This window comes from Saccoglossus kowalevskii, chromosome 3 (assembly GCF_978046115.1).
Source record: "Saccoglossus kowalevskii chromosome 3, keSacKowa6.1, whole genome shotgun sequence".
Lineage (NCBI taxonomy): Eukaryota > Metazoa > Hemichordata > Enteropneusta > Harrimaniidae > Saccoglossus > Saccoglossus kowalevskii.
Window position 1 is genome coordinate 32,738,486 of NC_140643.1, and position 65,701 is coordinate 32,804,186.

General features: G+C 35.8%; 2 protein-coding genes across 5 annotated transcripts in view; both read left to right on the top strand.

Moving 5' to 3' along the window:
• The window catches only part of LOC102802379 (uncharacterized), an 82,213-nt gene extending 65,142 nt beyond the window's left edge, over window positions 1-17,071 (top strand). For all 4 annotated transcript variants that reach the window (XM_085497070.1, XM_085497068.1, XM_085497069.1 and 1 more), the window contains exons 3-9: window positions 8,633-8,720; window positions 10,481-10,992; window positions 12,223-12,412; window positions 13,377-13,589; window positions 13,713-13,873; window positions 14,368-14,573; window positions 14,707-17,071. In XM_085497070.1, the coding sequence (XP_085353196.1) occupies window positions 8,633-8,720; window positions 10,481-10,992; window positions 12,223-12,412; window positions 13,377-13,589; window positions 13,713-13,873; window positions 14,368-14,573; window positions 14,707-15,582 (2,246 nt within the window). In that variant the 3' untranslated portion in view covers window positions 15,583-17,071. The remainder of the gene's footprint in view (window positions 1-8,632; window positions 8,721-10,480; window positions 10,993-12,222; window positions 12,413-13,376; window positions 13,590-13,712; window positions 13,874-14,367; window positions 14,574-14,706) is intronic.
• A 9,435-nt stretch (window positions 17,072-26,506) lies between these two features.
• LOC100371136 (uncharacterized) lies at window positions 26,507-60,283 on the top strand. The gene is made up of 14 exons (XM_085497071.1): window positions 26,507-26,624; window positions 28,975-29,020; window positions 37,355-37,516; window positions 41,842-41,975; window positions 42,293-42,428; window positions 43,084-43,119; window positions 43,300-43,496; window positions 43,701-43,742; window positions 43,899-43,959; window positions 44,141-44,286; window positions 44,541-44,588; window positions 45,879-45,930; window positions 58,270-58,458; window positions 58,952-60,283. The coding sequence occupies exons 1-14, from the start codon at window positions 26,514-26,516 to the stop codon at window positions 59,485-59,487; spliced, it is 1,896 nt and encodes a 631-aa protein (XP_085353197.1). The 5' UTR covers window positions 26,507-26,513; the 3' UTR covers window positions 59,488-60,283.
• Window positions 60,284-65,701: the final 5,418 nt, after the last annotated feature.

Below are 65,701 nucleotides of genomic sequence, written 5' to 3' on the forward strand. Positions count from 1 at the left end.
TGGTAAATGTCACGCTACAACCACTGTGAGTCAGCAATCTGACAGGTTGGTAAATGTCACGGTACAACCAATGTGAGTCAGCAATCTGACAGGTTGGTAGATGTCACGGTACAACCAATGTGAGTCAGCAATCTGACAGGTTGGTAAATGTCACTGTACAACCACTGTGAGTCAGCAATCTGACAGGTTGGTAAGTGTCACAGTATTGCCACCGTGGTCAACAATCTGACAGGTTGGTAAATGTCACGGTACAACCAATATGAGTCAGCAATCTGACAGGTTGGTAAATGTCACCGTACAACCACTGTGAGTCAGCAATCTGACAGGTTGGTAAGTGTCACAGTATTGCCACCGTGGTCAACAATCTGACAGGTTGGTAAATGTCACGGTACAACCAATATGAGTCAGCAATCTGACAGGTTGGTAAATGTCACCGTACAACCACTGTGAGTCAGCAATCTGACAGGTTGGTAAATGTCACTGTACAACCACTGTGAGTCAGCAATCTGCCAGGCTGGTAAGTGTCACGGTACAACCACTGTGAGTCAGCAATCTGCCAGGCTGGTAAATGTCACGGTACAACCACTGTGAGTCAGCAATCTGACAGGTTGGTAAGTGTCACAGTATTGCCACCGTGGTCAACAATCTGACAGGTTGGTAAATGTCACGCTACAACCACTGTGAGTCAGCAATCTGCCAGGCTGGTAAGTGTCACGGTACAACCACTGTGAGTCAGCAATCTGACAGGTTGGTAAATGTCATGATACAACCACTGTGAGTCAGCAATCTGACAGGTTGCTAAATGTCACTGTACAACCACTGTGAGTCAGCAATCTGACAGTTGGTAAATGTCACTGTACAACCACTGTGAGTTAGCAATCTGACAGGTTGGTAAATGTCACCGTACAACCACTGTGAGTCAGCAATCTGACAGTTGGTAAATGTCACTGTACAACCACTGTGAGTCAGCAATCTGACAGGTTGCTAAATGTCACTGTACAACCACTGTGAGTCAGCAATCTGACAGTTGGTAAATGTCACTGTACAACCACTGTGAGTCAGCAATCTGACAGTTGGTAAATGTCACTGTACAACCACTGTGAATCAGCAATCTGACAGGTTGGTAAATGTCACAGTACACCACTGTTAGTCAGCAATCTGACAGGTTGCTAAATGTCACGCTACAACCACTGTGAGTCAGCAATCTGCCAGGCTGGTAAGTGTCACGGTACAACCACTGTGAGTCAGCAATCTGACAGGTTGGTAAGTGTCACAGTACAACCAATATGAGTCAGCAATCTGACAGGTTGGTAAATGTCACTGTACAACCACTGCGAGTCAGCAATCTGACAGTTGGTAAATGTCACTGTACAACCACTGTGAGTCAGCAATCTGACAGTTGGTAAATGTCACTGTACAACCACTGTGAGTCAGCAATCTGACAGGTTGCTAAATGTCACTGTACAACCACTGTGAGTCAGCAATCTGACAGTTGGTAAATGTCACTGTACAACCACTGTGAGTTAGCAATCTGACAGGTTGGTAAATGTCACCGTACAACCACTGTGAGTCAGCAATCTGACAGTTGGTAAATGTCACTGTACAACCACTGTGAGTCAGCAATCTGACAGGTTGCTAAATGTCACTGTACAACCACTGTGAGTCAGCAATCTGACAGTTGGTAAATGTCACTGTACAACCACTGTGAGTCAGCAATCTGACAGTTGGTAAATGTCACTGTACAACCACTGTGAATCAGCAATCTGACAGGTTGGTAAATGTCACAGTACACCACTGTTAGTCAGCAATCTGACAGGTTGGTAAATGTCACTGTACAACCACTGTGAGTCAGCAATCTGACAGGTTGGTAAATGTCACTGTACAACCACTGCGAGTCAGCAATTTGACAGATTGGTAAATGTCACGGTACAACCACTGTGAGCCAGCAATCTGACAGGTTGGTAAATGTCACTGTACAACCACTGTGAGTCAGCAATCTGACAGGTTGGTAAATGTCACGATACAACCACTGTGAGTCAGCAATCTCACAGGTATGTAAGTGTCATGGCACAACCACTGTGAGTCAGCAATCTGACAGGTTGGTAAATGTCACTGTACAACCACTGTGAGTCAGCAATCTGACAGGTTGGTAAATGTCACTTTACAACCAATGTGAGTCAGCAATCTGACAGGTTGGTAAATGTCACTGTACAACCACTGCGAGTCAGCAATTTGACTGATTGGTAAATGTCACTGTACAACCATTGTGAGTCAGCAATCTGACAGGTTGGTAAATGTCACTGTACAACCACTGTGAGTTAGCAAACTGACAGGTTGGTAAATGTCACTGTACAACCACTGTGAGTCAGCAATCTGACAGGTTGGTAAATGTCACTGTACAACCACTGTGAGTTGGCAATCTGACAGGTTGGTAAATGTCACTGTACAACCACTGTGAGTCAGCAATCTGACAGGTTGGTAAATGTCACTGTACAACCACTGTGAGTCAGCAATCTGACAGGTTGGTAAATGTCACTGTACAACCACTGCGAGTCAGCAATTTGACAGATTGGTAAATGTCACTGTACAACCATTGTGAGTCAGCAATCTGACAGGTTGGTAAATGTCACTGTACAACCACTGTGAGTTAGCAAACTGACAGGTTGGTAAATGTCACTGTACAACCACTGTGAGTCAGCAATCTGACAGGTTGGTAAATGTCACTGTACAACCACTGTGAGTTAGCAATCTGACAGGTTGGTAAATGTCACTGTACAACCACTGTGAGTCAGCAATCTGACAGGTTGGTAAATGTCACTGTACAACCACTGTGAGTCAGCAATCTGACAGGTTGGTAAATGTCACTGTACAACCACTGCGAGTCAGCAATTTGACAGATTGGTAAATGTCACTGTACAACCATTGTGAGTCAGCAATCTGACAGGTTGGTAAATGTCACTGTACAACCACTGTGAGTCAGCAATCTGACAGGTTGGTAAATGTCACTGTACAACCACTGTGAGTCACCAATCTGACAGTTTGGTAAATGTCATGATACAACCACTGTGAGTCAGCAATCTCACAGGTTGGTAAATGTCACGGCACAATCACTGTGAGTCAGCAATCTGACAGGTTGATAAATGTCACAGCACAACACTGCGTTTCAGAAATCTGAAGCTGTAGTTTGAAAATATTGCTGTAGTTAGGTCTCATCTCCCCAATAATCCACCTTCTCTCACTAATCCCCCTCGATAAACAGTAAAGTTGACATCCATTATGAACAAGACGTGCGTTCGGAGTAGTAAAGTTTGCCTAATCCACTTGTTTTTAACTATTACAGAACATGCCACTCCCCATTAACCGTCACATTGTGAGATATAACATGTTTACAATTGCTAATACATCCGTTTATGGCTTCTGTGTGTCTACGTAGCTAGGTGACTTGGGCACGACGTGGATGGTGGCTTACATAGCAGTCTTGACAATTGACAAAACCACATTGTCGTGTATTGTGTACGTGCCGAAAGGTTACATGGAAAACTCCCTGCGGGTGGCAGGGAAACAATGTGGATATTTAAGTGACCATGGCCATAACCTGTGTACATATTAACATCTAAACACGGTACAGCTACCTTGGAATGACCGTCCCCTCAGCTCTTCATAAATAAGTACCTAATGCGTCGGGCCATCTTGTCTAACTATGGTGTACAATAATCAGTTGTTTTAGTTTTTAAACCAGCCTGAAAGTAAATAAGTGTTGTTTTTATCTCCAAACTTCATGTAATTCTAAAGTCTAGTGATATTCCTGTGCATGATAACATGTCATGTACAACATGAGCTTTTATTAGCATTCTAACTTTGTTTGTTTTCGGTTTTTTTAATTTCGTTACTCTAATGAAGAGATATTAAAATAGCTACATGCCTTTTAGCGAATTTGACTCAATGCACAAATTAACAAAATCCTAATTTATCTAGAGTAGCAACAATCTCATTTTGTTAATAAACTTTTGAATTAGCTACATTTTGAATTACAATGTGAAATTACAATTAGCTAAATAGGCTAAATGGCATACTAGCTAAACACACATTACACTATATACTAATCCGCGTAGATTTCCGCATGTTGTCATAGTAACATAATTACGCAGATTTACGTGTTGTAAACATGTCTTTAATATATAGATATAAACTTTATAATGATCCTCGACATTTACTAGGTCGTAGTGTTTACGTTAACTGTAAATTACAGTTTTAAACAGAAAAGTGCTTGTCTTTTGATTTCATTGAAAAAAATAATAAACCGATGGCATACAGGATAACGGGTGCTCACTGAGACCCTTTCACAGCAAGAATCTTGCGTAAATTTGACGAGGGTTCCTTGTTTTGTCCAGTTTTTCTGTTTGTTACAAGCTTCGAACTAAAATATTGATATGGACGCCGAACTCTAACCGTGAAATCTGACATGCTTTTGTGATCGTTTGTAGTATTAGACAATCCACCGCTGAGCTCAGAAGATAGCATTAAAATAGTTGCGTGTTCTGAAACCCCAGCTATGGCGACAGAGACGTGTTATCTGTTGAAGCTGGTTCTTGTCTCACTATTTATTGTATGGTACAATTGAAGGCTTGGTACATAGAATTGGTCTGGTATACAATGCAATTAAATAGAGGCGATTCGTATACTCCCATCACAAAATCCTCCCAAGGTTCTAGAGAACGTGTCCTGTTTACAACTTTTACAGTCTTCTCGTGGTTGTTTACCCTGAAGCGAAATTATCTGACAGCGGCATTAGGATTTTTTTCTTTATATCGTTCTTTGCGCGTGAAAAAGTGTAATTTAAATGTGTGATATTTAGAAAGCGCGCTAAGCTCGGAACACTAAGTCTCACAGTGTTATTGGGACAATGCACTTCAAAGAATACAGATATATTTATAATATCGATGTTCCATTAAATACACCATGAACTGCGTTTATTTACAATGAATGTTGAATTAATCGATAAATCAGTACTTTGCCTTCAATAAAAAATACAACGCTCATTATTGGAACAGTACTTTGCCGGCAATAACACTACAGTATTGCCTGTTGAACTGATACTTTATCGACAATAAACGCTCCGCAGTGTTTACTGGTAAACTGGTATTTTGCTCCGAGATTTAAAGCTGTTTGCCCAGGCCTATTTCCTTAATTGGCAATTACCTTGATGTGTACTTGTAAGTTATAACTGAGATATACGATATACAAGAATATTAGAATGTTGATTTATGCCACCTGAAATAATAATAAATTCATGAAATACAAATATACGGAATATTATTTTGCAAATAGGCCGTCTAGATTAAAAGACAATTTTAACCGAACTACCTCTCTGACAACCTTACTACTGGAACGTTTTCCCCAACACCTAGCCTGTCCCCTGTTTAGCGTAGCCGACATTGTATCTGCTAAAATTGCTTTTCCTTATCGACTATTACCATAGAAACAGAGCTTCAAATAATGAGAGCAATTATGCCAATTTACTAAGTTTGGGATACTAATAGACTACAGACGTTCGTTTCTTTTGGGAATATTAACCACGGTTATTAGTTCTCATATCACTGGACGATACAACACATTCAAAACGGAAGTCTGTTTATTGCCTATAAAACCGGTTATTACAAATTGTCAACGTATTATTCAACTACACAAGCGCGTTGTTTCTGTGACGTCACCAAACACGACGAGAAACGTTCAGTCTATTATATGAATATATAGATTTGTATACAGTGTTATTCACCAGCCAGACGGAGATAAATCTGTGCATGTTGCTTAATTATTTTGTTATTGCAATTGTACCTGGACAATATGGTAGCATAATTGAACTGTCTAAATATATTACTATACGCTGATTGGATTGTGACCCCCGGAACGTATTTTGTAACAAAACACACAGCATGTCGCAATTTCAATTCAACGTGCTGCAATAATGATCTCAATAAAAACGAAAATGAGAGAGAAAGAGATAAGTATACAGTAAAATTATACAATAAAACGATGAAATAAATTCAAAGAAACGATAAGCAATCAATTATTTATTTATGTTTATAAAACACTTAGAAAACAAGCACATTATAATTTAATGTATTTAACAATTACAGTTTCACATATACATGCAGTTATAGCATAGTGATATTCGGGTCTAGCATGACTTGACACTGTCAAAATGCGCTAATTTAAAACTATGTGAATATGTAAAATTTAGCATATAACACATTAACTAAATGATAAAACCGTGAATTTAAACCCCACCCAATATGCCTGAAATGGTAAATCAGCAAAAATGAGTCATTTTACAGTATTGGTCTATCGTTGTAGTCGGGAAGTGCGCGATGTATAACATTAATTTATTCTAGGCATATTTTACAAACGAGTGTTCATAACATGTACATCAGAATCAAAACTGCACAATAGACCATTTTCCGTTCACTTCGAGAATCACGCGTTATGCGTGAAATCGCACGTAAAAAACAGGACAAACAAAGATCATAGCGTCGTAGTGGCGTCAAACATCGCGTGGGATTCGACAAACGCGAAAATATTTTAGGGGGCATTTCCATGCTTAATAATGTGCTGGACACATTTGATGATAGACAATTTTGATTAAGTGAGGGTATTCGAAAGCAATATTTCTCTGTGGAAGATCGGCCGGACAATGTAAGCTACGAAATGATAAAGAAATTCGAATCGTTCGATTTTTGCGGCAGACGTTCGACGCGCATCTTTCATGCATCTCGCGAGATCTCGCAGTTGAACGGAAAATCACCTATTATCCCAACATTGCCTCTTTAATCATGACTCTAAGATCGTAATTTTATTGGTATATTATGATGTGAAATATTTGATGGTCTGAATTGTATTCTTTTTTCGGATGCTGATGCAAATATTTCCCGCAATTCCAGTCGTGCTCTTCCACACAATCGAATGTTCCTCCTAATAATTCTAATACCCCAATAAAGCTATATAAATTATCTCAGAGTGCATATTCAAACCATCAAATATTGTACTCGTGATTTCATTAGAAGAACGCATTGGACTATGGGGGAAATCAATGTTTAACAACACAAATGTCGCACATGCGCAGCGCGACGACCGCCACCTTTTAACTAACGCAATGTAACATAGCTGTATAATATACAAATTTCAATTCATTGCAAAGTTAATGAACGGGCAACCATAATTTAATTATAGTGATAATAGCAGTGTTACCAACAATTACATAGAAATTCGCCAAAACCTGTAGAAAACTGTAGATGTCATCATGAAATGAACAACTTGAAATCAGACACATTTCTACTGAAGGTACCTTGTACATAATAATAAATGTCAAAGCAGCCTTTCTTTGGGCGTTGGGTAGGCAGGACGAATACAGAGGAGATCATTCCTTCATGAGACCTTTCCTCCTAAAATCTTGTATATTTTGTTTCTGGTTTATTTATTTCTATTAACTTAAAAACGAACCAGCCTGAGGTAAACTAAAAATCCGGGATAAGTAAAGGTGCGGTAGTTTTTGCATGAAGAATAACATTTCCAGTCTTTATTCAAGTTTTAAATTTCTTGTAAATGCACAGCAAAATTTATAAACAAAATAGGTGACATTCAATTCTATTGTAAAAAATCCTTGGGTGTGCTGTACTTGATGATCGTCAATACAAGGCCGTGGCACGCATTATTTTTATGAGATCCTCTAATATTTTTATCGTCCTTTTGTCTGAAATCTACTCAAATACAAACACTGAATTTTTACCTGAATCAGGATGTGTTGCAAGAGTCGTTTTTTTCAGAGCCTTTTCAAGCAGAGAACAATCAAAGTACATTTAAATCAGTCACGTGACTTCACGAAGTATCTGACATTGCCACTACATATTTGATTGGTCGTTATATGCATGCCTATGTTGCTCATATCACGACATTTATAACCCATCAATATACAGATTGAATACTCCTTTGGAATACCAGGTGTGCAATCGACAATACTTCGCAGCGATCGTTAAGCGTGTGTATGATTATTGGATTTAAGGCTAGTAGCTTTTAACTTAATGCCCTGACATTGTGACCACCAGTTGATTTCACTACCTGCTCCGTTATAATACCTTCTGTCGATCTTAATAAATCCCAAGTTCAATATCGTGCAATTATACCTCATTGCTCATGTTATAATTGACCAAGAATGTTATTATTGCAATGACTTTTTTTTAGCATTTTGCGATGATCGTATTTTCATATTCCACTCGGTGTAACGGCTTATCACCACTACTATTAGCCCAACGAGAAAATACGTGAAATTAAATAAATAAATTGAATTGCTGGGCACGTTGAGTTTGTGTATACGTGTAATGTGTTGGACACCACATATGACCACACGGACAATGAGTGTATGATAGACTACGATACGACAATATATAATAAGTTACGGTCGTATCATTACCACGACATATTCATGTGTACTAGTATTTGTACCTCTTCACTGGGATCTATAAAGTATGTTCAATTTCATCGCAATCCATACTAGATACCAGCCTTATGATCGAGTGTGTTTGATTCAAGTTACTTTTATAATTCAACTAAATCTGACTATGATATCTTTGTATTACAGATGTCGCAATAGATATCATAAAAAACTGTGAATTCAGAAAGGTTCCCGAAGACACGGTTATTATACGACAAGGGGAACGGGGCGACAGGTGAGAACTTGCCTTCCTTCACTCTGCATTCAAGCCTTTAATTTTTAATTATTTCGTCACGAAGAAATATTCCTGACTGATCCTGGTGACGGTAACAGTCGGGAGAAACACTACATATTTCAATTACGAGTATTCATTGTAAATAAATACAAACTAGAGGTCACGTTATTTCAGTGAGAGGTGTTATAGCGCATGCGTACACACAAAACAGCAGAAGGTTCGTTTAAGGTAGAGATGCAGTTTACCTGACAGGTATTTTAATTAGTTAATTAGGAAACCAAGATGACCTCCCTTGTCCAAAAAACTATATATTTTCGGAAAGCTTATTGTATGAATTTTAAGTTTTGTTAGTATTTTTTTATGGATACTGTAGTTTGAAATGTGCACAAAAATGTGCTTTTTTGGTCAAAATTATTTTAATAAAATTAGCTTCTAAACCATAATTCTTTTTCCTGTCAAAATTTGTTTATGGGTACATCTGTTTACTATGCAGAAAGTGCCGTCTTGAAAACTGTCTACCAGTTGTCAATTTTGCAGGGCAGCAGCTCAAATTTCACTAGTTCGAGTTTATGGATAAATTAACACCTAGGCTAGTTGTCTGTACGATTGTTGTAACACTGTTCAACCAAAAACAATGCTCCGACGGCGTTTTGAAGATAAACATATTGTCAATCATTTGTGAAAATTTCAAAACAAAAGGTCAAAGCGTCTAGGAGCTATTTTTTTTATAGTTCTGGGATGTGCACTAAAAAGAAGCTGAGATAATTGCTAATTTGCATAACAATTCACTCAGTAAGAAGTTTGCTAATGCTCATAATTAAAATGGCTGTAACAGTTCCAAATTTAAATGTATTATCATTTTGTTAAAAGTTAAATATAGTGCATAATATGGACATCCCGTCATTTCTTTTTTCACCATATTTTTTTTTACTATTTATGTACAGCCTTGCTAAATCTTGCTAAGCATTCAAAAGAGAGAATGTTTGCACCTGTTATCTATATTTTAAAATCTTTTTTTGAGTATGTTCCACTGTTCACAATTCTACAAAGTTACAACAGTCTATAGCCGAGACTGTTTGGATAATATAAAGCCAAAAAAAAATGTTCACTCCCAAGTGGCCACGAACCTGCATCTCTACCTTAAGTTACGTGATGGGCAACATTAATGCCTTGCCACTATAATGTTTTGGGTGACACTCCCCTGGGAGAAATAAATGTTTCCCTTTCGCGCATGGTAATAACATGGTAATTGTGCTTTCAGTTTCCCTGTTAGTAGTTTTTAGCATACCGATAACAAAACAAATGAACAGCTCAATCAATTATTTTGCAGTCACGTCAATGAAAATATTACTGAGATAACATTTTCAGTAATATCGGTGCTACGACCGAATATATAAAACTACTGATTTCCTCACTAGGCTGACATTAGTCGCACATATTATATATATTGGGTTATTAATGCAATTTTCGATAATGTCCCTAATTGTCACCATACAACACAAACATGGTAGAAGAAAGCAATGTTAGGTTCCTCGTGTTATAATTGCATATTCTTCAGTTGAATTGGCTGTTTCATTCAATATTGACACCCAATATATTCTTCTGTTGAATTGGCTGTTTCATTCAATATTGACACCCAATATATTCTTCTGTTGAATTGGCTGTTTCATTCAACATTCACACCCAATTGCTGAACAGTTTTGTTTTCCATGAAATGTATGTTATTTTTTTAAATATTAATAACATTTTTTTTGTTCCAGTTTTTACATTACTCTTAATGGCGCAGTGTCTGTTATGATCAATGCTCAACTTGAAGACCAAGACAATAAAACTACAAAAACTACGAAGAGTCGGAAGAAGAGTGAAGAAAAGGAAAAAAGTCGACGGATTTCCGAAGAAAAGAGACGAAAAGTGAGTGAAGAGAAACAACGCAGGGTGTCACAAGAGAAGAGTAGGAGGACGTCACGAGAATCGGGGGGAGCAGCGAGTAGAAAAACATCCACAGAAAATAAACAACCAATACAAGCTGAGAAACCGAAGCCAGTTGTCGAAGAGGAAGTAGAGAAACAAGTAGAAGAGAAACCCAAAACACCGGCGCGAAGAGTAGTCGAAACATCGTCTTCGTCTTCATCATCAGAGGATGACGGTGATGATGAGGAGGAGGACGAAGAGGCAGGCCCTACCGAACCAACGTCAAATCTTCCAAAGGAAAAGAAAAAAGATGACAAGAAATTAGACCGTACGCCGTTTGGTCAACACATTGTCCAATTAGGTAAAGATTGTTATATACCTGTTGTATATGTTGGTAAATAAGTGAGTACTGTGTTAAATGCCGCGGAGCAATGTGCAAGCCAACGCACATTGCATACAATACACATTTATTAACCCACTACCTCCACGATTAACTCAAGAATCACAATGTTGTATTAAAACATTGCCTGCAGCGAATTACCTACTGCATGTGAAATTCAATATTGACTAAACATTTATAAAGTCGTTTAATTCGCGCTGATGTCATCCGAGAAAACATTGACACTATTAGATCTTTTTTTACTCATTAAAGGCTGTTCCACACAGTGATATTGATGTTTGTTCAGTTTTCGTTTAGGCCTTTTGACCGGCTTTTGTGTAGATTCCTTGTCTATATATTAAGCGATATACTCAATTTGGCAGAGTGATTTGATGGCTAATGGATGTCAGGAAACAAGCCGTCAGTTTTTACAAGTTGAGAGAACCGCTGAGTACTAGACACTCGCTTTATATTCATTTGTCAGCTAGACTTTCTTCTTTTGTGAAGCATTCAAATTATGAAAGCTATGCTGAAAAGAATCACTTGTCATGATAAATAATAATATAGGCATTGGAGAACAGTGAATTATTTGAATAGAAAGTCATACTTCATGTCTATCATGATAGATGTGCGGAACTACGACCATGAAAATTACGTAGTATTATGCTACCTGTTAAAACTCATCTCCATGGTGAAACAGAGAAATCATCTCACTTCGAGTATTTGTTTGACAAAATGGGTGACTAAGATTGAATGCTTGCTCGTTGACCTTTATCAAAACACGCGTAAGTGAGTTTCTATTGTGGCGTATTTGACGCGTCATCCCAATTCTATGACGTAAAGGAACACGTCCTTCATATCATTGCTTTAATAGTTGACCCTTTTACGGCACGTCAGTCAGATTGTCATAAACGTGTGAATGTCCTATATGTTTTGGGGGAATTGTTTTAAAATCAATTCTTACATCTAAGTATATTACATTTAAGATCGCATTGTGAAGGTATAGTTGAAAAGGAGGTACTAGTATTCTTTAACACAAAGTATAAATTAAATGGCGGCATATAATATTTTGTCTAGTTCTTTCGTTTTTATTGCCACAGAAATATATCAAGCACATATGACAAATTCTTGCAGTGTGTTTTTATTGCGAGTTTGTTGACTTGTATATCTGGTTTGAGATTTGCTGAATTATTTTAACCGTTTTTATCGTAGGTGGTGGCAAAAGTTTTGGTGAGATCGCGTTGATACAGAAGAATTGTATCCGGACAGCTTCCATTATCGCTGATACAGTGTGTGATATCATTGTAGTCAACAGAGATCTCTATACAAGGTGTCTCAAAGCGGCGCAAGAAGCAGAATTTAGAGCCAAACATGACTTTATCAATAATTTCCCTCTATTCAAGTGAGTATATTAGACGTGTTTGTGTCCTGGATCATATAGCCCCCGCTTGTATTACTTCATTCATTTAAACAAGATGACCGCCGGTCAGCCATTTTTATTTCATGGTAAAAACAATGCATGTCTGATGTATGTGCGAAATTTAGGCATGTCGGATATATGGAATCGAAACTGCATTCTTTAAAACAAAATATGAGCTCGATCCAAAAATAAAATGACGGGCATCAGTGTTTCATTTTGTACAATATATGTGCCAAGTTTAAACCAAATCCGTTTACACACGACTGAGATCCGGTTCCGGGATAGTGGTAAAACATGGGTTTGTACATTTTCGGACGTAAAATGACTTGAATGACCACTCAGCCACCTTGAATTGGATCATGAAAAAAATGCGTGTACCCGCTTTAATGTCTGACGTATGTAAGACATTTAAACGTTTTTCAAAGCATGTGTGAGATGCTAGTGGATATTGACGGGTGAACGCACACACGTACAGAAACACAAAGATCTATCCATTAGTCCCTGTTTCCGCGCTGTATGGAACGCATTTGATATTAAGGTTGATAACTACATACATAGAGTATCGTAATGTATTAATGTTCAAGGTGGCACATGACACGTATTGCCGGCATTTAGGTATGGGCATAAGTTATCTCTACCATTTAATCGAAACAACTATCCTAAATAGACTGAACACATTTTCTATAATCGCCATGGAAACAAACTGAAAACAAATTAAGCAAATCATTTTCTATGCAATGTGCACTTAACCCCTGGCAACGGCAGATTGTTGCATTTTTTCACGTTACATGAGGTCATGACACGTTCTGACAGAATTCGATTGACCTTTGCTTTACAAACACTAATATACAGAGCGGGAGATTATGTTAAAGCGCTGTATCACTGTGCGCCGCCTAGTGACAAGCCAAGAAAACACCCCATTTTGTTTTTGTTTTTGTTTCTTCAGAAAATGGAATCCCAAATTCCGAAATCTTATAGCAATGAGTTTACGGAAAAGTCATGTACGCTACAACCATACTATAGTAAGACAAGGCGAGAAGCTACGCGGTATAGTGTTCATAGCCAAGGGACAAGCCAAAGTGTCAATCGAACCAGCCCTTAGCAAACAGCAATATCCGGAACTATTTCCACAGAAGGACTCTATATACGCTGAGCTTAGGTGAGATATTTACAGCTAAGAATGGTAAAATAACACATTTTATTGCATTCTAAATTATATTGTTACGACTCTAGTGGCTATGATCATTTTCCTGTCATGCTTGTATTTCTGTTTTCACCACAGGAAAGATAAAACTGATCTTATACTAAAAAACAACAAAACGTCCGATGTTCGGAAAAGTGGTCCCGATATTGCTCGTCGAAGAGATGGTTATGTGGCAGCAGAGAGGCAACGAACAGAGAAAACTGTTGATATATGTGTTGTTGGAGTCAATGAAATGATAGGTAAACTACGATGGGACATGGATGGGGAAACTTTATTAAAGGGCGGTAATCAGCGCCACGCATGCGCGAGACATATGGGTCTCATAAAAACAAAGATGGCGACTTTGACTGTTGCGAAGATCAACGAGTACAAACTGAGCGATACCAAGCTCTAATTAGGTATTTTTTTTAGGTGACTGGAAGGTATTGACTCACTGGCGGTAATCAGTGCAAGTTGCACCCAGGTCAAACCTCATACTTGTGATTTCCATTAGATGAGCGCATTGGATTGTGGGAAAATCAATGTTTATCAACACAAATGTCACACATGCGCAGCGCCACGACTACCGCCCTTTAACATTTCATGATGAATGTATAGTTCAGGTTCATTATTTTCATTATATCACCCAAATTAAATAGATACATCTTAATTTTGTGGATAATAGTGTAAATGATTGTATATTTTAGTAACTGATATGGCAACCGACGATTTATTTATATTTATTTATATCTAGGCGACGTCGAGGCTGTTCTCAAAATGGGAACTTACATGCAGACTGTTACAAGTATGGAAACTGTGGACATATTTGAGTTAAATTTGAATAACTTCGAGCGTCTACTTATCAAGAAAAATCCGTCAACTGTAGATAATATGAAACTTAATATAGAAACCAAATTACGATCAAGATTAGAAAGATGCGACATGATAAAAAAGGGGCAGGTGAGGCCAGTATTTTACTTGAAGCGCGATATTGCTCAAAGAGGGCGCTATTCAACTTTCTATGCGTGCTATTCAGTCTGACACATTGCATGTTTTACATAAGAATAATGTTGATTATATTGTTTATTCTCAGGTACCTATCTTAGAAACACTGGTTGAGAAATTCACAGAAATAAACACCCCAGCATCTAGGAAACCTATGAAGAAGAGAGCAGACATGGAAAGTGCCCCGTTGTTGAACGATACGGCGTATCTCAGTTCGCTGTCTGAAAGGAAAAAACAGAGGGATTTTTTGCGACGAAGGCAGCGCGAGAGGCGAATCAAAGCCCAGCAGTTAATAAAGGCACTCACGGCACATGCGGCTTCCAATATGAATACCAGTTTACATACATTAGATCACAAAGTGCTCGAAGAGGCACTTCAAACGGGTGCATTAGATGCAACGGCAACCCTCAGGACTGGTAATATTACGTTAAATCCAATGGCAGCAAAGGACGCCAATTTTAACCCCAATGCACTGACGAGCACTGGTCAAATGCCTGGTTCAATCTTGCCGTCGCAACCCGTACAACGTTCTGCCAAACCCGCACCAGATTATGTCTCAAAACCGTGGTTGAAAAGAAGCAATAGCCCGTTTCGTAGTCCGACGGTGATGTCGTATAGCAGTACTCAGGCTACGTCGACTGCCGATTCCACGTACGGGGATAGTCGAACCGATGATGAAGAGGATGTAGACAATGTTATTGAGGATAACGAGACTGAAATATCGACCCTGGAGACTAAAATCCGTGCTTGGTGCTTAAATGCAAATGGCAGGACGGCTGGCAAAGGATATTTTCCCAAACTACGGCGTCTTTCCGAGCTAGAAAGAGACCATTTATTGAGATCTAAACTTCCTCACAGATTCAGGCAGCGTTCTCATGTGGGCGGGAAAAGAGAATTTCTCCGGGGAACCACGGTTCCTGCTACAGGTTATATGTTCTACAACGGATATAATTCTGATAATTAAAAACTATCTTGACTGTCTCTTTATAAACAAGGACTATTTAAGAGTCAGTTCACGAAGGCTTTGTTTAGTGCTAATAATGTATATATACAAATAAAGCCAATATCGTCACTGTGACATGATGTGTTGCCATATGTATAAAATGAATCACTAATTTTAAAAAATGTGTAAATTTATAATTTCGTTTTTGTCACATATATATTAACTTTCTAGTAACGCGGCAGGGAATTCACCGGTCATGTGACATTCGAACATTTTTTTTATCTATCTAGTATGTCAGTGAGTATGTCGTAAATGATGCATTTCCAGATTCTAGCAAACATGTCTCTCCACTGTAATTTTGTTCCGCCAATCTCCTGTGAACATTAGGCGTGAAAGCCCTTATCCCGGACGTCCACAGTTTTTGATTCTAAATATTGCGTGTTAATCTTTTTTATAAGAATTTTGTGTGTTATTTTTATGACCAAAACTCGTTATTGAAAATGAAGCTAACATATTTTTAACGAAGTTGTCATAATTCAGGTCCCCTTTTACCAATTTAAAAGTACTATGACATCTCATATTTAATTAGGCCACTGTAGTTATGTCTGCATTTCTTAGCGTTTTGTATTATTCTGTCGGACTCCTGCGATCCATTTGAGGTGAAGCGGGTATTTGTTAAAACATGGATTCATTTACCATATATTTATGTTTTGTGTTTTCAAAAAGTACTGCTTGTTAGTGTTTATTATGGTAACTCTAAGATTTACAAGTAATACTAAGTTTATGCTAAGTTGTAAATTCTATATTATTTATCTGAAATTTGTGCCAACTAAATATTTAATATTTGTATTCAAGCTCATATCGTTATAGTTTAGACAAATACAGCTTCCATTAGAGTAGTCATAGCAACATATCTCAGATGTCAATTTGTTGCAATAAATACCTTGTAACCATGGAAACAAACACGTGGGAAAGAGTGTCCAAACTCATCACTATGCTAAACCCGTAAAAATGAGTATGTTGGAGAAGGGGTTAACGACCTGGTGAATATTTACTGTTGTGAAATGCTAGATGTGCTGAGATGAATTTGATTTAATCCATCACAGAATTTGCCAATTGGTTGTATAACTCCGTTAGAAACATCACGAAAACAAAAACAGCGGTTTTACGGAAGTGTTAGTAATACCGTTAATAGAATAAGATATTAAAACTGTCCCAGATAATTTGGCAAATTAAACAAGACGTTATTTCGCGGAGACCGTACTGTCCAAAAGACATGTTAAATGGGGGGAGGGTCATAAAGCGTCACGCACATATTTTAACGTCACATTTCTGAATCAGTGTGTATCAACATATCGCGTGATAAGGATATTGTACAGTTTCATACAATGTACCAAAGTTTAAGTCATCAGTATACCCATTCTATCATAGCGGCTATAAATAATTTATAGAAAATAATGTATATATTGGTAAATAAAATAAAACTTAATAAAATAATAAAGAATAAAAATATTTTTACGTGTGTTACAATCATGAGTGGAATATTACCTAAAAAAAGTAATGCATGTCTCAGAAGTACAGTGGAAATCCACATTTAACCGATTTATTTTGCAAACATGGACTCATATTTGACCATGAATACGTTTCATCTGTCCTCCGAATGAACAAATCGACCGTTTACGCCTGTACAGAATGATCACGTGATTTATCATGATTTACTATGATTGTATTTATTTTATTTATCCTCAGTAGCTTCATAAAGTCCGAACAAAAGCACATTGAGATAAAACTTTTTTTTTCATAGAAATATTAAAAAAACATTTTGTACAAATAAAGACTCTATTTTAATTGAACTCTGGCATAGGATTCCAGAGAGAAGACGCACTATAATGAAAATTGTGTGAATAAGGTGTATTTAAATAATCAGGGGCCTTTTCAGGATTATTTTATAAGCGCCGCTTTAAGCAGTTTTCTGCGATTACGAAAGGACATCCAGTCTAGTTGTTTGATCATACCCCCTGTGTGACATTTTGTCAGCTCCCAGCATTAGTCTTGTCACTGTTTTGAGGGATTTGTAATTTATCAAGATTTTTTCCGAATTTTCAGTCATGACATCACAGTAGTAAAAAATGAGGCACAATAAAACTATAACCAGGTGTACTATCTGACATGTTATTTACATAAAGTATAAATTATAGTCGACCCAAAAACGATCCCTCTGGAATGCTGACTCTTAAATCGTAGACAATACTATACTGCCTATGCTGTTTATGCTAAAATTCGGTAATGATGACAATTTACAATTTATGTTGAGCACTTGCGACGACCTAAACCCCGCAATGGTACCGACACCCAAACCAAATCGTCTCAATTGTTCAATTAAAATACCGTAGTCTACAGAACACCTTACTGAGGTCTATAAATACAATACCTGTCACCGTCCCTAGATGTTACGTAACTATTTAACAGAGACGTCACAAGTTAACACGCGACGTTACCGTGGAATGGTATACTAGCATCTAAAATAAGATTGACAACTTGTAACTAGTTTGTTCTCTTCTAAAAATGAACTTAGTTGAAGATGAACGAACCTTTCAAGTAATTTGGATAATACTGGAAGGATTGAAATAGGTCTTCAACTTTAGTGACGTGTTAATTATATACGACAGTGGTGACGCTGTTTGACTTCTGCCTCTTGCCTAAATGACAGACAGGAGTTTATATCATCTGAACAATATGTTTTTAAATTGACAATTTTTACTATTAAAGGATGTAGTTGTATGGAAAAATTTATCTGTTCCAGCAGCTTTCTCATTTCTTTTAATTTGTCGTGATTAGACGTAATGGAACACGTTACCGATCATGGCAATTCAGTCAATTCCGATAATATTTAATGACATATTTATGTTTATTTATTAATTTCCGACCGCGTTAATGGTTGTGCTGGGTATATTAGTTCGTATCCATAGAAATATTCGGACGACGAGTAAATTACCTGACATACACGTATACAATTATATCAAAATGAAGACCACATGGAAAAACTGCACTAAAATTGTTCCGTATTGTTATAGCAACATTAAATCCTGTTTAGATCTGGTGACGTATTGTCGGAATATTATCAATCTTTGGCTCTGTTTTATGCAGATAGTGTGATAACTCTGTACGTAATCTGAAAAAAAAACTGACATTATGATATTTTGTAAGAGTGGTCACCGAGAACGTTTTGAAAAGTGATATTTCGGTTTTGGTGCGATACCGAAAATTGTTTTATACACGTATCTATGCCTTATAATTTTATCTTCAAAAAATATCCGATCAGTCAAACATTTGCCAAAACAGGTTAGCAACGCATTGTATCTGATACTACTATAACAATTCATACGGTTTAAATCCATGATTTTGTCGACATTGTGTTACGGTTCAGAAGTTTTTCAAATTTAGTTATATTACGTAATTAAGAAAATCTAAAGAAAACGATGTCTCCGTTTGCCGGTCTGCCGTCGAACGAAGCAGTAACTGGCGAGCGAGGGCGCTTTCCAATATATATTCTCACGTATTTATTTCTGGATTAAGTGACTTGAGATGTCACGTGGCAGGTTAACTCGTAAGTCGTTTATCATGATGTTGTGAAATCTTCTCCAGGCAGAAATACCTGATAAAAACTTGTTTTTCATGGCTTCGATTATGGATAGAAATAAACAATAAAAATGTTACATGTATTGATATTATACAGCTTCAAACAGTTTACTGAACGGCGCTATTGAAGTCTTCCCCTCGATCAAGTATGATATGTGCAGAGAGCGTGAAACCCGTGCGTCCACGCCAAGGAGGCCGACGGAAAGATGAACTGTGACGTGGAGATAAGGGATTATAAGGCTGTAAGCGAGCATTGGTTTGAGTCGCACACACAGTATAAGCTTACTTTGATTTGACGAAGCGCTGTGGTCGTCGCGCAGCGCGTGCTCGAATTTCATGTAAATAAACAATGTATTTTACACGCGTTGTATACGTCGCTATGAGTCCCATATCGAACAGGACGCGGCACGACGACTGCCGCCCTTTAAAAATTGGTCATAAATCGCATGACAATGTTTACTAGTTTTTTATGTACAAGCATGAAGCCAATGTCCCATTATGGAAAGCCGTAACTGTCTTAGATGCACTATAACTATTATATTCTGATCACTTGCCTTTATATTCTGATAAAACTTTATTATATTCTGATCAAACGTTATTATACTCTGATCAAATGTTATTATATTCTGATCAAACGTTATTATATTCTGATCAAATGTTATTATGTGCTGATCAAACGTTATTATATTCTGATCAAACGTTATTATGTGCTGATCAAACGTTATTATATTCTGATCAAACGTTATTGTATTCTGATCAAACGTTATTGTATTCTGATCAAACGTTATTATATTCTGATCAAACGTTATTATAATCTGATCAAACGTTATTATATTCTAATAAAACTTTATTATATTCTGATCAAATGTTATTATATTCTGATCAAACGTTATTATATTCTGATCAAACGTTATTATATTCTGATCAAATGTTATTATGTTCTGATCAAACGTTAATATATTCTGATCAAATGTTATTATATTCTGATCAAACGTCATTATATTCTGATCAAATGTTATTATATTCTGATCAAACGTTATTATATTCTAATAAAACTTTATTATATTCTGATCAAATGTTATTATATGCTGATCAAATGTTATTATATGCTGATCAAACGTTATTATATGCTGATCAAATGTTATTATATTCTGATCAAACGTTATTATATTCTGATCAAACATTATTATATTCTGATCAAACGTTATTATATTCTGATCAAATGTTATTATATTCTGATCAAATGTTATTATATTCTGATCAAATGTTATTATATTCTGATCAAATGCTATTATATTCTGATCAAATGTTATTATATTCTGATCAAATGTTATTATATTCTGATCAAACGTCATTATGTGCTGATCAAATGTTATTATATTCTGATCAAACGTTATTATGTGCTGATCAAACGTTATTGTATTCTGATCAAACGTCATTATGTGCTGATCAAATGTTATTGTATTCTGATCAAACGTCATAATGTGCTGATCAAATGTTATTATATTCTGACCAAACGTTATTATGTGCTGATCAAACGTTATTGTATTCTGATCAAACGTCATTATGTGCTGATCAAACGTTATTATGTGCTGATCAAACGTTATTATGTGCTGATCAAACGTTATTATATTCTGATCAAATGTTATTATATTCTGATCAAACGTCATTATGTGCTGATCAAATGTTATTATATTCTGATCAAACGTCATTATGTGCTGATCAAACGTTATTGTATTCTGATCAAATGTTATTATGTGCTGATTAAACATTCATTTTAAACTGTACAAAACAAATTATGATTATTCTTCTGAATGATATCCCAGAATGCATGCATGCATGCCATGTGTTAAGTGGACATATTGGAAATCTAGAATCATGAATTCGGAAATGTCAACCGTTTTGGAACATCTGAACCTTGGAAATCTGAGTGAGTGTTTTGAAAGAGAAAGAATTTCTTCTGATTTAGTATGTAAACTTACAACAGTGGATTTAGAAAAACTAGGAGTTCAGAGCAGAAGTGACATGATGTCCATACGCATGGCTTGCATCACCCATGGTGGAACTGCACCAGTTAAAACTTATTCTGACAGCAGCAGAGTTCCTGAATTTGTCATCCCATATATAGTATTGGAAAGTTTTATTGATCAAGGATTTATAGTTAAGGAAATATCATCAATTCTATCTGTTTCTGAGAGTACCATTTACAGGAGAATGCGTACGTATGGTCTAAGCAAAGTAGATTTTTCTGATATAACGAATGAAGACTTGGATGCACATGTACAGAAGCTAACAACTGATTTTCCTTATTGTGGGGAAAAATTGTTGAAAGAACTGTTATATGGAATGGAAATAAAAGTTCAGCGAACAAGATTACGCAATAGCATCCAACGGGTTGACTCTGAAGGTGTTGATGCAAGGAGAAGAGGGCGTTTACAAAGACGCATATACAATGTCATGGGCCCTAACCACTTGTGGCATGTTGACACAAACCACAAATTAATACGCTGGCACATGATCATATTTGGATGCATTGATGGTTTCAGTAGACTACCCATTACATTAGCATGCACAGACAACAACCAAGCTTCAACACTGTTTAAATGTTTCATGTCAGGTGTTGAAAACTATGGGCTGCCTAGCCGTGTCAGATCAGATATGGGCTTGGAAAATGTTCATATAGCTGATTACATGATTTCAAAAAGAGGGGAAAATCGTGGGAGCATGATAACTGGAAGGAGTGTTCACAACCAGCGTATTGAACGCCTGTGGAGGGATGTGTATGAAGGAGTGCTCAGCCTTTACTCTCAAATATTTTACTTCCTGGAAGAAAATAACCTCCTCGATCCACTTGATGAGCATCATATCACTGCACTTCATTATGTTTACATGAGAAAAATAAACCAGAAGCTTGAATCTTGGAGAATGGCATGGAGTCGTCATAGAATGCGCACAACTCACTCTTCACCCTTTCGCATCTGGATGTCAGGACAATGGCAAAACCCTATAGGAATAGAAGTCACAGACCTTGAAGGATATGGTGTTGAAGGTGTTCTTGATGATATGGAAGATGGAGAATATGATCAAAGACCCATTATCACACGTGATATGTATGCACTCAGTCAACCATGCATCGATGAACTATCTCTACATATAGCAAATGACTGGCATTCAGACAACTATGGGATTGATATTTATACTCAAGCAGCAGAAATAGTTAAGTCACATTCAGGGTAGTGCTTTTTTATTCTAAATAGACAAACATCAATAAAACTACAGCTCAAATTTTAACAAAAATAGTTTTATGATTATGAAAGAATCTGCTTTGCAATATCAAAATACTGAATCAGTGAAGCTTTCTATTGTCAGGCAACCGATCGCTAGATATCAATGACTTTTCAAATAAATGATACAGTACAGAATTTGTTACCTGTTGTGCCATCTTGTTCTTCCCATATGAAAATGTGATGGCTGTTGAAAATTAGTTGTCATATTCCAGAATGGACCATTTACAGAATTTTAAATTCACTTGAAAACGACCAATTTCGGACAATCGCCCTCAAAATAATTGATGAAATAGTTTCGGGACCCATCGACAGTAGAAAAGTAGAAACTTGAGGCGAAAATAATGAAAAAAAAAAACGGTTGTTACGGCCCGACCTGATTTCAGGTCGGTAAAATAGGGTAACTCGCATAGGATGGAACTGTAGCTCCCTGGTTTCGCGTTAACACCACGACGAACAAAATAACCGACAGCGAAACCAAGCGAGCTACAGAACTGCAGCTAAGGTAAATCCTACTCTGAGACCCAACATTTGCCTTCAAATCTTTAACAGTCCAGGGGCACTCTAAAACAGACAATTGTCTGGAATTTCTTTGGCAGTGTAGAAATTCAAAACCGCCACAGTTCTTAAGCTGCGGAAACCCAACAACAGAATTCGAAGCAGACGACGATGCAACATCCTCCAGAACGTCATCAGAGGTTAACCTCTCGATCAAACCGCGTTCGTCACAATCGCTTTCTACTTGGATTTTTTTAAAACCAAGTCCAGCTTTGTGAAGGACACTTTTTTCTGTTGCTGACGGAACTTTCGTACTGCACCTGTCCGCTAGGCAAATGAAATGGCCAGTCCAAGTACGTTTCTTGCTCGTTAGATTTCCTCGGCTACGACCTCGTCCCCTTGAACGCGATTCTCGCCCGGGCATGAACAATGCATTTCTCTCTGAAGAAATACTTCGAGCAAGACTTGACGCAAAAGCCCGCCCCGAGCCACGCGGGTCATCGTGATCACGCTCATGTTCACCATGTTCCTGACACAGTTGTCGTAGGCGAACTCGATCACCCATTGTGGTTATCCCTAGTCTTGTTAACTCTCCTTCAGTCATGCACTGTACAATTGGCGGCTCTATTCTTTCATCCCTGAAACGTTGAATGAGGTTGCCAAGTTCCAATTTTCTTAAAATAGCTTCCATACTCAAATTTATTCATCAGGCTCGTCCCGCCGAGAATCAACATGCGTGCGCATAACAGATGTATGTCCAAGCGCGCCCTCTCTCGACAACAAATGGCCAGACAATATAATAACAACCGAGCTCATAACGTTTGATCAGCACATAATGGCATTTGATCAGAATATAATAACATTTGATCAGAATATAATAACGTTTGATCAGCACATAATAACGTTTGATCAGCACATAATAACGTTTGATCAGCATATAATAACATTTGATCAGAATATAATAACATTTGATCAGCACATAATGACGTTTGATCAGAATATAATGACGTTTGATCAGAATATAATGACGTTTGATCAGAATATAATATCATTTGATCAGAATATAATAACGTTTGATCAGAATATAATAACATGTGATCAGAATATAATAACGTTTGATCAGATTATAATAACATTTGATCAGAATATATTAACATTTGATCAGAATATAATAACGTTTGATCAGAATATAATAACGTTTGATCAGAATATAATAAAGTTTTATTAGAATATAATAACATTTGATCAGAATATAATAACGTTTGATCAGAATATAATAACGTTTGATCAGAATATAATAACATTTGATCAGCATATAATAACAATTTATCAGAATATAATAACGTTTGATCAGCACATAATAACGTTTGATCAGAATATAATAACATTTGATCAAAATATAATAACATTTGATCAGAATCTAACAACGTTTGATCAGCACATAATAACGTTTGATCAGAATATAATAACATTTGATCAGAATATAATAACATTTGATCAGAATCTAACAACGTTTGATCAGCACATAATAACGTTTGATCAGAATATAATAACATTTGATCAGAATATAATAACATTTGATCAGAATCTAACAACGTTTGATCAGCACATAATAACGTTTGATCAGAATATAATAACATTTGATCAGCATATAATAACAATTTATCAGAATCTAATAACGTTTGATCAGCACATAATAACGTTTGATCAGAATATAATAACATTTGATCAGAATATAATAACATTTGATCAGAATCTAACAACGTTTGATCAGCACATAATAACGTTTGATCAGAATATAATAACATTTGATCAGAATATAATAACATTTGATCAGAATCTAACAACGTTTGATCAGCACATAATAACGTTTGATCAGAATATAATAACATTTGATCAGAATATAATAACGTTTGATCAGAATCTAACAACGTTTGATCAGCACATAATAACGTTTGATCAGAATATAATAACATTTGATCAGAATATAATAACATTTGATCAGAATATAATAACGTTTGATCAGAATATAATAACGTTTGATCAGAATATAATAACATTTGATCAGAATATAATAAAGTTTTATTAGAATATAATAACGTTTGATCAGAATATAATAACGTTTGATCAGAATATAATAACGTTTGATCAGAATACAATAACGTTTGATCAGAGTATAATAACGTTTGATCAGCACATAATAACGTTTGATCAGAATATAATAACGTTTGATCAGCACATAATAACATTTGATCAGAATATAATAACGTTTGATCAGAATATAATAACATTTGATCAGAGTATAATAACGTTTGATCAGAATATAATAAAGTTTTATCAGAATATAAAGGCAAGTGATCAAAATATAATAGTTATAGTGCATCTAAGACAGTTACGGCTTTCCATATCCCATGGTACAATGAAATAGCATTATCTTGTGTGTTACAGTTATGCTTTTTGAGAAACGTGTCCTAATATTTCTTGAAAATTGCTATTTTTAAAACAATTCCATAGAACACAATGTTAAAGAAAAATTGCATTTGTTGACACTTTTTAAAACCCGGAATTTTTAAATAATTCAGAACAACAAAAAGTACTCCATCATTAACAATATACGCTAAAACGCAAAGGCTCATGGGTAGACGCTTGTTTGTAAACATAATAATAATAATAATCAAGTTTTATTGCATCCTTTGAAATTACAATATTTCTTTTGGTAAAAAGCAATAAATATATCCATACACAACACAATTACAATACAATATAAATAGAAACATTGACACGCTATGGCTATCTGACGCATGTGCAGGTGACGACTCCCCCGCTTTAACATGCCGTTTATTTGGTGTTATTTACTATGTCAGCAGCTACTTTGAGATTACAATTATTATTTCTCTGTACTTATTCAATGGAAAACTATGTTGTTTATACATGAAAACTAAATACAATGGCAGTACGCAAAATATGTATTCAAAACAAACTCGATAATGCACACATCAACAGCGCCGTTCAAAGAAAAGTAAAAAATTTAAACAAAGAAATCATTTTTTTTATAATTAATGACTAAAATTTGTTTTCAAACAAGACAGCTTCACCAGCCAAAACTTCAACCAGCAAAATTCAGTAAATAACTTCGTTCACAACAAAATCCACAATCAGTAAGGAATTTCCCCATATTAAAACTGAAAATTGACAAAAGAATTTTGCAAACAATGTTGGTAAAATGTGGATACAAAAATTGTCGTCAGGCATATGTGTATAAAATATTTACTGAAAAAGTCCTCCGCGGAGATTTCAAACGCTTAACCTATAATACATTTGGCTACGTTGGAATGAGAAAAAGTGCACGAAGCAGTTCTATTCTATTGGTGGCAATTTTTTCGTTCGATGCCATATTTCCTGTTATATTTTTGTAGTCATTTTTGCAAGTAATCATAAGACGAGTACCATAAAATGACGCCCTCTCGAGACGAACATTCTTTTCTATTGAAATATCGCGCGCTGTATTGTGGGTACAACTCCAAATACAACATGGCGATTGTGTCCGTATTTGGAGTTTTGCGGGTTTGCCTATTACTGATGAGCAATCTGGCCATGTATTCCGCCTTTATCAACATGTGTCAGAAGGACTGTGTGCTAGAGGTAGTGTAATCTGATTGTTTCCTCGTTTACTTGTTTACACCGGGGAAGTACCATTCTATAATTACCCCCAACTTCCTTGTTGAACCCGTTTGTTGTCCTTTTAACATTTGCATATTACCGATGATTGTGTGCCCTAATGGACAGTGTCACTGACGTAATGACAGCTACATACGTATAAACTAATACACCGGCCACTGTGATGTAGCTGTGGTGGTGCCGAGTCGTATTTTAAGGCGATGGTTGTTGATCTACGCACGCTACAGCTGTAACGTCTCTTTGCAGAACAGACACAAAACTGCAGCATAATATTCATATCACATACCCGAGTAAGTGACGACGTCAAAAAATCGATGTCGGATAAAAAACTTATTTCCTTTAGTTTGGGGGTGGGGGGTTTTGACCTCAAAAAGTTTCCATCCTACAAAAACGATTTTATTTTTTAATGAAGTCAAAAAAAATCTTGGAGTATTTGTAGTTCGTTTTTTTTTCTATCCAATCATGGACAGAAATAACCGAAAAAGGAAAAAAAACAGAAAAATGGTTTGGTTCGAGTGTAAATCTGTGCGTCAAATGAGGTGCATTTGTAAAATCTTTTTACACCCACCCGACAACCAACTGCTTTGCCATAGTACTGTCCGATTATCAATTTGTATTTAATGGTGAATGTAGTCTGACGCCATGACCAATATTTATCAATTAAGTTTCAGTGTGGGGTAGGGGGATTTGGAAAAAAACTAAAGGAATTAAGTTTTTTATCCGACATCGATCTTTTGACGTCGTCCCTAAGCATACCTTGTTTTGAAGACACCCGATCATCTATGTAAAGAATAAACACTACAAAGTGACCCGCCCACCCCATAACATTTCTAGTTACAATATTGTCTATAACTCTATTGTTTATTTCCCCATAGGTGAGAAAACTCTTTTATAAATATTTGCAAAAAAACAATGAATTACCTACCTTAAAATGAAAAAATAATAATCTTATTATTATTTTCCTTCCAATGATACCTGTACATCATGGGAATGCCGTCGTCAACTTTACATTTTCGACTTCTTCTTAAAAACCACAAACTGTATAGCTATGAAACTTTCTAGAAAGGTACCTTGGGTGGTTATCTCCTAGATTTGTTCATTTCATGTGGATATGTTCAATTGTTTTATTTATAGCAAATATTTTTGTCATTTTTGGTCAAAAATGATATTTTCTACTTCTTCTTGAAAACCGCTAGCCCAAATGCTTTGATACTTGGTATGTAGGTACCTTGGGTGGACCTCTCTCAGATTTGTTCATTTCGTGATGATATCTTCAATTGTCTAATTTTGATGAATATTTTTGGTAAAAAATTATATTTTCGACTTCTTCTTGAAAACTGCTAGTCTGATTGCTTTGATATTGTATATGTAGGTATATCAGGTGGACCTCTGTCAGATTTGTTGATTTTATGACGACATCTTCAATTGTCCAATTTTGATGAATATTTTTGTCATTTTTGGTAAAAAATTATATTTTCGACTTCTCCTTGAAAACTGCTTGTCCAATTGCTTTGATATTGTATATGCAGGTGTATCAGGTGGACCTCTGTCAGATTTGTTGATTTTGTGACAATATCTTCAATTCTCTAATTTTGATGAATATGTTTGTCATTTTTGGTAAAAAATTATATTTTTGACTTCTCCTTGAAAACTGCTTGTCCAATTTCTTTGATATTGTATATGTAGGTATATCAAGTGGACGCCTGTCAACATCTTCAATTCTGTATTTTTAGCAAATATTTTCGTCATTTTTCATCAAAAAACATATTTTTGCCTTGTCCTTCAAAACCAGTAGTTCAAATTCTTTGATACTTGTACAAATGCAGCTTGGGTAAACCTCTTTAAATTTGTCCATTTCGTAAAGATATCTTTAATTCTCTACTTTTAGTGAAATATTCTCTGCAACAAAATCAAGAAAGTTGGTGATATTAAAGCAGCTAGCATTAAGTTTAAATTGCTTCTTAGTCATTGCTTTAAGAGCGCCATGCATCACAAACAGCGGAGCTATATCAGCCGACAGGCTGCTAGTTTTATTGTTATTTTGAAGAACAATAGTGTTAAACAACCATGAATATGGTCTAGGTTTAATACTTTTCCTTCAATGATGATGTCAATCACAGCTGATTACATCATTTTTGATTTTCACCTGTTCCATTACTATAAATCCTAGGAAAAACTGAGTTAAATGTCCTCTTTTAATACTTGATTGAATGTCAGGCAATTTTCATATACATGTTGGCTAAATGGCCAGTGTCCAGTTAGTTTCACAAAATTCTGACATTCACTATTCGTCTATCACCTTTCTTTCTTTCAGATTGACACTGAATCAACAATAAATAACACCAGTATGAGTATTAGCGGTAAGTTCACACTGTATCATATACATTCAGTGTTCTCCCCAGGAATTTAAACCACTGTGGCGGCCTAATTTGCATATAATTTGCATGTAATTTACATAATATTAATAATAGAAATTGACCAAAGCACATTTACACCAATTCAATAAACAACATATATTTTCAAAAACAAAGTGACAGATAATTATTTGCTTCACACAGTGTTATAAACACTTTTATTTTGGGCACTTTTGTAATATTAATTAATGAGCTCCGTCACAGTGCAAATATATTTTTTTTGGAGTGAAAATATTACGTTTCACAATTTAGAAGAGTTTGAATTTAAAAATTTAACATTCTCGAAATGCAAATGCTGCAGACTAAAAAGAAACAAATAAATTGTAAAAGGTTAAATGAAACTAATTTGAAACGTTTGAGCCAGGATTATGTTCACGACTTTCATGATTTTATTTACTACAAAATTCTCCTTCCAAAAAACGACCATGTAATTATTTGGCGGATTGCTGGTTATTATTCCGACCATCAGCTTCTACAATGAACATATAACACTTCCAAACGATCATCAAAATTACGACGTGGCATAACTTACTTCGCGATGTTATACACCGGTTATACCAATAATTCCTCTTACTTGGTCATGATGCCATGCAAAAATTAAATACTTCTTTTTTTTTATATGAAAAAAACGTAAAATTTGAACTAGTTTTATCGGGAGAAATTATTTTTGATCACTCTATCACTTCGGTGAAAAACACAGACCCGCCATGATAGTTATGACGCATTAGTTGACCGGCATGTGTCCTTTGACCCGGTGGGTCAAAAACGCCATTAACGAATCAGAATGCTGCATGGTAATGCCGGTAGAACACGATGTTTTCCGAATGATTGTGATCATAAAAATTACATTGCGGAAGTAAAGCGATGTCGTAGCACGATGTGTTGGTATGAATTTCAGATGAAAACTGCATGATGATTTTCGAAAGAGGTGATTAGAAATTTTTAAAAGGTAAAAGAAGTCTTGAAAGAAGAGTTTTTACATGATTCACGATGATAACAGTTCAAATGTATTTTACCCAATCACGCAATAAACACGTTGTTTTTCTTGAGTAGCGTAAACTGATCGTGAACTCTGCTTTGCCCATGTTACATCGGGTGGAATTGATTTTGAAAGAATTTCAGCTTTCAATCTAAAGATTGCGTCTTTAGTGACATTCGTCAAAATATAAACATTGACATGTTTAAGCAAGCATTCATGTGGACTTCTTGGTGATCAGCAGTGTCTGTGATGGTACGTCGGCTGCGCTGGTCGTTTACCGATCATGCAAGTGCATGGCTGCCTTTGTTCCGCTCGGCGGTGACAATGTTGCCGCTACAAGTCACAGCATGACCTTGTTTTAACCTTAGATCTTATGTTTTAACGAATGGTTTTACCGATAACAATTTTATATATTTGACATCACCCTGGCAGTAAAAATATGGGTACGGTAATATACTTCCCTAGGCCACATGTTCATTTTTAATCGTGTAGAAAAAAACTTGCAACTTTTTGTTCGGTGGTGTTATCACCTCACGGTGACCTGCTACGATAATAAGCCGGAATTTTCACAGTTTTCACACCTTAAAACAATGAACCAGTTACCCTGAGCACGATGAATCATCTTCGGAAGACAATGAGTGATGGCCTATTTTGTAAACAATTCTTTGTCTGGGACCAGGGCGCACAGGAAATATAACAGGGCGCTGACAATTTAAACAGGGTGCCAATTTCAGATAACAGGGCGCGGCGCCCTGTTAAAACCTCTCGTGGAGAACCCTGGATGTGGTAGCGATACTGTAAAATTACCACCTCATTTTGATTGGTTAATGGCATTCTTGACCCATCGAGTAAAACGACATGTTGGTCAACTATTGCATCACGAACATCATGGCGGGTCTGTGTTTTTGACTCCCATGTGCGAAGCACAAAATGGGAGTCTTTGCAGTTAGTGTGTCTGTATGTGTGTGTGTATGTGTGTATGTGTGTATGTGTGTATGTGTGTATGTGTGTGTGTGTGTATGTGTGTCCGACTGTTCCACTGCTATCTCCAGAACCATACATCGGTTTTTGATGAAACTTGGTGCATAGATGCTCTGGGCCAATGCGCAGATTTGATTAGGTTTTGGTAAAAATCCATGCTCGTTAATTACCTAATTTGCATGATAATTAGCTAATTTTTAGCTGTTCTATGACTGTTCCACTGATATCTAAAGAACCACTCATTGGATTTTGATGAAACTTGGTACATAGATGCTCTGAACATATGCGCAGATTTGATTAATTTTTGGTAAAAATCCGTGCTTATTAATTACCTAATTTGCATGATAATTAGATATTTTTTAGTGGTTCCATGACTGTTCCACTGATATCTAAACAACCACTCACTGGATTTTGATGAAACTTGGTACATAGATGCTCTGAACTAATGCTAGGTTTTGATTAGTTTTTGGTAATAATCCGTGGATACTAATTACCTAATTTGCATAATGATTAGTCAATTTTCGGTTTTTCCACTGATATCTCAAGTACTAATCATCACATTTCAATGAAACTTGGTACATAGATGTCATACGACACTGCACAGACCTGATAGTTTTTATGGTAATATCAGTACATATTAATTACCTAATTTGCATAATTAATTAATTTTCAGCATTTGATATAAGTAGTTAGCATTACATTTCAATGAAACTTGGTACTTACATACTCAAGGACTATGCAGAGATTGATTGTTTTCGATAAATATTTGTGCATATTAATCACCTAATTTGCATAATTAGTTAATTTTCAGCTTTTCCACGGGTATCTCAAGTACTAATCATCGCATTTCAATGAAACTTGGTACATAGATCCTTTAGGACTATGCAGAGACCTGATTAGTTTTAGGGTAAATAATTGTGCATATTAATTACCTAATTTGCATAATTAATTTTCAGCTTTTCTACTGATATCTAAAGTACTAATCATCACATTTCAATGAATCTAGAATTATGCAGACCCAATTAGTTCCTGGTAAATATTTGTGCATATTAATCACCTAATTTGCATAATTAACCAACTTTCACACTGATATCTCAGGTACCATACATCACATATCAATGAATGTACATGGATGCTGTAGGACAATAGACAGACCTGAATAATTGTGGGTTAAAATCTGTACATATTAATTACCTAATTTGCATAATTAACCAATTTTAAGCTTTCACACTGATATCTAAAGCACCGTAAAAACTCCAAAATTTCGACCGGTTTTAAATAATTGGTGTTAGAAATGTGACGTGTTTTTAGAGTCAAAATTAAGGTGCATTTTCGGACGGTCGAATTTTTCAGAATAGAAATCAGCAAAAAAAATGGGAATGATAGACAGTGTGCTTCATTAGTTTTTAAAAAATGCAATGTCTGTCAATTGACGTAAACTTCCTCATGTTTCACGGTAAAAGCAAAGGTCGTGGCCGAGTTGTAACTCAAAATCTAAACAAAGTCATCAATCAGTGAGTATTATGACAAGCAAAACAAAACATCAAGACGCGGAGAAGAGGTCAGCACAAAACTAATAGGTCAAAAGAGAAAGCTGTCTCGCACTACCTAGGAAAACTTGCGAATGTTCGAAGTACAGGTACCCATTGGACAAAAGATACATGGAAGTTTAGCAAACGATCTCCCCGACCCAGTGCAATGTATCCGGTTAGAATCAAAGCCCACGTGTCCCTTATTTGAGGGACCAAATTCTGCCGTAAATTCGCCCTTGGATTAAAAAATAAAATGGGATTTAAGAAAATAAAATGGGACTTTTAAGGTGTATTTTGGCGTCATTTTTCGGACATTTCAATCAATCCTGCCGGCTAAAATAAGAGTCTAAGTTTTACCGTAGTCATTCACGTCTGTCTATTCAAGAGTACACGTGTATGATTTTTATCATGACTAGCGTGAGCGAGTAAGCTTCCTTTCGAGAATGAGCTGTTATCACTGTGAACAATGTTAAATTATTCTTCAGATGACCAGTTTATTTTTTAAAAACAACTAATTTTTTTTATTTAAAAAAAATCATGCCGTTTTCGCATCAAAATCCAAGCCAAAATATCCTACTACAACATCAATCTCTTCCGCATTGCGTTCAATAACATTAACATATTTAAATAAGCTATGGTAATTTGAACACGTTGGCATCATCCAGCTTTTTGATTGGTTAATTAGCGATTTGACCTATTTGACCTAAGAGAACATGGCGGATATCCTACAGCATCATGCATCAAACGTTTATACGAGACCGGAATCATTCGCTTACGATGAAACTAAGTTGACTTTTATTTGTATTTCATAACCATTCAACAAATTTATTTTGTGTACATTATTATAATCACTATTGAGTACAGTAATAATCAACAATTCAGAAACGCAGCATGCCGAGATTTTTGTGTTCGTTTTTATTTGAAACTTCGTTTATTTAGAATATATTTTCGTTACCAATAAAATAAAAATCTCTCGGTCAATCAGAAACCCGGATTCATGCCTTTGAGGAAGGTCCCGTTTGAACGCTCACATCGGTTTTTTTTTCGTTTGGGGGAAAACTAAAACTGGTCGCAATTTTCGAATAAGAATGAGTCGGCAATTTTTAGTGGAGTCGAAAATTTGGAGGTAAATAAAACACCGAAACCCGGCAAATAAATAGGCGTTCGAATTTTTAGAGGGGTCGAAATTTTGGAGTTTTCACGGTACTAATTATTCCATTTCAATGAAACTTAGTACAAAGATGCTCTAGGACAATGTACAAACCTAATTAGTTTGGGGTAAAAATCTGTTCATATTAATTCCCTAATAAGCATAATAATTCATAATTTTTTGGTTCTAATCACATTTCAATTAAACTTGGAGACATAGATTTTCTGTTACATTGCGCAGACCTCGTTAGTTTTACACTCAAATCTGGTCATATTAATTTTCTGATTTGCATAATTAGTTTTCAGCTAAGTAATTTCGAATTATATTTAATGTGTCTCCAATACTCTCAGCACATGGGAGTTCTTTCTAAGCTTTCTTTGATTGATTGAAGAGATCAAGTTATCAAGAACATTCGCTCTCGATAAAACTAAAATCTAGGAAATATTACTTCGATATGTTGGCTTACCGATATCATGCAGATGGGTACCACATTTATTAAATACATAGGTGCTTAACTTTGAATTTTTGGAAAGGCAATTAGTTGAAACTGTTTTAAACTGCTTTCATAAATAGTATTTTACCCATTCGTGCAGTAAATCTGCAAGTCCTTTTTTATAGTGATATTCATAATCTGTTTTATTTTTTTATTTTTTATTTTTTGGGGGCTATGAAACATCGCAAGTGATTATTGTGTTTTGACAGAACTGATGCTTTTCTGATAACTAATCATTCATATATGGAATCACTGAATATTATCATATAATTTTGTAATCTAAAAACTTATTTTTAAAAACTAATTATTTAAAAGTGGTCAAAGTTTTATCACAGTACATTGTGTGATATTACTATGGTCAAACTTGTCATGATGATTGCACTAAAGTACTGCAGTATTTCCATCATACAAGGCTACACTGTATTACAACTAAGTTAGACTAAAGACACTAGAGTCTTTGGTTAGACAGGTGTTCCCATTGTTGAATACTAGATAACACCCCTAATCGGCTGTTATTCTGTAACAAAGCTATTTTTTTTAAAACTCGTGCATTTTTATAATTTTTCAAAACATGGTATAATCTGTGGATATTTACTGTGTGTACGAGTCACATATAAGTCACATTGAAATTTGATTTTAAGTAACCAGGATGTTGTTTTGACCTTACATGACCTTTTAAGGATTCTATATTGTACCCCAGTAGTTTATTTACACAACCTGTATCCATGTACTGTATAGGACTTAATTATTAGCAGGTTTTATTGGGGGGGGGGGGGGGTATTTCACCATATATGATTTCTAATTATGAAAATTTGTGAAACTTAACTCCCAGAACAAGCTAAAACATAACATTTATGTTGTTTTTGCTCAAAAATGTGACATACTTTCACACATTTCATTAAGATTACTTAGGTCTCTTAAACAGAACAAAAGACAAACAAAGCCTCCTAACTCAGTAATTAGTAAGAAGTACGGGATAAGATTTAAGCTGATTTAGGCTTATCTAGCATATTTGCATTTCGGCTAGACCCAATTGCGTCCACGCACAGGGAAGGCCAATCGTTAGCACGACTAAGGGGCGTCATCAGTTGGTGACCTTTGGCAAGCCGCTATTTACGAACGAAAAATGGATGACACGCGCGAGGTTCTATTTCTGCTGCTGGCATGTTTCGTTCTAATTTTGAACCGGCGTGCACAGCAACGCGAGAGAAGACGGTCCCAACTTATTTGGATGCACAGAAACAGTATACAACGGCGTAACAGAATACAGAGTTTTATTAATGCATGTTGTAGACAGCGAACCAAATTTATTTTATCTACGATTGGAGCTGCTGTACGCTCTACTATAGTGACCCGATTAGTGTGGAAGCGTGTACACTGAGCTCGGTTGCCATTTTGGGAATGAGAAAGTTGGATATATTTGATCACGTGCATAATGTTCACACCCAAAGGTCGCTGCAGAGGACGCTTAGCCCTGGGCTAAGCGTTCGCGCACACTTCGTTAGCCCGTGCTAAGGGTCTAGACCGCGTCTTAAATTCGGATCAGGTTTAACCTGTACTTAGCATTCCTTAGCCCGTGCTAAGCGTTCACGCACGTTTGCTTAGCACGGGCTAAGGAATTTGACCTCTTAGCCTGTGCTAAGGAGCTGTGTGTGAACGCAACTATTGTCTTTGTTGAACAAAGACCTAAACAAGGACTTTGTGTTTTTGGTTTTCTGTTCATTCATTGTCCAGCATCAGACATGCCGGGATCGATTTTAGTCCCAAAACAATTTCTTAGGCATGCCTGGTATTAACATTGAGTACTCATGCATGTGAATTTGTTTCATGATCTGATTCAAAATATCCAGCTAGTTTCTAGTTACGACCAAATAGGTACAGACACACCAATTTAGCCTTCTTGCATTGCTAAAGAGTTGTGCAATTCACATGTTTTTTCCTATATCTAAGCTTTCAGATGGTGTATAGGTTGTTATAGTAGCATGCTTACCTAATAACTTTTAGTAAATAACAGTATTCACACACAGCTCCTTAGCATGGGCTAAAAGGTCAAATACCTTAGCTTGTGCTAACAAAACGTGGTGTACAATTAGCATGAGCTAATCCATACTAAGTATGGATTCAATCTGGCCTGTTTTTAAGACCTGGTCCATATTCTAAGCACAGGCTAACAAAGTGTGCGTGAACGCTTATCACGGGCTAAGTTTCCAAAACACCATTGTATTCTATGTTTTTTTGGAAGATTTACTATTACATTCATAACTATTCATTTCCGTATGCCATTTCCGACATGACAATCAACGCGAGCACATCAAGAGATATTGTTTTTGAGGAAAATGAACCGACAATGAGACTATTTCCTGTTATTCTGCCATCTCCACCTTCTGAATTTGCTTTGATATTGTTTTAGAACCATAGAAATAACATGTATACCTTCCTAGTTACTGTATTGAGTAGTCATAGTTAAAATGATTTTTGTATATTTTTAACAAGTTTTGACATTCTTTAGGTTGTGCATGAAGACAACTGGGTCTATCCAACATGAAAACATATGAGATTAGTTCAAATCTTAGCCCGTACTTTGTGTAGTGAGAACACTACAAATGTCTGTATCACAGATCAGTTTTTAACTTGTTTTTCTTCCTGTTGCGATTTTAAGGAAACTTTGTACAGAGATACTCTGGGATACTGTGCATACATGATTACATGAATAAGCTAGTTGTAGGCTGTTTCACAGTTATCATATTTCAATGAAACTTGGTGCATACACATTAATAGGTACTCTCAGATGATCCACAGACTTGGGTTACTTTAAGTCATTGTAGTCATTGTATTTTGCATAAAGTTTTTTTTTTATTTATTGATTGATTCAGGAATCTTCCTTTTTGTAATACAATAAAACATTATGTTCTTACATTGACTAGGGAAAAGAAAACACATACAGACTTTGTTTTCAATTCCTTTTTTGTTTTCTAGAGTTTTTTTTTGTATCATAAGCTATATTGCAAAATTTGTATTAATCATGGCAGTAACATGAAAGAATTGTATTGCATATTTTACCGTGAAATAATGAAAATACATCAATAAATGTCAGTTACATTATTCATTATTTGGAAAATGTTGGTTTCACTTTTCTATTTCACAGATTGTTACAGTACTGGTGTATTCCCATTTGGTGATAATCCGGCAGTACATCAGTTAACACCGACCAAACCTATCATTGATATCATAGATGACCCAAGGAATATATGCCATGGTGGTTACTTTGTGCAAGGAATAACCATTCAGTGGTTACCTCCTGCAGATGGTATGACTGACATTTAATAATTTCAGAAAAATCACATTAATTATAATGTAAATAATATCACAAACCAGTAATTTTACAAAAATGAATGTTTTGCATTTGAGAATAAATATTTCTGTGAAAGTTTTAAGTTCAGAAAATGCTTTGTATTTGATAAGACCGAGAAGAGCTTACAAGAAATCACTTATTAAAAGTGCATGTCGAAGTATGAGACTAAGTCAAGGCATCTAATTATTCCTTCCTGTGTTACCGTGAAAACTCCAAAATTTCGACCCCTCTAAAAATTCGCTCCACCTAATTATTTGCCGGGTTTCGGTATTTTATTTGCCTCCAAATTTTCGTCTCCACTAAAAATTGATGACTCATTCTTATTCGAAAATTGCGACCAGTTTTGGTTTTCCCCCAAACGAAAAAAAAAGACATGATGTGAGCGTTCAAACGGGACTTTCCCCGAAGGCATGAATCCGGGTTTCTGATTGACTGAGAGATTTTTATTTTATTGGTAACGAGGATATAATCTAAATAAACACATAAATCTTGGCATGCTGCGTTTCTGAATTGTTGATTATTACTCAGTAGTGATTATAATAATGTACACAAAAAAAATTTGTTGAATTGTTATGAAATACAAATAAAAGTCAACTTAGTTTTGTCGTAAGCGAATGATTCCGGTCTCGTATAAACGTTTGATGCTGTAGGCGTGATCACCGAACTCGGCCAGATTTCTACTCGGCCAGTGACCGATCACGGCCAGTGACAGTACTCGGCCAGCATATGTGTTAATGGGTTTGTCAAAGGGTGTCGATCTCAGTGATGCAACAGCCAGAGTCATATCACAATAAAATATAAAAAAAATGTACGAAAATGTTGACCAATGACCAGTTTACACCTCGACATTCACAACTGGCCGAGTTGTACATTTTTTCTTGGCCGAGTTGAAATCTGGCCGAGTTCGGTTGTATTCGCTGTAGGATATCCGCCATGTTCTCTTAGGTCAAATAGGTCAAATCGCTACTTAACCAATCAAAAAGCTGGATGATGCCAACGTGTTCAAATTACCATAGCTTATTTAAATATGTTAATGTTATTGAACGCAATGCGGAAGAGATTGATGTTGTAGTACGATCTTTTGGCTTGGATTTTGATGTGAAAACGGCATGTGTTTTTTTTAAATCAAAAAATTAGTTGTTTTTAAAAAATAAACTGGGCATCTGAAGAATAATTTAACATTGTTCACAGTGATAACAGCTCATTTTCGAAACGAAGCTTACCCGCTCACGCTAGTCACGATAAAAATCATACACGTGTACTCTTGAATAGACGTCAATGACTACGGTAAAACTTAGACTCTATTTTAGCCGGCAGGAATGATTGAAATGTCCGAAAAATGACGCCAAAATACACCTTAAAAGTCCCATTTTATTTTCTTAAATCCCATTTTATTTTTTTAATCCAAGGGCGAATTTACGGCAGAATCTGGTCCCTCAAATAAGGGACACGTGAGCTTTGATTCTAATCGGATACATTGCACTGGGTCGGGGAGATAGTTTGCTAAACTTCCATGTATCTTTTGTCCAATGGGTACCTGTACTTCGAACATTCGCAAGTTTTCCTAGGTAGTGCGAGACAGCTTTGTCTTTTGACCTAATTTTGTGCTGACCTCTTCTCCGCGTCTTGATGTTTTGTTTTCCTTGTCATAACACTCACTGATTGATGACTTTGTTTTGATTTTGAGTTGTTTAGCCTACAACTCGGCCACCTTTGTTTTTACCGTGAAACATGGGGAAGTTTACCTCAATTGATGGACATTGCATTTTTTTAAAAACTAACGAAGCACACTGTCTATCATCCCCATTTTTCATTTGCTGATTTCTATTCTAAAAAATTCGACCGTCCGAAAATGCGCCTTAATTTTGACTCTGAAAACACGTCACATTTCTAACACAAATTATTTAAAACCGGTCGAAATTTTGGAGTTTTTACGGTACATTGAATTTTTAAGCTTGAAATGTTGTTTCTTGACATATTACATAATAAGAGATACAGTAATAGATAGAATTAATAATGAGTTTAGGTAAATCACCATGGTATTTATGTTCACAAAATAAGAAATACCTTGACACCTGCGAGATTAAGATGCCTGCACAGCAAATTACATAGCAAAACTGCTAATTGATAAGATAACTTGATTTTCAGTCTAGCACTCAGCCTAATCATATACACAGTTTTATGAACAAATTGTAATTCAAGTTCAAGTTCAAGTTTTCTGGATTTCATAAGTTACCGTATTTATCCGGGTATAAGCCCAGGGTCTTGAACATGGAAAACCGCCAAAAAGAAGGGGTGGGCGTTTGTCCGGATATCCCCGGCAAAAAAAATGAAAATTTGCGGGAAATTGGCAACACGCAGATCTAACTGCGACAGGGAGAAAACGGCAAATAAAAACATGCAAAAAAATAAATGAATATGCAGCATTAGAAGTGTAACAAGAAATAATTTATTGCTTAGAATGTGATAAATATTAAAACCAGAAATAATAAAAATTAGAATATCCCCGTCGACAAACACGCCGCCCCATACGCGTGAATTATTTCCGGTTTTGACAATTACCAGATCAACAGCCATACAAGATCAATAATAATTTACGCAGTAAAATTACGAAAGTTCATAGTTGTTAGAAAAAACAAAACCTTCTAAGATCTCTATTTGTATGTTCATTGCTATCTTCGTAAAAGTCAAAACCTTGAAATTCCAAGTCGGCGCCACTGTCGCGATAGAACTAAAATCCCTATAGCTTCGTCTTGAAGTTTGTCGATGTAGTCCCACACAATTTGGACTTATCACATTTAATCCACGCATTTCGCTGTCTGGTAGCTTGGCACTTTTAATTCACGTCTAATCAGAATAAAGAGACAAGAAAAATGGGGTCGCGGCAAACGACTCGCACGATGCATTTGTTCACTGTCTGGCAATCATCTTTGACCTTTAAGCATCCGCATTTAAGTTCAACACTGCTTTTTTATCAGACTAGGCGTTCGTTCATCAATCATGGTGAAAGTTACCATTCAGCAAGTTATATGGATATTGCGGCGGGCTTGAAATAGGAAGATTTTTTTTCCAACGACAGAAGAATAATTTCCATGAAATGCAATAGCAGTGGTGAAAGATGGTAACAAAGTTGGCAGTCTTTGGCATGATGATTGACATTGCAAAATTGGCCCCAGTTATGGATTCGCAAATATTTTATAAAGCCAAAACAAACGTGCTTCAAACTACTCTCCCAGTTACGGGTTGCTACAATATTGCAACATTGGTTTCATTGTCGGTGACGCTAACTACGTAAACAGTGGTGAACATGCTGCTCTATTTATGTCACAGCTATTTCGCGTTCACTCATCGTTTTTGGCGTTCACTCATCGTTTTTGGCGTTCACTCATCGTTTTTCGCGTTCACTCCTCGTTTTACGCAATTTACATTTATTTTTCAAATTTTTTTATCAGAATCAAAACAAACTGCAAGAAAGTAAACAACGGACAAAAATAGGTTTTTGTTTTTTTATTTTATTACAGGTGTAGAAAAAATACTTCTGGGCGTTTGCTAGGATATGACCTCAACTCCTTTATTTTATCAAAAGTGGGGGGTGGGCGTTTGTCCGGGCATGGGCTCTTAGCCGGATAAATACGGTATAAATTATGACAGTTTATTATTTTACACCAGTAATTAATCTTGCATAAACTAAAAATAGATTTGGAAACCCAGGAAGAAACATATCTTTCTACAAAAGAAAACAGGAAGCAAATCTGTTTAATCCCTAAGAGCACAACAAATGTGATTATTGGTTATATGCTTCTAATAGCAAACATGTGTTATGAGGTCATCACCTGATATCATTTTTTTATAGAACTCTTCTATATGAGTGACATGCTTTACATGTATGAATAATTTATATCAGGTGATAACCTCACAAGACCAACTCAGATTACAAAAAAAAAAAAAAAAAAAACTTTGCTTATGAGTTGTATGCTAATTTATGCTAATTACACATGATGTCAGAGTTATTACCTTCTTAGCAATATGTTTAAATTGAACTATAACTCGCCATTAATTGGGTCACGTCCAACTATCCAAAGTTATATCTCTCTCTCTGACACTCATTGAACTTTACGCAGAGACACAGGTCTTACATATGTACATCAAGTTACCTACAACAGGCGGCCATTTTGGACAAACAATCATTTCTGATACTCGAATGTGTCTGTAGCTTTTTCTTGGAGATGACAACAACAATTTTGATCAGATTTTATGATGATGGTTTTATTTTATTTCAGCAAGCATCTTTGCATTGAGGGGATTTCAAGTTCGAGTTACTGCCATGAATTACGGAAATGTTGGGAATTACCCTGTGATGTGCAAGAATATCATTTTCAGTGAAGATACAGTACTTCATCAACCACTAAACATGGTACACTATGTTTTTATATAGGATAGTGCATGAGTGGAGTACAATCATTGAGATATTGAATGACACAATGGCAGCAGACACAAGTCAAGTTCAATATCTGTACAATACACGGCCAAGTGCATTATTTGACTTACAATGTCAACCGCACATGGAGATTTTAATGGCCAATCACGTTCAACTGATTCTGTTGGTATAATTGTGTATATAAAATCTTTTCACTGAATGCAAACTTACATTTGTACCCACTGTGCAAATTGTTTTTCGTTCACCTGCATTTCTTTTCCATACTTATTCTGATACATTTTGATTATTTGCAGCATGATACCTACAAGTTGGATTGCCTACATGATATCACATTAAACCAACAATTTCATATTGAAGTTCAAAGTCTTCCTAAATCAATGCCGGATGCACAAGATGATAATACTGATGACTATATTTATCATTCTCCAAGTAAGTTGATGACATAAATTACAATACATTGTCATCAGAAATCCGATTTTATTTTTGATGTCAGCTCAACATTAGTGACTGTTTTTTGGAAGTGCTTGAAATCAAAATTGTTAAAATATGAAGATAGTTTATTTGTCAGTAAACTAGAGAGTTTTATTACCTAATCAATATATCACAGTAATAAATGAGAACACTGCTACTTTGTAGCCAAAGGTCAGCATCCTTGCTCTAGGCCCAGTCTACATACAATTGCAAAACTAAGAAGAGTACGTACTGTTAATGCCCAGCGTTCATGTTGTCACATTACACAGTCCTGGTATTGAGATTGCTGATTCAGCAATTGTTTGAACAAAATTTTAAATGACAACTTAGTTTATCGCTTAGTACCTTTTGAGTGCCAGAGTCAGCTTCCGTCACATTTCACAATTTTTTTTTCATATTTTTCTAAAAAAATTGATCAACACCTATAGGCAATTGTCCACTTTGTTCAAAATTTATAAAGAAATTGTACAGAATTACATAAAAACGTGTGAAATGTTGGACCAGAAATAAAGCGGGAAAATTATGGCATTCAAATGGTTGCCATGGTGACACACTTACCTCACAGACAAGCACGATATATGTGGTTGATGTTTTGTATTTATTTTTTCTGCAGGCTGTAATGAAATGCCTCAACTGTGTGCGCATGGAGGTAAGTCTTTTTCTTGAATTCTAATTATTGTTTTGCGCAAATTAGATGAGATATACATAAGTCTCTGTTTCATATTTTATAATTATAGTGATTATTAATATTGCCAACTTTAATATTAAATAATTTTTTAATTTTATTATTATTTTTATTTGTGACTGAAATTTGTTTTGGTATTCATAGAGTTACGAGATTATATTCCTCCACATCCACCAATCGTAACATTATTTGGATATGATAATGTCAAAGTCGCATTTACAACATTTCCATCGCAATATAAAGTACTCAGATATCGTGTAACGCTACATCCTGTCTCTGGAACTACTGAGTCCAAAAATATACAAATTGTGTCTGTTTGTAAAGATGATAAATTCTACCAGGTATGTGGTATTTAAGTTAATGGTTTATTGTGATTGCTCCAGTAAATTTCATGCATGTAAAAACATGTGTTTTCAGCATTGCATCATGTGCGTGACAACGAGTATGTCTTTATAATGGTTTGTGCTTTATGGATACTTGCTAACAGTTCATATGCTATTCAGAACCATATTATACAGCTTGCTTACATTTCTATTCTTTTCTAGACACAATTCCACGACGTGAAAGCAGGAACTTACGAAGCGTGGGTGAGTGTCACTCTTGTTTTGAAGGCATTCTCTGTTCAGAGAATATATAAAGTGTATTTTATATCATTAATTGTTTATTTGGGGACACAATTTATTGACTAAACATGCAAATATATAAATCTAGAAATGTAGCCATGCGTTGTGTTCTTTTCACAGGTAAAAGCAGATAATTGTACAGACTGTCTTGAAATATCTAGTTTTAAATTCAATGTCTCAGGTATGTTCTATCTTTAATAAGCATGTATCATCGTGTATAATTATAATAATATTTGAGTTTGCATGCTGATTATGTTTATAACATCATATTTTTCCTTGTTTATATACAAGTAACATTCTTCACAGGTAAATTTCCAAGCATGGCAGCTAATTTCCATACTATTGTTTTGTTTCATTAACAGAATGGCGGACACAAGTCTCTCTGATAATTGGCAGCAATGATGTTAAAGTGGATTTCACTGAAGCAGTACTTGATCATAATCATAATGCTGGTAACTATACAGTGAAGTTAGAAGGCAGTTCTAGCCTGACAACAGTAGTCAAGGAGGTAAGCTAGGATACATTGCTCTGTCTACAATTAGATAATGAAAATGCAAGGAATTTTTAAAAAAAATCATTGATTTGGGGTCAGAATTTCTCTCTGTGGTCGTTCTCAGACCTCTTTTCCTACCATGTTGTTGATTGTTAATAAAATCTGTTCTTTAAACAAGAATTGTGGGTATATTTGTTAATTATTATCAGCTGTAATGTATGTAAAAGTTATATGATTTTTTAATAACAAGTTTTTCCAATAATTTGCAGTCGCCTGCAGTCTTCACTAACTTAGCATCAGGAACCTACAAAGGATCTGTAAGTAATATCCTTTCTAACAGAAATCATTGCAATCAATAGTCATTTATGCAACATTAACGATTTTTAATTGAGCATGCCAACATTAGCATTGTAAAATCTGTATTAGAAAACACTTCTTCTATTAAAATGGTACAATGCAACAGAGGGTATATGGCTTCTATTAGAGCATCTACACATATGAGAAATGGTGAATTTTTGGTTCTCAATTGTTCCAAAAGAATGGGTGCAACTTCAATTAATACAGATTTAACAGTATTTCGTTTGTACTATTTTCTGTACTGTAATTAATTTACATACATTTCCAAATTTAATTAACTGAGACTACCAAACATTTGATTTTTAGCTCCGCTGTCGACTTTGTCGAGCAGAGCTTATTATATGAGTGATTGTCTGTCGTCGTCCGTGTCAATGTTTTACTTTTTCGACTTCTTCTTGAAAACTACAAGCGTGAATGCTTTGATACTTGGTGTATATGTACCTTGGGTAGCCCTCTCTCAGATTTGTTCATTTCATGATCATATCTTCAATTCTCTAATTTTGGTGAATATTTTTGTCATTTTTGGTAAAAAGTGATATTTTCGACTTCTTGTTAAAAACCGCAAGTCCAATTGCTTTGATATTACATATATAGGTACTACATGTGAATCTCTCTCAGATTTGTTAATTTTGTAATGATATCTTTAGTTCTCTAATTTTGGTGAATATTTTTGTCATTTTTGGAAAAATGTGATATTTTCGACTTCTTGTTAAAAACCCCAAGTCCAATTGCTTTGATATTACATATATAGGTACTACATGTGGACCTCTCTCAGATTTGTTCATTTTGTAATGATATCTTTAATTCTCCAATTTTGGTGAATATTTTTGTCATTTTTGGTAAAAAGTGATATTTTCGACTTCTTGTTAAAAAAGACAAGTCCAATTGCTTTGATATTGTTACATATATAGGTACTACATGTGGACCTCTCTCAGATTTGTTCATTTTGTAATAATATCTTCAATTATCTACAGTAATTTTGGTGAATATTTTTGTCATTTTTGGTAAAAAGTTATATTTTCTTCTTGTTAAAAACCACAATCATTTATGGTGAAAAATGATATTTTTGAATTTTTGTTGAAAACAGCAAGTCCCATTGCATTGATACTATTCATATTGTTCATTTTCTAATGATATTTTTTGTTCTATAATTGAAATGTGCATTGCAAACATTGGAGCTATTTCAGCCGAGAGGCTGCTTGTTTAAATTGTTCAGTCGTAATAGTTTTAAACTTGTGTATATGTTACAGGTCAAACCAACTCTGTGTCAAAGTTGTGAATGGGTATCTTCAAAGAATTTTGGTAAGTTTTCCATCACTTTTTCAGCCGACTTAAGATTTTGAACTAATTTTGCCATTTCAGTATAATTGGTGAAGGCAAAATTTATACAATATACGAGGAATGTATATCAGTCAGTATATTAATTATTATTGTACATTTGTCATCGTAACGCCATAAGTTACAGCGTGCCGTAATTTTGCGGTATTTTACAGGGTATTTTGATCCTACCATATAAGGAAATGCGAATTCCGAATATGGAATGATTATGTACATAAGGGGTGATCTCATATTCAAACATGCGGGTCAAACCTACGAAAACCCAAACTGCCCTAAACCGCCCGAACAAAACCCAGTTTTGCGGTTTGGAAGTTTAAACAATAGACAGTGCAGTTCAGGACGACCGCACGAATTTGCATAAAAACTGCGGTTCGAACCGATCTATTCACACCTCATTCAAGCTGTTGTTTATTTTTAGGATTGACAGAGTTTACATTGCTTTTTGAAGACTTGATAGTTGTCTCTAAAATGTGTCGATTTATTGGTGTACAGTAGTCATTTTACAGTGTGTCTTGCCTAAAAAACACTCTTTCATATATCGGTGAACAGCGTAAATTGTTTTGTTTTGATAAACTGTTATGCTCGAGTCGCAAATTGAGCAGAGGACGTGAATCACACTTTTCATTGGGCTGGACAATTGATATGTGTCTCTGACAGCTAATAAGTATCAAAAGACGAACATTTGTTGGTACAAAGTTGCACTTAAGACTTACGCTACTGTGTTCAAGCCTTTACTACTGTTGCTCGTTCAATATTCAAACAGTTCTTTCAGGAGTGCGTCATCGCAAAATCCGGAAAAACAAATTTATTTTGATTTGCTGCACATCGGTTATTTGCAGTTTTTGACTCCCATGTGCGAAGCACAAAATGGGAGTCTTTGCAGTTAGTGTGTCTGTATGTGTGTATGTGTGTGTGTATCTGTGTATGTGTGTCCAACTGTTCCACTGCTATCTCAAGAACCATACATCGGTTTTTGATGAAACTTGGTGCATAGATGCTCTGGGCCAATGCGCAGATTTGATTAGGTTTTGGTAAAAATCCATGCTCGTTAATTACCTAATTTGCATGATAATTAGCTAATTTTTAGCTGTTCTATGACTGTTCCACTGATATCTAAAGAACCACTCATTGGATTTTGATGAAACTTGGTACATAGATGCTCTGAACATATGCGCAGATTTGATTAATTTTTGGTAAAAATCCGTGCATATTAATTACCTAATTTGCATGATAATTAGCTATTTTTTAGTGGTTCCATGACTGTTCCACTGATATCTAAACAACCACTCATTGGATTTTGATGATACTTGGTACATAGATGCTCTGAACTAATGCTAGGTTTTGATTAGTTTTTGGTAATAATCCGTGGATACTAATTACCTAATTTGCATAATGATTAGTCAATTTTCGGTTTTTCCACTGATATCTAAAGTACTAATCATCACATTTCAATGAAACTTGGTACATAGATGTCATACGACACTGCACAGACCTGATAGTTTTTATGGTAATATCAGTACATATTAATTACCTAATTTGCATAATTAATTAATTTTCAGCATTTGATATAAGTAGTTAGCATTACATTTCAATGAAACTTGGTACTTACATACTCAAGGACTATGCAGAGATTGATTGTTTTCGATAAATATTTGTGCATATTAATCACCTAATTTGCATAATTAGTTAATTTTCAGCTTTTCCATGAGTATCTCAAGTACTAATCATCGCATTTCAATGAAACTTGGTACATAGATCCTTTAGGACTATGCAGAGACCTGATTAGTTTTAGGGTAAATAATTGTGCATATTAATTACCTAATTTGCATAATTAATTTTCAGCTTTTCTACTGATATCTAAAGTACTAATCATCACATTTCAATGAATCTAGAATTATGCAGACCCAATTAGTTTCCGGTAAATATTTGTGCATATTAATCACCTAATTTGCATAATTAACCAACTTTCACACTGATATCTCAGGTACTATACATCACATATCAATGAATGTACATGGATGCTGTAGGACAATAGACAGACCTGAATAATTGTGGGTTACAATCTGTACATATTAATTACCTAATTTGCATAATTAACCAATTTTAAGCTTTCACACTGATATCTAAAGTACCGTAAAAACTCCAAAATTTCGTCCGGTTTTAAATAATTGGTGTTAGAAATGTGACGTGTTTTTAGAGTCAAAATTAAGGTGCATTTTCGGACGGTCGAATTTTTCAGAATAGAAATCAGCAAATGAAAAAATGGGGATGATAGACAGTGTGCTTCATTAGTTTTTAAAAAATGCAATGTCCGTCAATTGACGTAAACTTCCTCATGTTTCACGGTAAAAGCAAAGGTCGTGGCCGAGTTGTAACTCAAAATCTAAACAAAGTCATCAATCAGTGAGTATTATGACAAGCAAAACAAAACATCAAGATGCGGAGAAGAGGTCAGCACAAAACTAATAGGTCAAAAGACAAAGCTGTCTCGCACTACCTAGGAAAACTTGCGAATGTTCGAAGTACAGGTACCCATTGGACAAAAGATACATGGAAGTTTAGCAAACTATCTCCCGACCCAGTGCAATGTATCCGGTTAGAATCAAAGCTCACGTGTCCCTTATTTGAGGGACCAAATTCTGCCGTAAATTCGCCCTTGGATTAAAAAATAAAATGGGATTTAAGAAAATAAAATGGGACTTTTAAGGTGTATTTTGGCGTCATTTTTCGGACATTTCAATCAATCCTGCCGGCTAAAATAGAGTAAGTTTTACCGTAGTCACTGACGTCTGTCTATTCAAGAGTACACGTGTATGATTTTTATCGTGACTAGCATGAGCGGGTAAGCTTCCTTTCGAGAATGAGCTGTTATCACTGTGAACAATGTTAAATTATTCTTCAGATGACCAGTTTATTTTTTAAAAACAACTAATTTTTTTTATTTAAAAAAAATCATGCCGTTTTCGCATCAAAATCCAAGCCAAAATATCGTACTACAACATCAATCTCTTCCGCATTGCGTTCAATAACATTAACATATTTAAATAAGCTATGGTAATTTGAACACGTTGGCATCATCCAGCTTTTTGATTGGTTAATTAGCGATTTGACCTATTTGACCTAAGAGAACATGGCGGATATCCTACAGCATCAAACGTTTATACGAGACCGGAATCGTTCGCTTACGATGAAACTAAGTTGACTTTTATTTGTATTTCATAGCCATTCAACAAATTTATTTTGTGTACATTATTATAATCACTACTGAGTACAGTAATAATCAACAATTCAGAAACGCAGCATGCCGAGATTTTTGTGTTCGTTTTTATTTGAAACTTCGTTTATTTAGAATATATTTTCGTTACCAATAAAATAAAAATCTCTCAGTCAATCAGAAACCCGGATTCATGCCTTCGAGGAAGGTCCCGTTTGAACGCTCACATCGTTGTTTTTTTTCGTTTGGGGGAAAACTAAAACTGGTCGCAATTTTCGAATAAGAATGAGTCGGCAATTTTTAGTGGAGTCGAAAATTTGGAGGTAAATAAAACACCGAAACCCGGCAAATAAATAGGCGGGCGAATTTTTAGAGGGGTCGAAGTTTTGGAGTTTTCACGGTACTAATTATTCCATTTCAATGAAACTTAGTACAAAGATGCTCTAGGACAATGTACAAACCTAATTAGTTTGGGGTAAAAATCTGTTCATATTAATTCCCTAATAAGCATAATAATTCATAATTTTTTGGTTCTAATCACATTTCAATTAAACTTGGAGACATAGATTTTCTGTTACATTGCGCAGACCTCATTAGTTTTACACTCAAATCTGGTCATATTAATTTTCTGATTTGCATAATTAGTTTTCAGCTAAGTAATTTCGAATTATATTTAATGTGTCTCCAATACTCTCAACACATGGGAGTTCTTTCTAAGCTTTCTTTGATTCTTATTCAATTGCCAGCGACACGAAGTATCAAAACTGAAAATTAAATTAAATGGACTCGCGCTGATTATTTAAGGCTATTCATCTGCAGACGAGACTGCTTATAAAAAACCCTGACCTCTGAAAATACCTTATTCATAGAGTGCCTTGTACCTAAGACCGTCGCCCTTGGCGACACAGTGCACGCTGCGATATCGCAATCGATGCATGCTGGGTGACAAGGAGAAATTCTGATTGAGGTAACCAAGATGGCTGCGTTGAGTGCATGATTTTCTGCGGTGAATTTAAAAAACAACTCCTTGCTGCCTACTTCGCCCACAGTCCCTCAAGGCACTGTACTTCGATGTATTTTCTAAAATAATCGTTTATTTTTAATTAACCGGGGGTTTGAAATGTGTGCATTTTGTCACAGAAAAGTAAGATATCGGCAGCAGTAAATACCCGTAATTTTCCCGCAATGCCGTCAGCTGACAATGTTACGGTGGTCATGGCGCCGGAGTCGTAGCATTAGCCCCGACCTTAGTTTTCACACAGTAATAGAGGGACTGTGGTTTTCAGATGCCTTCGTAGAAAACAATGTTGCCATTATCGATTTAATACTTTCATCATATTTTGATAACTCGCAGTCTCACAGACTTTACAAACGTAACCAAAAAATGTGTTCTATGAATTTATGAACTGACATGGGCACAAAACTGACCGTACTTGTTGCGGACAAAATGTACTAGTTCGCTTAATGGATAAACATATTTTACTTACTATGCCAAATATATATATATATAACGTAAATAATTTATCCTAAGAAGTTGCTCATTAAAATTCTAGTGCATTTTTTCCCTGTTCTGTTTCAAACATTAATTTACCATATATATCACAATAGAGAGGGTCTATGGTATCACTTGATTCACATTCAATGACAAAATGTAACAAACCATCACGTCTGTAATTATTTCCAGATAAATTGAATAACAATTGTAATGACTTGTACCAAAATGTAAGTTGTGGGAAACTGATTATTATTACCAATCACAGAAATAAATAAATATAATTTTCATCACACTTATAAATGACATGATGTAAATAGATTTGTGAAACAAATGCAAGTTTGTTTTTATTAGCATTTACATGTACAAGACTTGCAAAGAAAAAAAATCGCTGCTGTAATTCTTAACACTTCAAAATATAACACTCAGTATGAACATGGAGCTCCATAGTATACATCTTATTTTTTTTCCTGCTGAAACCAGGCTGAAACAGTATTGTAAGAAAAACCTAGGTTTCCCTAGGTCTGTCTTCTTTGTTCTCTGTTGTTTGTTTTCAGTGGGGGCGTTAATGGGCAGTTAATCCTGAGGTTAGGTTCAAACCTACTACTAATTTGCATATTGTAGGTCTAGTAGGTCTGATTAGGGCTAGCAAGGGCAGACCGGGTTAACCCAGGTTTGACCCAGGTGTTTGAATATGAGATCACTTCTAAGCATCTAATAATAAAAACAAACATGGCTGCCATCAGGGTTTGACCAGACTCCACACAAAGAAGTTTGCTTTTTGACTCCCATGTGCGAAGCACAAAATGGGAGTCTTTGCAGTTAGTGTGTCTGTATGTATGTATGTGTGTGTGTGTGTGGGGGGGGGGGGGGGTGTGTGTGTATGTGTGTCCGACTGTTCCACTGCTATCTCAAGAACCATACATCGGTTTTTGATGAAACTTGGTGCATAGATGCTCTGGGCCAATGCGCAGATTTGATTAGGTTTTGGTAAAAATCCATGCTCGTTAATTACCTAATTTGCATGATAATTAGCTATTTTTTAGCTGTTCTATGACTGTTCCACTGATATCTAAAGAACCACTCATTGGATTTTGATGAAACTTGGTACATAGATGCTCTGAACATATGCGCAGATTTGATTAGTTTTTGGTAAAAATCCGTGCATATTAATTACCTAATTTGCATGATAATTAGCTATTTTTTAGTGGTTCCATGACTGTTCCACTGATATTTAAACTACCACTCATTGGATTTTGATGAAACTTGGTACATAGATTTTCTGAACTAATGCTAGGTTTTGATTAGTTTTTGGTAATAATCCGTGGATACTAATTACCTAATTTGCATAATGATTAGTCAATTTTCGGTTTTTCATTGTGAAATAGGGAAGGGGATAGGCAAACACACACACAACCAAAACAGACAAGTAATTATTAATGATGTATCATTGCAATTAATTTATTCTGTAAAAATACTGTTATGGGAATAACAAATGTCAAATAAATACGACGATTCGACGTTTCATCGACAATGTGTAGCAATGCCTGAAGTCACGTTTCACTGACAATGTGTAGCGATGCCTGAAGTCGGATTTGGTATCACTCTCAGTGTCTGACCCAACACTCGAATCACTTGTACAATTGTTCACCAAGTTTGGTACGGCAAACTTTTTTCTTGAAAACTGGGAATAACTTGCGTGGCTGTGGCTGGCGTGGTGGTTGATTTGGTGACAATATAAAATAGTTTCGGATAGAATTGATCTGACCAGCAGCGACAGGAGAGGACATACTTGCAAAGGAAGCATGGAACGAATGATAAAAATGATGCCCAATCACTTGTATTTATGGCAAAAACAATAAATAAAAACACGTTTTTCTATAGATTTGTACAGCTTGGGTACTTGGGCATTGTTTTAATTGCACTAGACGTCTGACAGTACAGCTTTGGTTTATATTTCCTGTTTCATAATCAAGCCAGCTTATAATGATATTCACATACTTCACAGTCCACGCAAACAGGGTCAAACTATAGCCCCACCCCTATATAACCAAATACGAAACGATACCGAGAAAGTAACAATTACATGTATTAAAAATAATTTCCTGTGACCAATCGGAGAGACGAAATCATTCACGAAAGCCCAGGCCTGTTACAAGGCATTTTCTGATTGGTACAAGTTCAGATTATTTTCAATTCTCACAAATAGCTAATTTAAATATTTGGGTCAGGCGGGTCACGTAGACTTCACTTTGCTGTAAGACAAGTTGATCGCACAAGTTTGTGGAACTAATCCATTCGACTTCAATTTTGATTATTTTCGGCAAGAGAGTCCTCTCCAAACTAATGCCAGTTATTTTGTTACTTCCCTGAACATTTTGTCTCGAATCATCCAAAAACGAACGTCTCAAATAAAATGCAAAAAATAACCCAAAATCACGATCAGCGAGAGTGGGCTGCGTAATCATTACATTCTCACAGTCGGAGCTACGTCACGATCCCTCAAACGTTGCCATGACCGGATTAACACCTCTGTTTTCCCCCACGCTAACCAAATTCCCCCCACGCTAAGGAAAAAATCTTTTGTTTTCTGCTGACTTCCTGTTCCGGTCCGTCTGTGAGAATGTATTTTCGATACCTCCGATTTTCCGATAAAGGCGTTCTAAAATCGTGACGTTCTTTACTTGGTTATAAAGACAACATTGACAATGAATATCTCAACGTGTCCTTCAGTGTTTCGGCAAAAAACATACTAGTAGTTACTATGAATAGTTTGTGAATTAGTCGATTGTGTGTCAGAAATATAAAATGGACAAGTTGACAGTCACATTCACGCTCTCAGTGCATTTCTTTCGTCTATCATTCTTCCGTTCTCAATTACACAGGACATCAGGCAAGTTATGGGGATAATCTTTAGTTGTCTCACTCCTTCTATGGGGCAATAAACAATGCAGGTGGAAGTGAGGCACGATAAGCTCGGTGTCTGCCTGATTGTAAACAACCGGGTGGCTGGCACTTATTTCTGGGTTCTTATTGACAAAACCACTCAACTCTTGGTGGCTCTTAATGGAGGGTCAAATGTAACAAATTTTCACTGAGTGGCTCTTAATTGAGGGTAGCGCTTATTTGCGGGTTTTTACGGTAATCATCACATATCAATGAATGTTTATACATGGATGCTGTAGGACAATAGACAGACCTGGATAATTGTGGGTTAAAATCTGTACATATTAATTACCCAATTTGCATAATCAACCAATTTTAAGCTTTCACACTGATATCTAAAGTACTAATTTCCATTTTAATGAAACTTAGTACAAAGATGCTCTAGGACAATGTACAAACCTAATTAGTTTGCGGTCAAACTCTGTTCATATTATTTCCCCAATTAGCATAATAATTCATAATTTTTTGGTTCTAATCACATTTCAATTAAACTTGGTACATAGAGTTTTTGTTACATTGCGCAGACCTCATTAGTTTTACAATCAAATCTGTTCATGTTAATTTTCTGATTTGCATAATTAGTTTTCAGCTAAGTAATTTCAAATTATATTTAATGTGTCTCCAATACTCTCAGCACATGAGAGTTCTTTCTAAGCTTTCTTTGATTGGATTTTGGCATTGCCATGATGTATCCTTGGAAGGAAAAGATGTATAATACCGTATTTATCCGGGTATAAGCCGAGGGTCTTGAACATGAAAAATTGCCAAAAAGAAGGGGTGGGCGTTTGCCAGGAGATCCCCGGCCAAAAAAAACTTCACGAAAATTGACAACACGCAGATCGAACTGCGACAGGGAATAGAACGGCAAATGAAAACATGCAACAGAAATAAATGAACAATATGCAACATTAGAAGTAAAACAAAAATAATTTATTGCTTATAATGTGGCAAATAAGCCAGAAATAAAAAAAAAAATGAAGAATGGTTTGAATTAGGATTTTCCCGCCGACAAACACGCCCAACTTGAATACGCGCGAACTCAAAATGAATTAAAATGTCAGGGGTTAAACTGCGTAAAATGATTTCCGGTCTTGACAAATTACGAATCAACCGCCATACAAGATCAATAATTTACAAATTTACACAGTAAAAATTATAAAAATTCATAGCTGTTTGAAAAAACTTCTCAGATCTTTATTTGTACGTTCATTGCCATCTTCATCAAACTCAAAACCCTCAAATGTCCAAGTCGGCGCCACTGTAGCCGTTGAACAAAATCCCTACAACTTATTCCTGAAGTTCGTCGATATCGTCCCACACAATTTGGACTTTTAATCCACGGATTTCGCAGTCTGTCAGCTTGGCACTTTTAATTCACGTCTAATCAGAATAAAGAGACAAGAAAAATTGGGCCGCCGCAAACGACTCGCACGATGCTTTTTTTTACAGTCCAGCAATCATCTTTGACCTTTATGCATCTGCTTTACCGATTGGCTAAGAATGACATCACTACTAGTATTTCATCATAAAGGTCAAATCGTGACATTGCTTTCTTATCAGACTCGATGCTTATTAATCACGGTGAAAGTTATCATTCAGCAAGTTCCGGCGGTTGGAATGTCTCACTATATGGATATCGCGGCGGACTTGAAATAGGAAGTTTTTTTTTTTTTATCCAACGACAGATGAATAGTTTTCATGACAGAAATGCAATAGCGGTGATAAAAGATGGTAAAAAAGTTGGCAGTCTTTGGCGTGACATTGCAAAATTGCTGGCCCCAGTTATAGATTCGCAAGCTGCTGCAAAATATTTATAAAGCCAAAATAATGTGATTTCAACCTTTCTCCCTGGTACGGGTTGCTACAATATTGCAACATTGTTTTCATTGTCGACGACGCTAAAGCCGAACGAGTGCGACACTTGCTTAGCGGCTCTCCTTGTACGATTTGCTTGAATCGTTTCTGAGGAAGCACACACCAAACGACCGGCCCTTTTTAGAGCCACGACATATTTCAAAAAGAGAACTACCGTTTCTGCTTTAATATTTATTTTTATAGACTTGCTGACTGTTATGATTCTGAAAAAAAAAAATCAGCGGTGAACGCGCTCACCCTTAGTTTTACGCAATTAACAATTTTTATAAGTATCACGACAGACTTCAAGAAAGTCAACAGTTAACAAATAAAAAATAGTTTTTTTGTTTTGTGTAGAAAAAGACCCCCTAGGCGTGTGCCCGGATATGATCTCAACTTCTTTATTGTGTCAAAAGTGGGGGGTGGGCGTTTGTCCAGGCATGGGCTCTTAGCTGGATAAGTACGGTAATGTTATTACGAGAATAGCTCAAAGTATGCACTCAGACAGTACGCCGTGCATACTCCAGCTGTACTGTCTTCATGCATACTTTGAGGTATTCTCGTAATAACCTTATATTCTCATATGACCATGGTGTATTTTCACATGTAACGTTTAATGTGAAAATAAGACTGCATAATATGGTTTGGTTAACATTATACCGGTAATATTCATGTTAACTATCAACATGTTTTATATTTGAACAGTATGTGGAGAAAAACAAATCATGCACCTTTTTATTGCAGGAAAACAACTATTAATATCGACTGGTAGTTTATTTAAAAAATAGAAGGTTAATATTTCTGTCTATTATTGGCAGCTGTAACTGCAAATTTTTGTCCAAATGCATGCTCGATGTGCCTTATTAGTATATGATTTGTTAGTGTAGCTTTGTAAAAATTACCATTTTTTTGGATCATAGATAGCCCATGACATCACTCGTCACTAGCCCTTGACATGACTCGTTACTAGCCCTTGACATGACTCGTCACTAGCCCTTGACATGACTCGTCACTAGCCCTTGACATGACTCGTCACTAGCCCTTGACATGACTCGTCACTAGCCCTTGACATGACTCGTCACTAGCCCTTGACATGACTCGTCACTAGCCCTTGACATGACTCGTCACTAGCCCTTGACATGACTCGTCACTAGCCCTTGACATGACTCGTTACTAGCCCTTGACATGACTCGTCACTAGCCCTTGACATGACTCGTCACTAGCCCTTGACATGACTCGTCACTAGCCCATGACATCACTCGTCACTAGCCCATGGCATCACTCGTCACTAGCCCATGGCATCACTCATAACTAGCCCTTGACATGACTCGTCACTAGCCCATGGTATCACTCGTCACTAGCCCATGGCATCACTCATAACTAGCCCATGACATCACTCGTCACTAGCCCATGACATCACTCATTACTAGCCCATGACATCACTCGTCACTAGCCCTTGACATCACTCGTCACTAGCCCATGACATCACTCGTCACTAGCCCATGACATCACTCGTCACTAGCCCATGACATCACTCGTCACTAGCCCATGACATCACTCATAACTAGCCCATGACATCACTCGTCACTAGCCCATGACATCACTCATTACTAGCCCATGGCATCACTCATAACTAGCCCATGACATCACTCGTCACTAGCCCATGACATCACTCATTACTAGCCCATGACATCACTCATCACTAGCCCTTGACATCACTCGTCACTACCCCATGACATCACTCGTCACTAGCCCATGACATCACTCGTCACTAGCCCTTGACATCACTCGTCACTAGCCCATGACATCACTCGTCACTAGCCCATGACATCACTCGTCACTAGCCCTTGACATGACTCGTCACTAGCCCATGACATCACTCGTCACTAGCCCATGACATCACTCGTCACTAGCCCATGACATCACTCGTCACTAGCCCATGACATCACTCGTCACTAGCCCATGACATCACTCGTCACTAGCCCATGACATCACTCGTCACTAGCCCATGACATCACTAGTCACTAGCCCATGACATCACTCGTCACTAGCCCATGACATCACTCGTTGCTAGCCCATGACATCACTCGTTGCTAGCCCATGACATCACTCGTCACTAGCCCTTGACATGACTCGTCACTAGCCCATGACATCACTCGTCACTAGCCCATGACATCACTCGTCACTAGCCCATGACATCACTCGTCACTAGCCCATGACATCACTCGTCACTAGCCCATGACATCACTCGTCACTAGCCCATGACATCACTCGTCACTAGCCCATGACATCACTAGTCACTAGCCCATGACATCACTCGTCACTAGCCCATGACATCACTAGTCACTAGCCCATGACATCACTCGTCACTAGCCCATGACACCACTCGTCACTAGCCCATGACATCACTCGTCACTAGCCCATGACATCACTCGTCACTAGCCCATGACATCACTCGTCACTAGCCCATGACATCACTCGTCACTAGCCCATGACATCACTCGTCACTAGCCCATGACATCACTCGTCACTAGCCCATGACATCACTCGTCACTAGCCCTTGACATCACTCGTCACTAGCCCATGACATCACTCGTCACTAGCCCATGACATCACTCGTCACTAGCCCATGACATCACTCGTCACTAGCCCATGACATCACTCATAACTAGCCCATGACATCACTTGTTACTAGCCCATGACATCACTCGTTACAACACCATCTTTGGCTGTAAACTCGTTCAATTTAATGTCTCTGTCTAAATGAATATTTAACATCATTTTGTTTGTGTTTCAGTATCATTGCCAGAAGTAAGCACAGTTCAACCAAATGGTAAACTAGGAACAGATTTGGCTGTAGGACTAGGGGCTGGGGCAGGAATTGTTCTAATTTGTGTCATGCTGGCAATGTACATTATGAAAAGAAAGTTTTTTTCAGCATCAGCACCTACCAATGAAGATAGCAGAGCAATCTTAGAACCATCAAGTAAGCAAAACAATTTCTTTAGGAGTATAAATAGGGACTGGTCTTCTCCCTGCTCACTCCATTCCTTACATATGCATGGAGGGTTTTCATTTTAGCAAGGTCATTGTTGTTGTCATCATTAATACTTTACTATAGCCAGCATTTTCGTCGATCTTTCTCAAACTTGGAAATGTTAAAAATCAATGTATTGTTTTTCTTCAGCCCACTTTTATTGTGATTGGTTTATATAAAATCAAACAAAAATAATTAATTTTATAAATGCATGATTACTATTGACCTCATCATTATTGTATAATACCATCATTGGTTCCAGTTCAGACAAAGTCTAAAAATTCTCATCTCATCTCATCTCATCTCATGTACACTGTTAGTTCTGTCCTGTTTTTTCCCTAATAATACATAAATTGCCTTTGCTGCCATATACATATAAGATGGTCCATGAACAATGACATGTTTATATGATTTTTTCAGTGATTGTATGTTTTCATTTCAGTCTGTGATTCAGAAACGTTTCCTCCTCCTCCTCCTCCACCACTATCGTATACATACTATGAACCCACAAATGAAGAGCTGAGTCGTCGTGCATATGACAATAATAGAGCGGCCACTAGAGATGATACGCGAAGTGAAACTATTGAAGGACAATCAGCAAGTGTACATAGTGATGGTTACACTTGTCAGACAGACATGCTGGATTTCAACACTGATGAAACCGTTGATCCAGTATGTTTAACTGGTGCATCTTACGATCATGACCCACGATGCCATGCAGGTAACTTTGACACCGACATGCAAGTTTATAATGATACCTTAGAGTTTGATCACCAGCAGCAAGTCTTCAGTGCGACCTTTGACCCGGTTTACTATCCTCAAGTCTTTGATGGTAACTTTGACTATCAAGGAAACAATGACAGAACAGGTAACATGTGTTTAGATGATAACGTCACATGTAATAATACAAATGAAGATAACAGTGGGGAGCGGCATGACTCTGGTCTTGGTGCTGACAGTATCAGTATAGATATATAATTATCATTCTTTATAAGATTCCATTTAAGATCATAGATATATATATATTCTACCATTGACAAATTTCTGTAATTGTGAGTTACGAACATATGTTGACTAGTCATGAAGAAGATAGCAAAAGGGATTTTGAGTCTCAAACCCCAGAAAATCAGGTAAATCAGGCAATAGGATGCATTTCAGTGGACCATGCCTTTTGATAAGAACTGGAGAGTGAAAAATAGCTTCCCTAAAAGCACTGAGGCAAGTTATAGAAATCATTTCAATGTATCAGGAAATAATTTTGCATATGTTTTTATGTGAATTTTTTAAGCTCCTCTTGAAAAAATTTTCGAGTGAAAATCATCCTTGAAAAATAGATACAGACTGTCGCCCAAATAAGACCAGTCATTATGTGTGTTATAACAAATGACAAACACACACAAGTACTAATACATGCTAGTCTGATGAATCATTGCGTTTTCCAAATAATTCAAAACACTAACTACGCAACACGATTTCAAAATATGCAATACTGATATTTGTGTATTTTTTATGTATCAGATTGGATTCTATGAGTTGTCTGTTAATGTTGTGTTTGCAAGTCTGTTAGTTTGGAGCAAAAAACCTAAGGTGTGTGGTAAGAGAAGATGGTTGAGAGAGGGACGGGCGTTGGGTTTTGAGTATAGTTCTTGCGTCATGGGGAGTTAAGGAGGGTATTTTTTTTATACTGTCAGTTTTATGTCCATTTTCTATTGTTTTTTCATTGTTTACCATTATTTATCATCGACTTGATATAAATAATTCTACATGTACCAAAGGTTGAATGCTAGCTGGGTAATTAAAATTTTTACACATTTGACATTTTTAGCTCCGCTGTCGACTTTGTCGAGCGGAGCTTATCATATGAGTGATTGTCCGTCGTCGTCGTCGTCCGTGTCAATGTTTTACTTTTTCGACTTCTTCTTGAAAACTACAAGCCTGAATGCTTTGATACTTGGTGTATATGTACCTTGGGTAGACCTCTCTTAGGTTTGTTCATTTCATGTTGATATCTTCAATTCTCTAATTTTGGTGAATATTTTTGTCATTTTTGGTAAAAAGTGATATTTTCGACTTCTTGTTAAAAACCGCAAGTGCAATTACTTTGATATTACATATATAGGTACTACATGTGGACCTCTCTCAGATTTGTTCATTTTGTAATGATATCTTTAATTCTCTAATTTTGGTGAATATTTTTGTCATTTTTGGTAAAAAGTGATATTTTCGACTTCTTGTTAAAAACCGCAAGTCCAATTGCTTTGATACTACATATATAGGTACTACATGTGGACCTCTCTCAGATTTGTTCATTTCGTGATGATATCTTCAATTCTCTAATTTTGGTGAATATTTTTGTCATTTTTGGTAAAAAGTGATATTTTCGACTTCTTGTTAAAAACCGCAAGTCCGATTGTTTTGATATTACATATATATATATAGGTACTACACGTGGACCTTTCTCAGATTTGTTCATTTTGTGATATCTTCAATTCTCTAATTTTGGTGAATATTTTTGTAATTTTTGGTAAAAAGTGATATTTTCGACTTCTTGTTAAAAATCAATAGTTCAATTGCTTTGATATTACATATATAGATACTACATGTAGACCTTTCTCAGATTTGTTCATTTTGTGATGATATCTTCAGTTCTCTAATTTTGGTGAATATTTTTGCCATTTTTGGTAAAAAGTGATATTTTCGACTTCTTGTTGAAAACTGTAAGTCCGATTGCTTTGATATTACATATATAGGTACTACATGTGGAACTCTCTCAGATTTGTTCATTTTGTGATGATATCTTCAATTCTCTAATTAATTTATTTTGGTGAATATTTTTGTAATTTTTGGTAAAAAGTGATATTTTCGACTTCTTGTTAAAAACTGTAAGTCCGATTGCTTTGATACTATTCATATTGTTCATTTTCTAATGATGTCTTCAGTTCTTTAATTGAAATGTGCATTGCTAACAGCGGAGCTATCTCAGCTGCTTGTTTAAATTTATTGTTTTTATGGAAACTATTTCAAGAAACCTATATTACATGTGGTGTATGGAATATTTAGCATATTCTCTGTGAAAAAAAGTTTAAACTAATCAATTTCACAACAAAAAAATTAGCAGATGTTTCATGAAAGTTGTATGATTTGTATTCATAATGTATTCAAGGTGTTGTTGGTAAGGGAGTTCATCTATCTTCATATCTATTCATGATCTGTTTTCATTAATATGTCGCAAAAATTATTGCGTATTCTAAAGGATGCTAATAAGAAAGTCAAGGATAAATGAACGCAACACATCTCTGGAATACACCTACCGTAATGTGTTTGCTGTTTGAAGCAATATGTCTAGAGATTTTTTTTTTTAGCTCCACTGTCGACTTTGTCGAGCGGAGATTATCATATGAGTGATTGTCCGTCGTCGTTCATGTCAACTTTTTACTTTTTCGACTTCTTCTTGAAAACTACAAGCCTGAATGCTTTGATACTTAGTGTGTATGTACCTCAGGTAGACCTCTCTTAGACTTGTTCATTTCATGATGTTTCCTTTAATTCTCTAATTTTTTGGTAAAAAGTCCGATTTCTTTGATGTTACATATATAGGTACTATGTGTGGACCTCTCTCAGATTTGTTCATTTCGTGATGATATATTCAATTATCTAATTTTGATGAATATTTTTCAAATTTTTGTTGAAAAATGATTTTTTTGAATTCTAGTTGAAAACAGCAAGTTCGATTGTTTTGATACTACCGGTATACATATTGTTCATTTTCTAATGATATCTTCTGTTCTTTAATTGCATTGTGCATTGCTAACAGCGGAGCTATCTCAGCCAACTGGCTGCTTGTTGAATGTACGTTTCTGTGCAAAATTGCGCCACAGCTACAATTTGCAAAACAGTGACATTCAGTTTCTTAAAAATGACAGCTGCATTGAAGAGTATACCAAGTACTGTAAAATAATTTATTTTAGCTGGAATCAATTTTCACTGACAAGATTTTTTTGGTGTTTTTTATGGAATAAATTTTCACTGATTTTTCACGAGTTGAATGTAAAATATATATATATACTTTTAATCGTTGTATTTTATTTTCACTGAATCATTCCTTCAGCGAAAATATTGAAAATTAATTCCAAGCGAAAATAAAGTATTTTACAGTAATCAACTGCCGCCAGTTTACTAAAAATATGATTACATGATCTTTAATGTCATGTTATTCACTCACATGTCAGTCATATTCCAAACACTTGTCAATAACATTAAACTGGCTTTCACCATGAAGTGTTGTGCAGTTGGAGCGATGCAAATTATATAATTATTGCTTTTGTTTTAAATTGTTATTTTTAGTATTCATTTTTTAATGTGCTTACACAAGTACCGGGTAAGTTAGAATGTTGTATTGCCAATCATAATTGTTTCTAATATCAGTCAGAATTTTTCAAAATTAACTTTATTATCAATATAAACAGATTTTTAATCATTTCCTAGTAGCTATTATAATATATGATCTGAAATGAAGTCAGAACATACACCAACAGAGAGATGGTGGTTTTCATGATCACTTTATATCAGCACCAGCTTTTAAAATTATTGAATACATTTGTGATAGAAAATACCCTGGAAAATGATTTGAGTTGGACACTGCCATCTGAAAATAAGTCTGTTTTGTAGCAGGCCTGTCTGGAAACCCTTGTGGGTAATTCAATGCCAAAATTCATTGATATTTAATTGTTTGTATCGAAAACATTTCGTGGATGGATTCTGTAACATGGAGCTAATTAGAATAATTACCGGTACATTGTCATTGTTGGACCAAATATTGTGTGCATGGGAGACAATAAAACATGCATTACAGAAACTGAAAGTTTAAGAAATTTGACATTTTCAGTTTCAATATATACAGTATAAGGTATTCAAATTATGAAAATACAAATATTTACTTAATAGGTGTCTTTATATATCAACCAAGACCTGTATTGTAAAATATTTGCACACTGTATACTTACCAGTATTAAATTGTTTGATTATAGTATACTTGTGTTTTAATGTTGTAAATAGTTGTATATATATATATATATTCAGATCTCGTTTCTAGTAATACAATTATACAAGATGTGTTTCTATATATTATTTTATATTTGATATGTATTTTTATTAGACTAGATCTATAAATCTGTAATATATCTCAAATTTAATCTGTTCATTTTTATTGGTTTATAAATATAACATATTACTCTATCCCAGTCATGGTGTTTATGAACATAAGGCTCAAAAGATTGTCCTGAACAAATTGTTGTTTATGGGGGTAACTAAGGTGCCTTTTTCCCGATGCATTTGCTGACCGTAAATAAATTTTTTTTTTTTTTAAACTTGCATACTCTGCACTGTCATGATTTTGGGTTGTAATCAATTTTCAACAAATATTCCTTGTATTTATATTATTCCAGATTTGTAAATGCTGCTATTTATTTACAATGTGTGCACCTTGTGTATTAATAAAATGTACAAACCTCATTCATTTCTGATTTACTTATCTGAAGTCAATGTTGAATTTTTCCATACGATCAACTATGTGATAATTGAGTGATATCGAAGTTTGAGAGATTATTAAAACTTGCAAATGTCCTTACATGAAAATACATGTGGTACAATGTCATCAGTCTTTGTGTGACCATACCATGTGATGGTGTTTGCAGTTTTAACCCAGTCTTGCCGTGGTTGTAACTCTATTGTGTGTTTGCATGTTATATCCCTCTTGTGTTTGGGTATTCAAAAACTACCAGGTATAACCCGGTTATGTGGGAGTGTTTGCACATTATAACCCTGTTCTCTGTTGTATTGGAGTGTTTGCACATTATAACCCTGTTCTCTGTTGTATTGGAGTGTTTGCACATTATAACCCTGTTCTCTGTTGTATTGGAGTGTTTGCACATTATAACCCTGTTCTCTGTTGTATTGGAGTGTTTGCTAGTGATAAACCTCTTGTGTTTGGGTATTTACAAATTATAACCCAGTTGTGTAGAAGTGTTCACAAGTTGTAACCATGTTGTATTGGAGTGTTTGCGAATTATAGCTGTTTTGTATGCATTTGAATTACTTGATAATGTAGGAGTGTTTGCAAATTATAAGCCTGTTGTGTGCAAGTTATAACCCATTTGAGTGGGAGTGTGTGTAGATTATTACCCTCTTGTGGTGTGTGGTTGTTTGCAAATTATAATCTTGTTGTGTGGGGTGTTTCCATATTACCTATAACCCTGTTGTGGCATGTTTGCATAACACTTTGCCTGTGGATATTCATGTGTTATAACCTTGTTTAGACTGGCAAAGTCAAGACTTTTTATTTGTTTTACAAAAAAAAATGTAATTAATTGTCAATTTAGCCTTTTTAGCATGATCGTAAAACTAGCGTGACCACGAAAGAAATTGTCATGTTAGTTTTCGTGCTCACGCTAAAAGGACTTAAATAATTTGTAAAACAAAAAAGAAGTCTTGACTTTGCCAGTCTAAACCTTGTTGTGTGTGGGTATTTGCTAGTTATAACCCTGTATATGTTATATCCCTGTATTTTTGGGGCATTTGAATGTTATAACTCGGTCATGTTGGTAGTGTTTGCATGTTATAACCCAGTAATTTAGGAGTGTTTGCAAGTTATAACCCAGTAATTTGGGAGTGTTTGCATGTTATAACCCAGTAATTTGGGAGTGTTTGCAAGTTATAACCCAGTAAATTGGGAGTGTTTGCAAGTTATAACCCAGTAATTTGGGAGTGTTTGCAAGTTATAACCCAGTAATTTGGAAGTGTTTGTAAGTTATAACCCAGTAATTTGGGAGTGTTTGCAAGTTATAACCCAGTAATTTGGAAGTGTTTGTAAGTTATAACCCAGTAATTTGGGAGTGTTTGCAAGTTATAACCCAGTAATTTGGGAGTGTTTGCAAGTTATAACCCAGTAATTTGGGAGTGTTTGTAAGTTATAACCCAGTAATTTGGGAGTGTTTGCAAGTTATAACCCAGTAATTTGGGAGTGTTTGCAAGTTATAACCCAGTAATTTGGGAGTGTTTGCAAGTTATAACCCAGTAATTTGGAAGTGTTTGTAAGTTATAACCCAGTAATTTGGGAGTGTTTGCAAGTTATAACCCAGTAACTTGGGAGTGTTTGCAAGTTATAACCCAGTAATTTGGGAGTGTTTGCAAATTA

Excerpts from the sequence above, each read along its gene's own strand:
- LOC100371136 (XM_085497071.1), top strand. The coding sequence starts at position 26,514 with ATGGCGATTGTGTCCGTATTTGGAGTTTTGCGGGTTTGCCTATTACTG. Across the intron at positions 43,497-43,700 it reads AAGATGATAAATTCTACCAG|ACACAATTCCACGACGTGAA; the intron begins GTATGTGGTATT and ends ATTCTTTTCTAG. Across the intron at positions 43,960-44,140 it reads TTTTAAATTCAATGTCTCAG|AATGGCGGACACAAGTCTCT; the intron begins GTATGTTCTATC and ends TTTCATTAACAG.